The 72,089-nt window shown below is 38.6% G+C and overlaps 2 protein-coding genes across 5 annotated transcripts; one reads left to right on the plus strand and one right to left on the minus strand.

Moving 5' to 3' along the window:
• The first annotated feature begins 9,605 nt into the window (after nucleotides 1-9,605).
• CNNM1 (cyclin and CBS domain divalent metal cation transport mediator 1) lies at nucleotides 9,606-32,985 on the plus strand. 4 transcript variants are annotated; one of them, XM_039357010.1, is made up of 13 exons: nucleotides 9,607-12,170; nucleotides 16,151-16,294; nucleotides 17,733-17,870; nucleotides 19,959-20,128; nucleotides 20,932-21,031; nucleotides 22,063-22,110; nucleotides 23,888-23,950; nucleotides 26,061-26,227; nucleotides 28,082-28,262; nucleotides 28,843-28,956; nucleotides 29,062-29,178; nucleotides 29,486-29,591; nucleotides 31,935-32,985. In XM_039357010.1, exons 1-12 carry the CDS (start codon nucleotides 10,394-10,396, stop codon nucleotides 29,560-29,562), a joined length of 3,096 nt encoding a protein of 1,031 aa, XP_039212944.1. In that variant the 5' UTR covers nucleotides 9,607-10,393; the 3' UTR covers nucleotides 29,563-29,591; nucleotides 31,935-32,985. The 4 variants fall into 4 exon arrangements, with proteins under 4 accessions (XP_039212942.1, XP_039212943.1, XP_039212944.1 ...); XM_039357011.1 differs by lacking the exon at nucleotides 23,888-23,950 and having other exon boundaries at nucleotides 9,608-12,170; XM_039357008.1 differs by lacking the exons at nucleotides 29,486-29,591; nucleotides 31,935-32,985 and having other exon boundaries at nucleotides 9,606-12,170; nucleotides 29,062-29,464.
• A 1,427-nt stretch (nucleotides 32,986-34,412) lies between these two features.
• Nucleotides 34,413-40,354, minus strand: GOT1 (glutamic-oxaloacetic transaminase 1). The gene is made up of 9 exons (XM_039357012.1): nucleotides 40,111-40,354; nucleotides 37,794-37,975; nucleotides 37,333-37,456; nucleotides 37,031-37,143; nucleotides 36,361-36,465; nucleotides 36,021-36,171; nucleotides 35,687-35,852; nucleotides 35,432-35,574; nucleotides 34,413-34,838 (listed from the first exon to the last, which is right to left on the minus strand). The coding sequence occupies exons 1-9, from the start codon at nucleotides 40,232-40,234 to the stop codon at nucleotides 34,702-34,704; spliced, it is 1,245 nt and encodes a 414-aa protein (XP_039212946.1). The 5' UTR covers nucleotides 40,235-40,354; the 3' UTR covers nucleotides 34,413-34,701.
• Nucleotides 40,355-72,089: the final 31,735 nt, after the last annotated feature.

Here is a 72,089-nt window from a genome sequence, read left to right on the forward strand (position 1 = left end):
TTTTAAGAAGAGACTGGACAGCCATTTGTCTGAAATGGTATAGGGTTTCCTGCCTGAGCAAGGGGTTGGGCTAGATGACTTCCAAGGTCCCTTCCAACTTTATTATTATTATTATTATTATTATTATTATTATTATTATTATTATTATTATTAATGTTTAGTAGGTTTACAACTTAGCCATACTAGAAAACAGAATTAACAGAATATAGATGTGTAAAGTGAGAATAAAATGGGGAAAAGGAATTGTTTTCTGGAAAAGTTACAAAGGGAATCACATTCAACCATCAATTAAACCTGAGCTTGTTCCAGAAGTCTTGCATTTGATATGTATATATCTTCAAGGTATATGCACATGTACTTATATATGCACAGGGCAGGAGAATATAGAACTTTAGCCAGGTAATAGACATTTTGGGGCAATATTGGCAAGGTATATTTTGCCCTCTCTTCTTTCAGTGTCATTATAGTGACAAGCAGTTGGCAGTTGAGGATATGCTAGTATATCATCTTCTAATTTGCAGTAACCAATAAGTTTGTATAATTGTATAATTATTTAATTGTAACAAGTAAAGGACATCTTCACCAATATCCAAGCATTTCCCCACAAGTACAGGGTCTGTTTTTTGGATCAATGAATGCCATTTCTGGAGCTGAACTGAATATGGACCACCGACATCAGTTTTGGCCAACAAGCCAGTCAGTAAATTTTTGTCACAACTAATGGATCAACAGGTAAGGAGCTTAATATACACACCACCCTTTAAAAAAATCTTTCAGGAAAACCTAGGGTGGACTGAAGGGTTAATTTAGGATTAAAAATAAGTTCCTGATAGGTATGTACTATGGGGTAATTTTTCTTTATTTCCAAGACTGCAAACTAAAATATGTTTAAACATTTAGCAAAAATAGCCATGGGGCTGTGCTTAAAAAATACTTGGGCTCTGATAGACAGAACATGAAGGTCTAAAAAAGGAGAAGAAAAGGTTTTATAAAAACAAATTTCATCTGCTTGCCCCCAGCATGGAATCTTTTAGATGCTAGCAATATTACCTATCTCACTGCCTAAGATATGTGAGATCTTACTGTAAGTATTGTAATTATGTGAACAAACACTATAACAGTGCCCATGCAGCTTCAATGTCTAATAAAGATCAACACTGAAATCAAGATAAGTGCTATATGGTTTGTTTATCTTCTTTCCATGATAAACAATTTTTCCACTTCTACACTGTAATTACTTTCAGATTATCACACAATAGAAGATCAGACAAAGGATTAATCGCAACTTTGGTGTTCTGAAGCCTTTCGTTTCATATATACTACTTTAAAATTTTCAGATCAACCAGTGGAAAATTATTCCCTTCAACATGCAAGCATCATAACAGCGGTAAGTCAAGCTCTCTAAAGAGTTTCACAGTCCATCTACATGCTTTGAAAATTACCAGATCTGCAGCCTCACTGTTTGCAGAAAGATGGAGAAAGGGAGCCACCATATGGCTCTTAAAGTTATTTTCAAATATAGTGAGTGTAAAGGAAAGGGTCAGTGAAAACCCAAGAAAGGAACTCTGCCTCAACCAAATCTTTTTCTTCTAAATCAGTGGTTCTCAACCTTTTTAATGCCGCGACCCCCAACTGGACGTAAGTCGAGGACTACTCAACCGGTCGTAAGTCGAGGACTCCTCAACTGGTGCAGCACTGTTTGCAGAATGGGACTTTTGGTGGGCTCAGCAGGGCAGAGACAGCCTGGACAATTCCTATTGGCTTTTGAAAGCCAATAGAATTAGACTCTATTCAAGAGAGTCTATTCTATTGGCTTTCAAAGCCAATAGAATAAAAGGGAGTAGCACAGCTAAGGAAAAGGGGGAAAAAATGGCGGACTGCGTTGTTTGGCGACCCCGTGAAATGGTCGTTCGACCCCAAATGGGGTCCCGACCCACAGGTTGAGAACCACTGTTCTAAATAGAATATTGTGTTAATATGTTGCAGGTACCTTTAAATGCTGCTTCAGCATTAAGCAAGGGCAAGCCCTGCATCGTTCACTTCTAAACAAAATGCAGACTACAATCTTTTGATTTGTTCTTTCAAGTATCTTTTAATCCTATTTTGGATGTTGAATGGGATGAGATGAGCATGCTGACTAGAGAATTCTGGGAACTGAAGTCCACACATTTTAAACTCGTTGAGGTTGAGAGTGTACTGGGGATGCAAATTTCTTTCACTAGTTTTACTTCTTAGAGATGTCGTAATAGGATACAGTGCAAGTAGACTGAACAGACTGAACCTTAATGTAATATACTTTCCTTTAACATATCGTACTTCACGGTATTTCAGGGTATATCTTCTATGAACTGTCATTTATTTTGCATTAAAAAAAACCATGCTAATTCTGAAATGCACATCACTTTAAAGTTCTCTAGCTTCAACAAGTAACTTATCCATGTCAAATGACAAACTTAACCTTTATCATTTCTTGTCTCAAATATATCTATCTGTCCAATAGAGCAAGAAAAGTAATCTTTCCTCAAAGATTTATACTTCCTGAAATGATTTTTAACCATTTGTAACAATGCACTAAGTGTTGTGATGGATCTGGAGTAAAATATTCCGATCGGTCTCTCAGAGAACATCTAAAAAGTGATTCTGGCTTTGGCTTGGTCCAATGCTGTTAGTCTTTCAAAGAACAAGGTAGAGGAAGTTTGCAGAGCATGGGTTCTGGATTTTTTTCACCCATTAATAGTTTCCCTCTAGGTTATGTTACCAGAAGGAAGGAGGTAGAAGGGCTTAAAATGGAGCAGTTGTCAACATCTGACAAAAAGCTCAAGTACCTTTCTCTGTTCAATTTTCAGAAAAATGTAGGACTGATAATTAAAAGAGTTCTGAACCTCTTTTACATAATTTCTATTGTTTTTTGTTGGAAACAATAAGGCAGGGGTAGGCAACCTTGGCTCTTTTATGACTCGTGGCCTTCAACTCCCAGAATTCCTCAGCATGGCTGGCTCAGGAATTCTGGGAGTTGAAGTCCACGAGTCATAAAAGAGCCAAGGTTGTCTACCCCTGCAATAAGGGAATGCATGGAGAGTATTGCTTCTGGATATTTTTCCAACCTCTTAATACTTCCACTTTGGCTCATGTGAATAGGAGAAACAGGGGCTTAAGGCCAGGCCAGGCAACTGCATTCCAAGTCATTGGCTATCTGTTGCTCCCATAAGAACACATGGCACATTTTTCAGGATTTTTTTTTTCTGTAGCACCTAGCCAGACCTGGCTTTTTTTTTTTTTTATGGACCTCTTCCACCATACTGCATATGATCCTGTTGGATTCAGTTTTCAGAGAGTTATTCCGTGATGGATAAACAGATAGACAGACTTCCCAGTCCATTCACTAATTTCTATCCAACATTCCATTTAGTTGGCAAGAATAAAAGAGTTCAAATAGAAGTTGTTATACTTACAAAATTGCTCCTGATTAATTCTACTTTATCTTATTCATTTTAGAAAAATATTTTCTTTACGAATAGAATTGTAGAGTTAATGTGGAATTTCATTTAAACTAGAAATTGCTCCATCCCAGCACTTTCACATACGTAGTGTTTGTCTGCACTTGAATCAAGTTCAACTCCTGATAGTTTCATAGATAGGCTTATTTGTTAGATTTATATCCTGCCTTTCATTCAGGAGCTCAATATGGTGTTCTAATTCTTCCCCACAGCAACAATTCTGTGAAGTAATTTGGACTAAAAATGATTGTCTCAAAGTCAGTCCATGACCTTCTATGGCTTAGAGGTCATCCAGCACCTTGGCAGTAACATATCAACATACACTTGGCAGCAATGTGGAAATAGTATACTTTCTATTTTCTTCTTAAAATACCAGTCTGGTTCACAATCCTAGGATTTCCTATGGTCTCCTGTCAAAGTACTAATCATGTCTAAGCTTAAATAGCTTTTTTAGATCAACCAAAATTGACTTGATGCTGCTACACACTAAACACTTAGAAGCAGAGTTATAGATTGGATAGAAAGGAACCTGTAAATACTTTTTCTCTTTTTCAAATTATTAAAACTAGGTGTTGAGCTTCTTTCCCCTGTGAGGTCCAGGGTTAGGGTTAATCATAAAACAGCTCCAAACTGGTTCTATATTACAGGACAAGTAGATTAGCTTTGCAGCAGGATTACTGGTTTGAAATCATAGAATTACTGATTGTTGGAATGTGTAGTTTATCCTCCTACCAGTCTAGGAACCCATATTACAATATCTTCAATATAACATTTCCCAGCTTCTATTGAAAAAAATATTTGTTCATTCTTGAACAGTCTTTATTGTTAGGAAATTCTTCCAACTGTCCAATTGAAATCAACTTCCTTGTAATTTAAATCCATGGTTTGTTGTCTTACTTTTTGAAATCACAATGAAAAAGTCTGCTCCATCTTCTACATGAAAGATCTTCTGATACTTGAAGACAATTCTCAAGTCTCCTTTTCCTTTGCACTCTTTTCTTACCCAGACTAAGCATACTCAATATCTCCAGACCTTTCTCATAATCTTTTTTCTTCCAGACTTCACATTGATTATTCTCTTCTGGACACTTTGATCTTCTCCTCTGTATGTTACAGCCTCACCACAATCTTTGCTTCATCCACCAATTTGATAAACACATTGTCTAATTCATCATCCAGGTTATACATAAAATAATTTCCATTTTTCCATTATTAACAGTTCCAGTAAAAGGACTAGAATGGAGGCCCGTAGCCTGCCATTTGACATCTCCTCCCATCTTGATACAGAGCCACTAACATATATTTATTATAACATTTCCACCATTTCTCTATCAGTCTGGTATCAGCATAGTTTAGTTCACATTTTGCTACCTTCTCTGCTAGAAACACGTGAACACTTTGTCATATTTTGCTAAATTTAAGATATATTATCTTCATCTCATTCCATTTGGTTATAAAAGTGGCCAGAACATGGTTTGCAAAGTGGTTTGCCATGAATTGTTCTAGATTAACCTTTACTAACCTCTTGCAAACAATACATTCTAATCTAAATACCCACACACTCACTGCCTGATAATCTACTCTAGAATTTTGCTGTTATTAGCATTAATCTATCCAATCTATAATTACCAGGTTCCTTTTCCACTCCTCTCATTTTTCAATATAGGACAAAATTCTCCCTTCTCCAATCTTCTGGCACTATATTCATCCTTCATGATTTCTCAAAGATCATAAAATGGAGCTCTGAGATGACATACATTCAAAAGTCTCACATGTACAGTAATTGATTGATCCTGGAGACTGAAAGTAGCCAGTTGTTCCTAATTATCTTTCGTTATCTTGGACCACCATTCTCTCCTTGTATCAGATGTTCTGCTTAGCTTCATGTAAATGCAGTTCCCCTTTGGGAAGAAGACCAAAGGAGTATACAATCTCTGCCCCACTCTATCATTTGTTATCATTCTAAAATCATCTCAAACAGCAGACCCATCCCCTCCTCTCCCCCCAGCTAACATATCCCACAAAGCTTTCTTTTTTGCATTTAGCTTCCCTTGCAAGCCTATCTTACTTCTGTATTTTAACCTTTCTGATATTATGCAGGTATTAGTTACTACTTGCTGGTATGCATCCTTGGTAATTATATCCATCTTCCATTTCCTGTTAATGTCCTTTTGAACTCTTAGCTCAGTTGAATACTCACTGAATACTCATATTGCTTTTCTACACCTATTTTCCCTTCTTTTTAGAATTGTGTGTGATTGTACTTTCATAAGAGTCAGGCTCACAGATTTGCTTGATCTCCTTCACCTTTTCTTCCAGGAGTTGCAACATGTTCTTCCTCCACTTGCAACGTGTGTAATTCTTGTCATCTTCAAGAACAAAAAATAAAGGCAACAACATGTCCTTGATAGTTCATGAGAGCATTTTTCTCTATCTCCATGACCTCTGATGAACAGAAGAGGAACACCCTCCATTCAATTTTGTGAAATCTTTCATTTTTCTAAAACCCATGGGAAAAAAACTATTGGTATCCCACATTGCTGGTTTCCCACAGAAAATGACACATGGGGACTTTTTTTTTTTTAGCTGCCTCCCTTTGACCTTTCTTGCCAAATTCCCCCACAAAACTCCTATTGGTTCTTCTCTGTTGGTGCTCAAATTATAGTTTTGCAATGAAATGACAACTATGTTACAATTTAGCTACTCAAATATTTTGAAAATGTTTCTTATGACGAAAGTGTGTTTAATTATAGATTCATTATTGTACGTCTCTTTTACAGATGCACATAGTCTCTGCTTCAAATTTTGAAATATGATGTATGGCATATTAATATCCTATATTCATCCTGTTTTCTAGCATCAATAATTCCCAATGGAGTATCTTCCAGGTGTGTTGAATGACAGCTGTTCTTATTCCAAGCCAATAAATATACATTGTTGACCATGACATTGTACCTAAAAAGGTTTGCAGCTAGTAATGAAAATTATAGTATGGTCACCAAAATCATACACTACTAGTATAGTTGATGTAGCCTTATTAACAAGTCTGGTCTCAGACACAGCATCATATATTTTATGCAGACACTCAAAGAAAATAGTTTGCACTCAGTTTGCTACCATGGCATTGAGAGTGGGTGGCATTTAAGATTCAAATGACAAATATTTTTCATAGAAGGAGGAGGGATGGAAAATATAAAGAGATTAAAACAGAATATATATTTTAAAAACAGCCAGGGACACTTTAGGAAGAACAAGCTTGGAAAGAAGGTGATAACAGACAGCTAAAATGAACTTAAGGTAGTAGAGAAAGAATATTTTAAAATATGTTAAACAGCACTCACCCTTGCTAGTTTGTGAGTAAGCCTGATTTCCACTAAGCTTTGAGGCTATGTTTTCAGGAAAAAATGCCAAAGAGAAATCTACTCATTATAAAGACTCCTCAATGAGGTTAAAGAAGATGAAAGAAAAGATGAAAGATTTTACTAGTCAAAGGAATCACCAGCTATACCAAGGCCAGCCAGCAGTTCATCCAACTGAGAGGAGAAAAAGAAAACTTCCCACTAATACCTACAAACCTTTTTTTAACTCTAGAATTATGAGAAGCAGTTTAAAAATAGGATAAAATTAGAATAGAGTACATTTACACCAACTGAGTGCATAGATTAGAACAGAAAAGTTGGAAGTTCAGAAAAAATGGTATGTTTTAACATGCAGATTTGAATGGGAGGCAGCTAATGTACAGAGCAATCATATCTGCAAAGCTTAAAGCTGAAAAATGAAACTGTTTTTGCTGTATTTTACTGGTAGTTTGAATTAAGAGAAAAACCTCTTCCTCAAACTACAGTTTTGTACTGTTTCTTTCAATCAAATTCTTCAAATCCTCAGGTACTGTGTGCTAATTGCCTATGTCATCTGAACTCATATACTTGAATCTGTGGGTATAGAAAAATAGAGATTAAAATAAAAGCAATGGGCAATGAATGTGATTTTGACATACAGCCTGCACACTTTTGAAAACCATTTGGCATTTCTTCCATTTTCTAGGCCAAAGAAACAGGTTAAGGCTGGTTAAGTGCTATTAGTAAACTATATTCCTACCACCATAGAAAGATTTTATATTTAGGAAGGCTTTTTGTGAAGTTATTCTAAAAGCTTCACATTCAAATATATTGACAAGATTTTGGTTTGAATCATTTGACTGCACTTTAAAATGAAGGAAATGCAAAGTGTTTTTAGAACGTCTGAAAATTAGCCCCATGTACAACGTTTTCAATTTTTGAACAAAAACATGGAGAAGTGAGGGTACATGGGATAAGGAGGTTATGTCTGCAAATTATTCAAGTAGCATACATGGATAAGGCTTACCATTAAACTTAAATATTGGGACACCAACAGTATTTGTAATATTTGTTTTATTTTCTAATACTGTAAGTAACTAGAGAGTATTGGTAAGAAAAAAGGCTACTCTTCTGGAACACATATGATCCCTTATGTTAGACTGCACATCCATATGAAACAGTGGTTCTCAACCTGTGGGTCGGGACCCCATTTGGGGTCGAACGACCATTTCATGGGGGTCGCCAAACAATGCAGTCCGCCATTTTTTTCCCCTTTTCCTTAGCTGTGCTACTCTCTTTTATTCTATTGGCTTTTGAAAGCCAATAGAATAGACTCTCTTGAATAGAGTCTAATTCTATTGGCTTTCAAAAGCCAATAGGAATTGTCCAGGCTGTCTCTGCCCTGCTGAGCCCGCCCAATGTCCCATTCTGCAAACGGTGCTGCACCAGTTGAGTAGTCCTCGACTTACGGCCAGTTGAGTAGTCCTTGACTTATGACCGGTTGGGAGTCGCGGCATTAAAAAGGTTCAGAACCACTGATATAAAAACATACATATCTATATTCCAGAAGATTCTATTAAAATGTCTTAAGTTTTTTCCTTGTTTACAAAATTTACCTATTGATTCTACTGCCTTGCTTACATGGACACATAAAGGAAGTCAATGTCCTTTATGTACAACTATCCAGCTTCACTCACGGATCCAGATGTTGCTGTTATTATATCTGCACATGGGATGTTTCCTTTTCTCTTTTTTCTTACCAGAGATCGGTATGAAAGGCATAATGCTCTTCAACTGACACCAATAGGAATGTATCCCTAACCCAGATTTGATCCAAGACTTCACAGCCAAAACACTGACTTTAAAATAAATAATAAGAAATCTCAGGTGGACAATATTCAACATGCTAAAAGGGGGGCGGGGGAGGAAGACCTTCACAGTTGAATAAAACAAGATTGCAAAATGAGGATAGCCTTTTAAATCTTGACTCCCATCAGATGCCCATTACATTGCTGGCTTTTTCCCCCAACCAGGCATCTTCTAATTTTGTTGGTATTACAAGTCCCAGAATTTCCAGGTAGGCTTGGAATTCTAGAAGTTGAAAGCTCCCAACAACAGGAGAATGTCAGGTTGGAAGACACTGCCACTAAGTTAAGATTCACTCATGGTAATGACCAAAATTATAATACAGGACACTATCCCCTTTCAAACAATAGAGTGTGGCTATGCTTTTCATTGGTAAGTCTCAAACATTGGTCCATGGACTATCTATTCATCATTCATGGAGATTCACCAGATGGCCAGCCAGTTTCTCTGCAATCATACTTCAGAACCTACCCATAGCTTCAGTCCCCAGCTGATCTGTGCACTGACAGTCAGCTGGCTCTCAAGAACAGATCACTAGCTGAAAACTAATTCACTGAAGTGTTAAATGATAACATAAATAATAATGTGAATACTAACAGCAAACTGACAAGTAAACAGGTTGCAAGCATAGTTGTTGGCTACCAGTCGGCCCATATTATACTGAATGGAGCACACATGCCACCTGAAAAGTGCAAATAGGAAATGGAACAATGGATATCTTAAAAAAGGGCTGGAAATGTTTCTTAATAATGACAAATTTTGACCATCAAGCTTGTACTTAAAAGAGTTGCTGTTACGGCGTGGGGTATATAAAAAAATTAAGTGGTAAATAAAAACTTGAATCTGGATTATGTTTTCTGGTACAAAATTTAATTTTAAAAAAGAGAAAGCATATATAAATGCAAACAGAAATGCCCTCCCCCAAGGTAAACTCCCATATTACTACAGACAAGAGGGCATTTGTTTCATTGGCCGTTCTTGCATTTTCCTAATGTTTCTTTTGTGGTCCATGATTGCAGAACATTTAGGCAACATGGCCTTGAATGACAGCAGTCCAATAAACTCAGTCAATATAAATTTATTATATTCTGATGCTTGTTTTCTATAGTATACCTTACTGGTTTTTTTATTTTCAAATAGCTGTTTCAAAATTAATACAAATATAAAGTACAAATATGTATATAAGTGTAAAAATAGAAAAAAGGAAATTGTTATATTACCTTGCCATTAAAGGAGACTAACCAGGAAGAAAAAATAACAATCCTAGTGATAATTACGGTAAACATTAGGCTAATAACAACTCATCAATAAGATCTATTGATAGAGCTAGTGTTTCATTCAGTCCTCTTGTTTGACTGCATCTTTCTGGATCTTCAGGATTCGACATGTTAAGTATTATTCCACTGTATTACGATTTCCCGCCTTCCTAATTTTATTTTCTCGGTGGAAGCAAATTTCCATTAATTCCCCTCACCGCACCAGAACCCTAATGAGCTCTACATATATCAGTATTTAAAGAGGAGGAAAATCTGGCAAGTTGCCCAGACAAGCAGGTCAACGACGCATTAAAGACTGCGCGTTTTCACTGCACTTCACGATGATCCTTGCACGCTGCCCCCAATAATCACAGCTGAGCACAGGGACCCCCGGACCAGGACGCTGTTAGCAGAGACCCACCGATTTCAGAGGGAAATGGAAACAGGGAATATGGGTGGCCTCCACATTGAAGAGAAGACCAACTCTGAGACCGATAACATCCAGGGCCATCTTCGCGGATCCTATGAATCTACCGCGCGGGTAAACGGGGCGCCCCCGAGCCTCCGAGGAAAGCCAAGGGGCTGGCAGGCTCGCCCCATGCACACGTGGTCCAGCGGCCGCCTCCAGCGCCTCGAGAGAGTCACGTGCGGCCGGCGCCTGCTCCTCGAAGCCCCGTGTTTTGCCTGGCTGCTGAGGATGGTGGGGCAGGCGGCAGCAGCTTTGGGCCGCGGGCTAGAGCGCAGAAACATCGGCTGCTGGGGTCGGAGCCGAGGCGCTGTTCTGCTTCTCTTCTTTTCCTTGTCGCCAAGGCCCCCTGGCGGAGCGGCGTGGCTACTGGGGCTGCGGCCAGAGGATACGGCGCCCGGGCGCGTGTGGCTCGAGGGGGGAGCGCTGCGGGCGGCTGAGGGTTCCCGCTTCTTGTTGCGCCTCTACTTCCAGCCGCCGGCCGAAGGCACCGCCGCTAGTAACGGCAGCAGCGCGAGCGAGGAGGTTGAGCGCCGCGTCGTCTTCGTGGAGGAGCCCGCCACAGTGGAGCGCTGTTCCGAACGCAGCGCCTGGGCCTCGGACGTGGAGGTGCTGGGCCCGCTTTTGCCCGGAGGCTCGGCCGGCTCGGCTTTAGCCGAGGTGAGAGTGCGGGAGCCGCGAAAGGGTGAGCCCGGCGCCGGGCCTGGAGGGCGTCGGTTCGGGCTCTGCGCTTGGGATGGACGAGCCTGGCAACTGCACGGCGCGCCGGGGGGCTTCGTGCTGCAAGTGGAAACGCCGGCAGCGGGCTCGGCCGCGTGGCTGATTCCGTTGCCCACCGCCGGCTGGTTGCGGGGTGTGGGCGCACTAGTCCTGCTAGCTCTGTCGGCGCTGTTCAGCGGCCTCCGCTTGGCCGTGCTGTCACTCGATCCGATGGAGCTGCGGGTACTGCGGAACAGTGGCTCGGCTGCAGAGAGGGACCAGGCGCGCAAGGTGGAGGCTGCGCGCGGCCGAGGCGGAAGCGGCACTTACCTACTGTGCACTCTGTTGCTCGGACAGGCAGGTGCTAACGCCACGTTGGCGGGCTGGTTATGCGCTGCTCTACAAGCCAGTCACATTTCCCTGCCCGAAGACAACCAAGGTGTGCCGTGGTTGCCTGTGCTGCTCTGCACCAGTGTCGTCTTTTTGGGTGGTGAGGTGTTGCCCTACTCCATTTGTTCCCGCCACGGGTTAGCCATTGCTGCACACACACTCTTTCTCACCCGCCTGCTTATGGCCGCCACCTTCCCCATATGCTATCCACTCAGCCGTTTGCTAGATTGGGCTTTGCATCAAGAGCTCAGCACCTTCTCCACAAGGGAGCACCTGCTGGAGACCCTGCGGGCTGCTGACCCTCATGGTGATCTTGTGAGTGAGGAACTAGCCATGGTTCAAGGTGCACTGGAGTTACGCACCAAGGTAGTTGAGGACATCTTGACACCTCTGAATGATTGTTTTATGTTGCACTCTGATGCCATACTTGACTTTACTACCATTTCTGAGATTCTTCGCTCAGGCTATACCCGCATCCCTGTATATGAAGGTGAGCGACGAGACAACATTGTCGACTTGCTGTTTGTCAAGGACTTGGCTTTCGTGGATCCTGATGACTGCACACCACTGCAGACAGTTACTCGCTTCTATCACCGCCCGCTGCACTGTGTCTTCCATGATACCCGCCTAGATACGCTGCTCGAGGAGTTCAAGAAGGGTGAGGGCCCGGGGCCCCAGCCACTCGCCTCCTGCCAGCATCACATGCCTCTCTACTCCCTGTGCACCCTGCTTGCGAGGTACCCTGGGATCCCACTGTGCCCCCTCCTGCACTGGTCTACCCTCTTTCTGTAGCCTGGATGTTGTGGCTAAATTATTGGAACAGCACACCAATGTGTCTATGTATGGGTGCATGTGTGTGTGTGCCTATTTATGCTCTATCACAAATGGCTCATTGTAAGTCACTGAATTATCCAAAAGGTTTTCCAAATAGATTACCATGATATACTAAGGAGTTTTCTCCTGAAACTCTTTAATAGCATTTTCCCCAACTTGTTCCACTGTTTATATAAATTGACATGCTTTTGTCAATCTTTTTGCTTGTAAATTTATGCATTTTTATTCAGTGCAGAGAAACCATGAGCTGAAATTGGAGTGTTATCTCTTTACCTTCAATTGCAAAGGAGAAATGAGGCATAATTTTCCTATTCTAGCAAAATATTAGGAAGTCTGGTCCATACTGACTCAGAAATACTAAGTTTTAAAGCTCAACATAACTAGAGGATACCAGGTTGAAAAAGATTGCCCAGTGCTAACTGGCAGTAGTTCCACAGGCTTCAGGCAGGGCTTTAGTCTTTTTCAGTCCTACCTGGTTACTTGGGGGATCAGATGTGAGTCTTGTGCGTAAAGCAAGTGCTACAGCAGGGCTTTTCAACCAGTGGTACGTGTACCATCTGTGGTACATTGGCATCTGGCAGGTGGTAGGCGACCATCCTAGAAAAGTGGTAGCGGGGGAGGGGAATGAGCTGAACCAGTGGCAGCACCGCACAAGCCTGAGCAAGAGATGGCTAGAACTGCAGGGCTGTCAGAGCTCAGCAGAAGCACCAAGATCAGTGCCACTTTCCAGCTGATTGGCGCTTCGGGCTGTCAGGGCTCAGTGGAAGTGCCAGGCTCCAGCTGGAGCTTGGCGCTGATCCTGGTGGTTCTGAGCCCTGAAGAAGTACCAATCAGCCGAAAAGCAGCACTGATCCTGGCACTTCTGCTGAGCCCAGAAGCGCCGATCAGCTGGAATGTTGCAGCATCTCCAGGGTCTTGTGATTTACATTCAGTTTGGCAACTGATTCATATTTATGATGGTCACAGTGTCCCAGGGTCATGTGAAGTGACCAAAACCTGCTGCAACCACCCAGCAGATGGGAATAAAAACCAAACATCCCCCCACCCCCACCCACCTCCGCTGCCAATGCTCACAACAATGAAAACTTCAGACAGGAAGAAGAGCACCGCCGGGCGGGCAGGCAGGTGTCTTGCTCGGCTGTGACTTGGGGGGACACTTTTTTCAGTGCCATTTGTAACTTTGAACAATCACTAAGTGAACTGTTATAAGTCAAGGACTACCTATATTTCATCAGTTTTTTCCTTTTATTTTTGGTCATTAAGTTTTTGACACCTTGCTAGGCAACTGGTGGTACTCAGATGTTGCCATATCCTAAAAGTGGTACAGTGGGTGAAAAGGTTGAAAAGCCCTGTGCTACAGCATCAAGCTTTGAATCATATGCAACATGAAACTGTCATTTCTTGTCCTAATATCTGTTGTAAACCTGTCTTCAGTAGCAAAATTATTATAGGACAATAAACTCAGTCTTTACAACTTTGATACCATATTCTGACATAACACTGAATGGTGTCTAATTTGTTAATATAGAGGCAAGAAAAAACAGAAGTAAGAAATTGCTTCTATAAAGAGAGTTTCAGCTCTCTGCAAACTCATTCTTTAAAAATAACATTCAGGTGAGGTTGTGGAGAAATATAGAGTCACTCAAAAAAGCACATCATATATTATCAGAGTTAACATTTAATTTAGATTTGTAGATTGTATATACAGAACCAGCAAACTTGGGAATTTTGCACAGATTGAATTGGATAGTCTTTAACTCCCATAGCCCTATAGTCAGTGTAACCATCTTCTGTGCTTGCTGGTAACTGTAGGAATTAAAACCGAAAACATCTGGAGAGAAAAATTGGGGATTGCTGATACAGGTTATAGGCAAGGGCATTGCTCACCTAAATTGAGAAAGACAGGTATTTAGTCAGACAAGAATTCTCATGAGATTGAATGAATAAATGGCAAACTCAGAGTCCAGAGCTACTCCTGGGCTTCCAGACATCATTTATACAAAATCTATGTTTTTTTTCTTTCTCAACATGATAGATGGTGGTTTTGGGTTTAATTCTGCAATTAGTGATGAAACTCATCCTAGGAAGAAGAAACGAGACACAGTTGCACTGTCACAATTTATGTTGCACTGTTATAATATGCATTTAGAAGAATCATCTTTCTCAGAAAAGTATTTTGTATTTCTTGCATCTGTAAACAGAGTAATATCACTTTCAAAAGGATGGCCATTGGTGTCTCCACATATCACCACATATCCCGGCCTAACTGATACTAGTGTAATTTGGCTGAGTTGCAACTGGATATGGCAGATGCAAGCAATCTAAAGCAGCTGTCCTCTTGAAAAGTGGGGTGTTGAACATTTGGTCTTGAATTTGCCGTCTTTTGTTAATCTCCAGGGGTATGCTACAGGCTCTCCTGACGCTTCTCAGTTCTGCAGTGGCCATATGGAAATCCTTAAGACTCATTGATGTTGTTCAGGGTCAAAAGCATTCAACAATTTTATTGTGAACCTCATAATATCAGCTACTAAAACTGGACTAGCTGAAATATGTGGAGGTTTTGCTTTCAATCTTTCCCAAACTTCAGTTTTTAGATAATGCCTATGGTGTGCCTAAAAAAGATAGAAGGAACAGAGACCTCAAAATTATATTTCTCTCAGAGCTATGATGGGTAGGGTAGCCAGTTGTATAAGCAGATGGTATAAACACAGAAAGCTCCTTGCTGTTAAGTAGCATTATGTAGAATCAGTATCTAGTAAACATTGTATCTTAAATGGCATAAAGTAGACATCAAAATGGCTAAGAAATTTAAGTGGAGCATCATTGGAGAGAAAAACAATAAGTCTGCCCTATGCTTAACATCAGAAAGTGTAAAATTACATTTTGAAAAAATTATGCAACAATGCCTCTTCAAAGAGAATTATAAATGGTGATCAAAGCTACTCATAGTATTCCAACTGAGATTTAGCTGGTGTTCAATCCTGCATTCTGTGACTTGCTTTAATTGGGCTAATTGAATAACATTCAGTTTGCTTTTCTGACAAATTATTCCATATTTACATAGTACATTGGCAGGATTTGCCCATGATAAAGGTCAGCTATCATCATTATATAGTTAGGAATAGGACCTAGTAGGGAGAGAACCATAATAAAAAGTCAAACTAATTTGACATTCTTTTTTTAAAATGAAAATTGAAAATCAAACCTAGATTACTTTTGTTTCATAGTCTTTAAAAGTAGTGTCAGGTGTTTAGATGTTTCACAAACATATTTTTATGCTTGGCCTCATAGGATTCGAATATTAGCAAATATCCTGAAATTTGGGCCATTTTATAACCCTTTTGATGCTAGTGAATGAGATTGGTGGAAAGTAGAATTCATTGTTGGGGAGCAAACAACCCTTGATTGGATATTTGGTGCTATCCCAAAGTAACTACCTCATTACCTCTTTCCTTTTCTCTCCCATCATTATGAATTCCTCCCTTCTCCGGGGCCCAAGATAACATCTTCAATTTACTTTCACTGTATGGAAAATAGCATATATTCTTGAATTTCAAGAAGCAAAATCAACTCTACATTTGCGTTGCTTAGACTTGGTTGTTTATGTTTCCTTCACATGGAGGAGCAGATGGTTGGAATAACTTTGCTTTTCATTCCCATTTCAAAAGGAGGCCACTTCTCACTGAGCACTAGTCAAAGGCCCAGAAGCCTCAAGCGATCCACTTCCTATCTTATTTTGGGTGCAGTGGGTGATAAACACAATATCTCCTGCACAATTTGTTTCTGCTCATTCTTTCTTTGTAGGTAAATCACACCTTGCAATTGTACAGAGAGTTAATGATGAAGGGGAAGGAGACCCTTTCTATGAGGTGATGGGAATTGTCACTCTGGAGGATGTGATTGAAGAGATAATCAAATCGGAGATTCTGGATGAGACGGATCTTTATAGTAAGTATTAGGGGGCCACTAAGACGACACCAAATGGTTTGGGGCATAAATAAAAACATGGGAATTATAATTTCGTTTGCTATTATTTCTACCAATTGTAAAATTCTTGCTAAAATCTCTTCATTTCCCTCGCCACAATTCTTGCTGAACATAGCTTTTTCTTATTCTCCAATTAGATCATATAGAACTTGCCATCTTTTTGTGTGATTTTTCTTGTGTAGTAGCAACTTTCAGCTAGGGAATCGGGCAGCAATTGCTTTGATGACAAACTAGAATCCCATACATCTCAGCTTCAGTGCCCATATAAGTGAAATTGGATAAGTATATTCTATCCCTGGATGTTAGTATCTCATTAGCACAAAAGCAGATTCTTAAAATAGCATCTTCCGGAATGAGATATTTTACTTCATCTCATTCCTACTCCTTTCCTGGAAGACTAATCCTTGGGCATCAATGGACTGAAAAAATACCTTCAAGGTTGAATGATGGAACTAGAATGGGAGATATTACTGTGTATGATTAAGTTTGGAGACTGCAACAATGGAATCTTACTGACTAAATTTTAGTTTGGTGTAGTAATTAAGGCACCAAGCTATAAGCGGGGAAACTGAGTTCTACAGTCACACCAAACTTACCTTGGGCCAGTAACACCTTTCTCAACTCATCGAAGGAGGCAGTGGGAAACCATTTCCAAAACCTTGCCAACCTTGTTTCTCCATACTGTCTCCAGAAGTTAACACTGACTTGAAGGCACACACAAACAAACAAAAAAGATTAAGAAGGCAAGGTTTTTATTTTCTTCTTTTTAAGAAAAAATATAGCACCTGTAGTGCTGATAGTACATATTTACTTAGAAACAAATCACACTGAAAGTAAAAATGTTTAGGACTGCAGCTTTGCTTGAAAGAATATAATAATTTAAGAAAATATGACAAGTTTGCTTGAAAATTCTGTTTTTCTCTTTCTCATACTCACTTTCTTTTTAAAATTACATATTATATATTGTGTCTGTAGTTGTTATCCTTTAATCTAAGGCATAAGCTTGGTAACACTTGAAATGTATTACACTTCACATTTTAATTTTTGCTTAGATATTGTAGTTTTGTATTTTAATAAAGCCTCCCTCCCCAAAAAAGGGGGTTATATCGCTTTGGGTTGGACAGAGTTGATAATATTTCAATGCTGTAGAGAAGGGGTGTCAAACTACCGGCCTACGAGTGAGATGCATCATGGCGAAACCACGCCTACCTCATTGCCAGCAATGGAAAAAAAGTCACGGTGCTGTAGAGAATAGCTGTCTTTTATTTAAGATAAGAGAGCTGTGTTGATGTAAGATTAGCACACCCAAAATGTTGCCATGAGACTATGAACTGAGATACAACATCCTTTCTAAATTCCCAGAGTTGTGACTATATTTTTTTACTTTCTTAATCCTCAGTAGACAATCAGAAAAAGGAAAGGATCCCCCGGGGTAGGAAACCTCATGATTTCTCCATCTTTAGACTTTCGGATAGTGAGATGAGAGTAAAGATCTCACCACAGCTGCTATTGGCCACTCATCGCTTCATGGCTACAGGTATCTGGCTCTTCTTAGGCTGTTGCTGCATTTTTGATACTTATTGTTTGATACCCATGCTATTGGCAAGTATCATAAGTATCTTGGAATTAAGCTTTTTTAAAGAATAGAATGACATTTGTGTTTTTTTTTTTAACCTTAAGACTTGGCATCCAACTCGTCTGTGGTTTATGTTTTAAGTAGCCAGTTTAATTTAGAGTGGAAGAAATGTGTAATGGCATCATTTTCTTTCTCTATTGGGGCGAGATATGGTGACCTGAATACACCTCTGCAAAAGCAGAGCTGACAACTATAGCAAAGGCTAAGGAACCAGTGATTAAACTGTTTCCTTGGCACCTCTCAAAATAAGGAGACAACAGGAGATCACCCAATGTGCTTTGGATGGCTACTTCTCACAAAGAGACCACAGGACAACATTTTTTCCATGGGTTTGAGTCCTGGGAAATGATGAAATCAGCCATCTTGCTTGCAACCATAGCAAAGTCTTTTAAAGCAGGAGTCCCCAAACCCCAGGCTGTGCCCACTATTGGACCGTGGCTTGTTCAGAACTGGGCTGCGAAGGTTGTGGACACATGCACGCAGCTCCATTTGTTCAAATGGACCTTCACGCACTTGTTTTCCCATTGCTCACGTGGAACTATCTCCTCTTTCCCGCTGGTCCATAAAGCCAGAAAGGTTGGAGACTGCTATGTTAAAGAACACTAAGGTTGCAAAGCTTACTTTCTAATCACTTTCAGAAATTGCCTATTCACTACATTAAAGCTATTAGAGACCTTCAGAACAAGTTTCAAAAGTCTTTATGAAGTGAGTTTATCTTCAGCTCAAAAGAAAATTACAAGCTTAAAAACTTAAAGGATTTGAAATAAATAGCAAAAAGGTGAATAAGATTTTTATCTAAGAAAATTATAAATTGATTAAGCTCCGTATAAAGATTCAGATTTTGGAATTAGCTATAAAAATAAAACAATTTCTCATGGGAAAGACTTACTTTGGCTATCCTGGCAATTGCAAGTCATAACAAAAGATAAGTTATGATTTTAGAAACTGGACCCTAGGGTGGATTAAAGATTTTAAAGAGAATTAATGTCAGTTAACTCTTGGACTTACAGAATGATACCAAATGTTATAACATTAGAAATATTAAAGGAAATCTTTGAAGAATTGAGCCAGAAGTTACAATATCCACACTGTCAGTAATGATGTCTGCTTCTGTGGATAGACAATGTTTAAAATTATATTAACGAAAGAATGACAGCTGTGTAAAAAATTATATGACAAGACAAAAAGTATAGAATGTGGAACCACAAATGACAGGCCAAGAGAATAATTTGGAAGAGGATGTTTTACTAGATATACAAAAAAACTTGCTTGTTTTAAAAATTAAAAGAAAAATACAAATGATAAACCAAGAAAATGAGCTGGAAAATCTTTTCTTACTAGATCTACAAAAGAGGCTTGTTAAAACTTTGAAAAAAAACCTGCAATGAGATAAAAAAGAATTGAAGAGAAATTAAATATTATGGCAATATTTGATTAAATTAAAGATTAAGACTTTTAAATGTAAAGGCTGTAATATTAAAGTTGGTATATTTGATCAAGGTTATAATGAGACATTTTTGCAATATTCTAGCAACCCTTTATGGACTTTCTGCTGATAACTAGGATTGAAAAGTTGATGTTTTATAGATTTGCCTATAGATAAGGGATGAGATATTGGGTGAAGAGATATCTGTTTAATATTACAGGAGGTGAAAGATATTAAATTATACATCTGATGAAGGTTGGAAATCACTTGTTTGTATATTTCTTTCTTTTTCTTTACTGCATTCTTCCTTTTTATATTTCTTTCTTTTTCTTTACTGCATTCTTCCTTTTTTCTTCATTCTTTTTTCTGTTTTCCTGCACTGCTAATTCTTTCTCTCCATTCTTTTTCTCTAAGTTTAATTTGTATTAGTTTAACTACTATAATTCAAATTCTTAGTATTTTTAAAATCTTAAAAAATTATCTTTCTCCAACTACCTTCTTCCTGATTTGTCCAAGCAAAGAAAGCATAGTTACTGCTTCCCTCCTCTTTTCTTCCTTTGCAGAGGTAGAACCTTTCAAGATGCCACATCTCTCAGAGAAGATCCTGCTGCGGCTTCTCAAACATCCCAATGTCATCCAGGAGATGAAATATGACCACAAAAACAAGCGAGCACCTGAACACTATCTTTATCAGCGTAACCGCCCAGTTGACTATTTTGTGCTCATCTTACAGGTTTGTCATATTATGATAGAAATTTGTAACATCAACTTTATTGTTTACTATAGGAAGCATTTATATGGTCAATTAGTCTAGAATAAGCACTTGGCTTGCAAATAAAAATCCAGATATGAGTTTCAATTTTACATGCCCAGTATTTTGTTTCAGACTTTAAAATAAAGAGGAACCACTCAGAGGAGAAAAATAATTTTTAGAAACTTGGCTTGAAGTGTCTCTATGCTTTATCCAAATAAATTTGACAATATGTTTTCTTCTATCACTAGTATACATTATTCACATTTTTTGAATTTAAGTACTATCCAACTAGTCATTCAAATTTAAAGAGTACCATGAATTTGGAACTGGGGTTGAAAGATGTTTTAACTTAATGTTTTAATGCTTCCCTAAGAAATTTTCTTAGGATTGGTTAACCTTGCTCATTTTTTTCTTAGGACCTTTAGTTGTACTATTCTTTCCCTTGATATTTACGTAGCTGCTATATTATTGAGTACTTTCAACTATAAATCAGGTATAGATTCTCTAAATTCTGTTACTACTCTTATTCTCAACCTAACCTTTCAAGATATCTTTTCTGATGTTCCCCAGCTATTTTGATTCATATTTCTATTTTTTTCTTTTATGAAGGAACACCTACAAATATTTGTGAATGAACTGGCCTTGTTCTTACCTGAAGTTATTTTCTTAAGTTACATTGTGTATATTTTTCCTTTTTTCAGTGGGTGATCAGATATGGTGGAAGAGAGATGACTGGTGCAGTTGGATTACATGCTTTGGTTTTGTTTGTTTTCTTTTTTTAGGGAAAAGTGGAGGTAGAAGTGGGAAAAGAAGGATTGCGATTTGAAAATGGTGCTTTCACATACTATGGTGTCCCAGCAATCATGACTGTCTTCTATTCAGGTTAGAAATCTAAAATTAACTACAGAATGGGATGATAGAAGTCACAGAAACAGAACCTAGAGTGTTCAGAATAAATGAACTTAAATATGTAATATACAAGAACTTGCAAATTTATTCTGATTTTCACTCTACTAAACATTTAGGCCAGTGGTTCTCAACCTTTTTAATGTCGTGACCCCCAACCGGTCGTAAGTCGAGGACTACTCAACCGGTCGTAAGTCGAGGACTACTCCACTGGTGCAGCACCGTTTGCAGAATGGGACTTTTGGCGGGCTCAGCAGGGCAGAGACAGCCTGGACAATTCCTATTGGCTTTTGAAAGCCAATAGAATTAGACTCTATTCAAGAGAGTCTATTCTATTGGCTTTCAAAAGCCAATAGAATAAAAGGGAGTAGCACAGCTAAGGAAAAGGGGGAAAAAATGGCGGACTGCGTTGTTTGGCGACCCCCGTGAAATGGTCGTTCGACCCCAAATGGGGTCCCGACCCACAGGTTGAGAACCACTGATTTAGGCAAATATCAGGTAAATAAAAAACAAAAAACAAAAGAGGACAGATACCATAATGCAGGAGAGGGCTAGGAAAAACTACCAATATGTAGTAAGGATGCATAACATCTGTTGGCTCAAGAGTTACTCCAGGCTTTGCATGATACAATAAGAATTATGCTCCAAGAGTAGTAGATCCTGGGCCTGGATCAGGAGAGAGCACAGAGGTTTATAAGGAATGAAATGTGTAAAATATTTTTAAACAGAACACCTTCATTCATATTACATGAAATTGCAGTACTGCAACATTAACAGAAAATCATATGTTGGGAAGAAAGAGATTTCTTTACAACCAGGCAGGTCTTGGAAAACCAAATAATAACAATATTTGAGCCATTCATTTGAGCCTGATCCAGGCAAGCAACAGTTGATATTAACCTCCTGCCTCTATGTGCCTGAAAAATGTGTCTCTTCCTTGTTCAGAGCAGGGATGAGACAATAAAAGTCTGATTGGGGATTCACCTTCCATTTTTCCATCTTTTCAGATAATGATGGGCGTAAAATGAGCAGCCTGGCTGGATCATCTTTCCTGTGTACGTTTCTCCTACCTGACCTTTTTTTAAAATAAGGTGGTATAGGGGACCATTTTCATTAAGCGTTGCCAGCTCTACCCAAAAAATTAAATAAAGTCCACTGTTTCTTGACATCTCAATCCTACTCCAACAGAATTATGAATCAGGATGGGGTGGGTCAGCTACAGTAGATAGTCTATCAAGTAGTTTTGCCACATAACCATTTTTAAATATATAATCTGATATACATATTTTAGAGCAGCTGTTCTGATGACACAGCTGATAGAACTGTAGATTTTGGTTAAGCCAAGGCTATTTTTTAAGATTGGTTTACTAAACAAGACATACCTGGTCTTGTTTGCAAAACACCCTAAGCCTGAAACAAATCATGGTTCAGTATAAGATGAAGCCAAGTATGTTAGTTAACTCATTACTTATGCTGGGAGTTGTGAAGTTCTCAGTTTAAGGTTATATAAACACAAAGAAAACTACTTTAGTGCTCTACCCTGAACCAGTTCCACAGTAAAGTATTGGTCCCCTTTGGAGCAACGCATGACATGCAGCCAATAGGATGAGTTTGAGCATCTCGGGGGCAGTGGGAATTAAGGAGGATGAGGAATGACGAAAACATGGGGATATCATAAACCATCCCAGAGAAAAAGGGCCACAGATAAATATTTGTGAATACCCTGTTCTGGTACTAACATAGTCCATTTGATACTTGATTAATTAGTGAGATATTTAAATATGTTGATCACCAGCTTCGTTCTTTCTAGACTGTTGGACTTCATAATCAGTCATCATAGTTAATTTATAGTAAAATGAAGCTGGTGTAATACATTTTTTCTTTCCTATTCCTTTTCTGTAATGAACAAATCAAGTGCAACCCTAACCTTCAGTTGGCTGACCAGTTAAGTACATTAATATATCTACCACAGGTATCCATAGCCCCCAAGGGAGATTTCTGCAGTCAGTTTTAGCTAACAGCAGCATCTATTGTTGTTCCATGTCATTGCTGGTTTCATTTTCTTCTCTGCTTTTTGTTATCTCTTACTGAGGGCTCAAAATACATTTTTTAAAAAGCTCATCCCATCATCCTTGACTTACTTAGTTGCTTCTGCTGGCCCCGTTTCTTTGTTTCCTTACCAATAATTCTCCCTCCCTCTCAGCCTTAGTGCTCAATCCAGAGCAGAAAAAGAAGAACATAATTTGTGCCAAACATACGGTAAATTTGTGCATTGTTTCCCTTGCCTCTGAAAGCTAGAGCTGGTCCCGCATAAACTATTCTGAATAGTAATATAGTCAAATAAGTGTGCACTCAGTGCAGTTCAGGTAAGTCTGTAAAAATAAGGGAACTTCTAAAGCTTGGATCTGTTAACTCATGAATATTTTAAAATTATCTGCATTCCATTATTTGTGTTTTTGGTGCCATCAAATGGTGATTTGTGGAAGTGCATCATGGATTTATAAATGCTCATGAAGTATTTATTAAATCCGTTGTTTTTAATTTCTGTGAGTCTCAATGTAGTGATGTGAAGTGAGATGCAATATCCAGGATATAATGCTAGGTAGCCTGCAGAGGAACATTTTTTCAAAACTTACTTTCTCTTTATTTCTCCTTGCCCAGGTTATGTAGAAATAAAACTAAATTTTCCAAAATGAAAAGAGCTTAGGTAATATTAATAGCTGTAACCTGCCCATGATGCTGAGTAGGTCACTCTTTGTTCCTTCTAAAGCTTCCTTGCTCCTTTTCCCTTTTCTCCTGGTTTTTGTCTCCTGATCCTTGTCTTCTTTCTAGTGCCCGTGTCTGTGTCCCGTACCTTTGCCTTCAGCCGAGGGGAATCTTTGGCTGGCTCCCCAGGTAACAATATACTGTACATGTCACCCAGAAAGAACCCCCGTTTTGCTGCCTTTCGATTCTGGGTGTGTGTCCTTCTCTGACTCTTCCCTCCTATGAAAAATACAGGCTTAGAATATCCTGCATGCTTGCAAAACAAATCATTGTGAACCTGTGTGCGTGTGTTCTGTTTGTCTACAACTGAATCTGTTTTGCCCATATGAAGCAATATTTTGTGTTCAGATCCATGCATATTATTAGAATGATGACTATTTTTCTCATGCTGTTGTCATACAAAGAGAGAAATATTTCTTAAAAGATTATTTTTAATAAAAGAAGTTAATATAGTGCAAAGCAAAGGACTAACTTGTTATTGTGCTTATTTTCAAAAATATGTTTGGGTCCCTTACAAAAGGCTCATTGACTTTATAAAGAATAATCTGAAGGCTGGATTGTCTTACAGGAAATGGGCATTTTGGGATTGCTGTGCTCATAATAACCACTTTTTGACAATTGACACTACATAATCTCAGTGGCTTAAATATCACCTAACCTTTTCCACCCTAGGAAATATGTTAGTCAAAAGTATGTCCCAGTCATCTGAGGAAGAGAAAGCTATTAAAGAGGGCTGTAACGTTTCACTTAAATGACTGTGGTTCACCATTCTCTCTGGTGTAGGGGGGAGTCTTACTTAAGAGCAGACATGTCAAACTCGCGACATCACGTGACGTCGCGCAATGTATTAGAGCTTTTTCACCATTGCCGGCAATGGGGTAGGCGTGGCTCCAGTATGATGAAACTGACCCGTGAGCCAACAGTTTGACACCCCTGCTTAAGAGATATCTTCTTAATAAAGAAATCAAGTGGCAATAATTGAAGGAGGGAAAGAACTAATGATAATACAGAAAAAAAACTATATAAGCATTCACTCAAACACCTGTGTAATTCAGATCATTAAAAGGGAAAGAATTAAAAGTGTGTGGAAGGTGTAGTTCTAAGTTATTGCCGCTTTTGAAGCAATCACAGTTTATAAAGTCTTATGCCATAAGAAGTATATTCACAATTCTTTCTTATGCAGATCCACTTAGAAATACATCATGTTGTGGTCAATAAATTCTCTTTAATGCTGAGTAATGATAGCAGTTTCTGTCAGTGATGACTTTTAGAAGTATAACTATAGAATTTATCTGCCAGTATGCCTATCTGATTAGATGGAAATAGTAGGAGTTATAAAAAAAACGTTGATTGTATTCAAACATCAAGTTAAGGAAATCTGTAATTCAGAATTGTAATTTAAATAATCAAGGCTCTATGTCTATACAAACTTCCCAGCAGTAAGTTCTTTTTGGAATGGGTCTTTACTTTGAGACGACATGGGGTGCTATTAGTTTCTGTAGTAGTATTTCTAGAATAGGAAACCTGAAAATAAATGGAGGTAATAATACAAACGAGAAAAATGAAAAACAAAAATTAAAAAGGAGAATGAAGGATAAGAGAATGGTCAGTAGATAGGCAGCAGAAGTGAATTTAAATATAGGAATTTGGCACTAGAAAAATAAAGAGATACTTAAAAGAATCCTATTAAGTATAGATGCACCATGGAGAGGAAGCAGCTACCTCCATTTCTGGAAGAAGAGTAGTATAAAGGCAGCAGCATAAAAGTTAATCCCCTTCTAGTAGAAGCAATTGAAATGTAGTCTTATATTTCACTGAGGTATTAAACCAAGACGATTTTACTGGAATATACTTTGGTTTTCCTTTTAAAAAAATCTACTACTTTCCTTTTTCAATTGTGCTTTCAGTCTTCAATCATCTTGGCCTTGGCAAGCCCTGATTATTGTTACAAAGTCCCTGTTCTGTGAGCCTGAACACAGAACAGAAAGTATAACATGTAGGAACTGGGAAACATATTGTAATGTTTTGTTTTGGAGATTTCTAAAAGAACAATTCAACACATAAACCTTCATATTTTTTTCAAGTTTATGCAGAATGAAAAGCCAAGAGCTCTTATGGGTGGAGTTCATTGCAGACAAATTTTCAGTGTTAAGAACCATTAAGGGAATCTTAAGAAGTTCGTCCCCAAATTTTAAGCATTGTGTTTTTCATTTGTTCATCACGTCTTCTTTATTTCTAGTGAATCAATCTCCATCACGTTGCAGTGGATTAAACCGCTCTGAGTCTCCAATTCGAGAACGTAATGAGTATGGAGGCAGCAGTACCCAACTACATAGTGGCTGCAACAACAACATATACACTCCAGATTATTCTGTTCATATTCTGTGTGATGTACAGTTTGTTAAGGTATCTGCTGGACTGAGTGTGATTGAAAGAAGTGCCCTCCTTATTGTTTTTTTTTTATACCACGGCTGTCAAACTCGCTGCATCACATGACATGTCATGATGTATTGCGACTTTTTTTTGCATTGCCAGAGGTGGGGTGGGCACGGCCTCCACATGATGCAATTGGCCCAGGGCTGGCAGTTTGACATCCCTGTTTTATGCCATGGAATATGAATAGCTTCATGCTAGGATTGTTCCATGTATCATATCCAAGAAAATGTTTACAATATTGCACTTCATATGAAAATGGGTTTGTTAACTGCATAATTAATTATCACGCATGCTGGATATAACACAGGGATAATGTGAATCTGGTGAACTTACTAACTTGACTTAGAAGTGAAGAGACAAGACAAAGTTGAATGATAAAGGAAAAATGGGTGGGAGAATGTTAAATCAGTAGAGTAGCACATACAATTTTGGCTTTCAGCAAGCTTTTAGAAGAGACAAGGCATCCTTGTAAATCTTTGGCTTCTGATGAGTACAGATGTGTAGCCTAAAGATTATGTGAAATTTAACTGTGGGAACATGCAGTTTTACTCCTCATTATTGCCAGCTGTGCTGTGAATTTACTTGACTAACCTCTACCAAATCATGAAACAGATGTCATGCGTAATGGCCAGCACATGATAACAATTCTTACTTCTTATTTTGCAAATAACATTTTATTTTTAAGAAAAGTATTCTGCAACAGTATAGCATTTCAGCAGTGCTATACATTTCAACACCAATAAAATTAACTATATTTTTCTATCTGACATTAGCACATATACATTTCTTTCTTTGCTCTCTTGTCTTTTAAACAACAGCAGAAATGAGCTCTGTCCAAATAATGAAAGGTATCATGATTTCAGGTTGTGTTGGCCCTGGAATGCAATGATCTTGGAATAAAACCCCATTCATTAAGGGTTTTGATTACTCTCTGCTTAAATTCTGTGAGAAAAAGGCAGAAACAATATGATAAATGCAACTTGGAAAGCAAATATGGTGTTGAGGAAAGTCATATTGTTGTAAGCAGAATAGTAAATCATAAATAATGTTTCAGGGGAGAAGGGATATTGAAGAGAGACTAATGTATAGTGGGTGTAGTGGTTAAGACACTGGGCTAGAAACTAGGAGATTGTAAGTTCTAGTCTCGCTTTAGGCACAAAGCTAACTGGGTGCCATTGCACCAGTCATTCTCTCAGCCCTAGAAAGGAAGCAGTGGCAATCACTTCTGAAAAGTATACCATAAAAACAGCAGGTACTAGTCGAGGCAGTTGCTAGGAGTCAAAAACTGACTTGAAGGCAGCTTCCCCCCCCCGCTCCAAAAACTATAATACAAATGATGAAATGAAAGAAGAAAAGGGTAGCTCTTCACAGGTGAGAACTGCACAGAGTTGAGGTGAAAAAGGATCAGAACTGGGAAGATGAGACAAAGGAATTTATTTAAGGCCTGATTTGTGGAAAATATGAAATATAAACCTGAAGGCAACAATAGAAGTAAATAGAGCCAGCCTAAATCTGAAGAGACAGGCTTCCAATGGAAACAGGGTTGTGTAATTTTATAGCAATTTTCTAGTCAATGAAAAAAGAGCGATGTGTGAAATGAAAAAGCCCTTATACTCAGAATATAAAGTGATGGGATTGTATATGGTAGCAGCACATCTCTCCAAACCTGTTGCCTAGAGACCTCCAGGTTTGTTGGGCATACAACACCCTTCAATGGCACCAGGTTGGGAAAAATACATAGAAATATAGTAGAAGTTAGAAACATTGGAAAATGAATTTGCAGAACTAGGTAATTTTCTGGCAATTCCTCTGTTTGATTCCTAGATTACTCGGCAACAGTATCAGAATGCACTGGCTGCCAGCCGCATGGATAGCTCTCCCCAGACCCCTGACATGGATGTTTTCAATGATGGTGATTCCACAAAGGCTCCCACAATCAGAGGTACCCCACAGACACCCAAGGATGACCATGCTATTCTCTTGAATGAGAGAAGTAGCATTGTGGGTAGGTGTATCACCAAACATATTCTTATAGAATGACTTTGAAAAAGATGCTGTGAGAGCCTTATTGTGCAAAATTATTTTAATTTTTTGTTTTTAAAATTTATATCCATATCCTAATCAGGCCAAGCTCAAAAAAAGTTAAACCAACTATTTTATTGAAAATTCCTCAAAGAACATGTTTATTAGCTACATCAAAAGTGAAACCATCTCCATACACATAACAATTCCCCAATGCAAAGTTAAGAAATCCCACCCCTAAGGCTATGCAAGCAACTATGTTCCCCAATACATCTTCTTGGCAGGCTTTTTTCGCAACGCCTAGCCTGCAGTCTCAGGAGCAGCCAATGACCTTGGTTCCCATGGAATAAGTTTTTTTTTTTTACTATTGAAGCACCTGGCAAACCCCCTCCCTCCATGCTATGTATCAGTTCAAAATGAATAGGGAAAATGGTTACAGCTATGCTAATTTTTAGAGTAGACAAATATCCTCTGCCTGTACCTAGATTTGAATCCTATGATATATTTGTGATGAGATGGGTATACTCTGACATGTGCTGCTGAGGTCTCTTTATATCATGCAGCCAGCAAGTCAGATGGGAATATGAAGAGTCCTATAGACTCTATGTTCCTGCACATGGAGGGGATCCCCCACGACCAAGAGAAGTTGACAGGCAACCCAGAAATCAGCATGCAGAGTGAGTATTTAAGAGCATGGTAGATCAGAGCAGGGCAGGAAAAATCCAATGAGCTCTGAGGGAAGGAGGAATCCCAATCTTATTTTGACTATTATTGCCTTGCAGAAAATGAGGCCTATATTGTCAGGCTGGAATCTGAGTCCTCAAACAGGGAAATGGAGCTCAACACATCTCCAAGTGCTCCTCAGGATCCCCTAGGAAAGAAGTTACTTTGGACACTTAGTGAGTCACATCAGGGTCCTGGGGGAGGCATTTGTTCATATAGAATTCATGGCATATGGAATGTAGTTTTGGCTCTTCAAGCACAAACACCACCTTCTCCCACCCCGTCCCACTTATCCTTGATGCTATTGCACAAGTATCCAGGATAAACCAGCCAGCATGCTACTTAAGATTCCTGAACCTAAAGAGGCTGTACTGACTAATGGGATACCTGAAAAGTGTCCCTTTCTAGAACTATTACTTTTGAGGTAGGGTTTTTTTCTTCAACAATGATTACCAACTTTGACACTGCTGCTTGATACTGCAGGTGAGAGGAGAAAACCTTCTGCAGACAGTGAGAGAAGTTCAGATGATAATACTAACTTCACATCATTAATCACATGAGTGGCAACATGGCTCTGCCTTTCTCACAGGTTGGTATTATGCATTGCCCTATTCTTTGCTACCATCACTTCCTAAGTCACTCACTCTGAATGAGTTAGAACAGACATGTCAAACTCGTGACGTCACATGACATATTGGAGCTTTTTCTCCATTGCCGGCAATGGGGTGGGTGCGGTTTTGGGATGACGCATCCGGCCCACGGGCCAGCAGTTTGACTCCCTGATTTAGAACAATGTGGCTAATTATAATGAAACAAACCAAAAAGGAGAGAACTATACTTATATATATATATTTTTATTTTCAAATAGCACATAAAGATTCTGTTTTCAGCCAGGTCTATAATAGGTTCTCAGGCTGTATTTATATGACAAAATTATCCACTCACTAAATACTTGTTAGTCCAATGTATTGTGAACCCAGAAACCTCTCTGTTAAATATCAGGAGAGAGACCTGTTTAAATTGAAATTACCTTTGAATTTTTTCATAGCTCTTCCCATAACTATTTTGTGCGGACTTAGAATACTATCACTTCTGACTAATGGCCCTTCATGGCTCAATTAGTCCACCAAGGAAAGAAGGAAGCAAAAATAAAAAATATGAGGGCATAACCTCAAACTGAGTTAAAAAATAACATTAGGGTGGCGCAGCAGTTAGAGTGCAGTACTTCAGGCCACTTTAGCTGACTGTGTTCAGCAGGTCAGCGGTTCAAATCTCACCGGCTCAAAGTTGACTCAGCCTTCCATCCTTCCGAGGTAGGTAAAATGAGGACCCAGATTGTTGGGGGCAATGTAAATATATATATACATTGCTTACTGGTGTACACGGCTTAGAGAGTGCTTGCACTTAAAGCAGTATATAAGTCTCATAAATAAATAAATTAGAGTGGAGTTAAAAAGTAACATTAGAAAATATTACCTCACAGAAAGAGTAGTGAAATCTTGGAACCAGCTTCCAATGGAGGTAGTAGGTCAATCATCAGCAGCCTATGGGTCTTTTTCTGCTATCAATTTTCTATGTCTCTATAAGTTGTACCTGCTGAGTGGCCCAAATACAAAGTGTTTGATTATAAAACTCATTGCCAGCATCCAAGCAATGCCTCTGCTGACTTCCTGGCCAAAATGGAAGGGACATTGACGTAGTAAAGCTTTAACAGTATTTTTCTGGCACAGGGCTATGATAGGGCAAGGCAGGAAAAGGTCAGAAATCTTTCATTCCTCCAACTGGCTATCCTTGACTCAGCATAATTGTATACTGCTAGATCAGACAATAAGGAACTATGAGTGGGTTAAGCAGTTGTGCAGTATCTCCAAACTGCTCCATACTGTAGATTGCTAGTGGCCCACTGAAGCCCACAAGATTGTCCATCACAGTTTCCCGATGTATTCTAGCCAGGGCCCACTCACAAATTCAGTTCCCACTTCTCACACTCACCATCTATCTAGTCAGCTGGCTATACCACAGCCAGACACCAATGCATACCATGTTTCTGGGTTCAGCCCCATTCAACTTGTTGACAAAATGGATCAGTGGCTGAAAATTAGTTTGTTGACATTTACAAATGATACAATAAGTAACAATAAATATACTAAGACAGTAATGAACAAGTTTCAGTATCTGGAAAGCCACATTGCTGTACTAAGTAGACTGCAATTTTGCACAAGCAACCCATTAAAAAAAAGTGCAAACAGGGAATACAATGAATATCTAACAGTGACATTTCACTGTGCTTAGCCCCATAGTAACCAGAAAACTAGTTACCAGAAATTTCTGTTGAACAATATTCCTGGCCAAGTTAGTGCTAAGATGTAGTGACTCGAGGCACATTAAATAATTCCAGCAATAATTTCTTAATTCATCTTTTTTGCTATGAAGTTACTTTAAAATGGTCTGAAAACAGGAAGGAGATGGGGAGGCACATAGAATGGATTTATAATCATATTGATTACAAAAATGTGAACTTGCAAGCATTTTAAGATGAGAGTGTTGAGAAGCATGATCCTCACATTTTCCATTTTTTTTTTTTTAGTGATTCAGGTTTACACTGATGTAAACACAGGGGTTTCTTCTCAACACTTGATATTTTTCTTTCAATCTTCTGTAAACTTCCTGTCCTAAGGATTATTTGTGCTGCTAAAAACCTTTTTTGTGCATGCTTAGTCTCTCTAATGTAAGAAATCCTAATCAACAGGTGACTATTAAAAGGAACAATATTCAGTGTACTTAAGCCAAAAGGGCCCTAGATTTTCTCAAATGGTATGTAGGAAAATACCCAGTTCTGTTCTGCCAGTAAATCAACGAGCTGCATGAATTAGAGCAGGAAAAACAAAGGTTTTTGTAAACTTATGGTTCTAACAGTTGTCTTCTTTCCCAGGTCTGCAGCATGACAGCCGACTGTGACCAGATTCATGAGTATGTGACAGCACCTGCTTCTCCAACATTAGCCACCCCTTACCTTTAGGGTTAGAGACCACAGCCATTTAAGCTTCAGAAATGGTATCAACAAATATGAGCTGAGAAAAATCTCAGGAAAAAGTGGAAATGAGAACAGCATATAGGTGGAATGTAACGATTCCTGTAAGTAGTTTAGCAGGATAGTATCCTCACTATCTCTGTTACTATCATTGGGGGAAAATATAAAGGAAGAGGGCACACAGGCTTTCTTTCCTACTGGACATGCCACTCCATTAGTGTGGTCCAGAAGAAGTTTGTGTGTGCAACATCATATTGTACTATATACTCCGTGTTCATCTGCATCTGTACATTATCCAAATCAGCCCTAGACATACTGGTACTATAAACAGCACCAACAGGGTTTAGGCTGATGAGTCTGAAGTGCAGATCATGGCATAAATTACCTTGTCATTTGTAACCTGTGAATAAATGGGCTTTTGACCCTATTGATATTCTGACATCAAATCAATTGACAAAAACAGAAGAGTTGACATCAGATCTCTGGGAGAAATAAAATTTAGTTCCTTTGATATATAGCTTAAAGCACATACAGGAGATGGAGGGAGATAAAGAAAAAAAATACAAGTTTTAGTAGAGATGTCCCCAAAATGTGGCCTTTATGCATCTTCTTGATCAGGCTCAAAACTGATATCATTGAATGCTTAGAAGTGGTTTTGAAGTCTGTTTTTCCAGCTGTTTAGCTGGTAAAGATCCAAAAGTAGCACTACTAACATTTCATGGGCGGACACTTCTAACAGTGGCAGGTCCACAAATGTATTCCTGAAGAGTTACTGCAATTTTATTGTTCTTCAAAGGAGAGGCAGTATTTGCATGTGAAGTAAAATGAAAAGATTTATTCTGCCTCTGTGGGACACCGTTGCTTCTGTTTATTTTTTTAAAGAGTTCTCTGCTTTTCTCTAATTTAAACTTGCTGAATTAAAAATAAATTATAGCAAAATAAGTTCATATAAGATTGGTTGTTTCCTTAATATTGTGATTTATCATTATCTGAAGCCTCTATTTGTTACATCAAAAGCTCATCCACTCTCCAGTGTGACATGGCTCTAACAATGATGTAGTCTCTCATTTTGCATAATTTAAAATTGGATGCTGGCAAGAGTCTGGACAACATAAATGTAGCATGTCCAAATACAAACTTGATTAGATGTATTGATTTCAAGACTACCTATCAAAAATGTGTTTAGCTGTGGGGGCATAGTGGAAACTAGCAGAAAAAGCATATTTAGCTTCACACACTAGATCAAAAAACAAACAAACCACCATGCATTTTACTGTATTATATAAAAATCTGGACAGCCATTTGATGGCAGCAGAGATTGTTCTTTGTTCCCCTGTAGTGTTCATCTGGGTTTTGTACCCCAAATCTGATACCACTACATTATGACTTAGTGTGATTATGATGCAAAAAGAATCATGACCTTAGACATAACAGAATGATGGCAGAATACAGAGACCATGCAAGAGTAAATCTGCTAAGATAATTAGCGGATAGCTACCTTGCACCAAGTCAAGTTTCCTTACAGAAAATACAATTCAGGTAAATCAAGATATGTTTGGGTAAACAGCCTTGTGGGCTCAAAGGGAATCTTAACATTAATTTACCCATTGAAATAAAAATTTTCTGGTAGTTTAGAGAACACAAAAAGGAAAAAAAATCTGTTCCTGTCTTTTGTCCTCAAGTTCCTAGGAAGAAGCAATAGATTATTTTACATCAAGCACAAGATCATACTTCTTTAAAAATATAAACATACTTATCTGGGGTTATAAATGGGGAGCTACATGAAGAAATATTTATTTATTCTGCATTGAGGGATAAGGTACAATTATGGTTATAGTCTTAGGTCATGCAAGACTGAAAGCCAGCAGTAATTATAATCTTGCTTCCTGAAAAACCCCACGCAACCCGTAACTTGCGAGGCCAGTTATGTTGGTATCTGCCCCTGGGGCACTGTCCTTTTGCTTCAGCAGACTCCGGTCAGATGGGGTCAGTTACATAAAGTGCAGAATGTACAGATACAAGGCAACAAGAAGTGGTTGTATTCTTCCATCCTTGAAGCAGCTGCTATTAATTCTAGGTGTGCAAACTGACAGCTCACATATAGAAGGAACAAGTTTTAGTTTCAGTCCCACTGATACATGGATACATAGACACATCAAGAGGCAAGAAGACACTTCTAGGACAATTGCAGTTCCCAGTCTCTCCTGAGCTCGGTAAAATGGAAGTAGACAGTTATTCAGGCTGTGAAAGCTTATGTCAACTATTGCATGCAATTGCATATTAAGTTCTACCTTTTTGTTTTTAATCTCCCAAATCCAAAGACTGATTTGGAATTTAGTAAAGTTAGCAGGAGACAAAATGATTTAAAGAATTCCTTACTTTTTTTTTTTTTTTTTTTTTGCATGTATACAATTATCAATTCCCCTCCAGGTAATTTTCCATATATATGGAAAGATAACAATATTTATTCTTTCTCCTATTCACAATGAGCAGTTTTGGAGAGGAAAGGGGATTTTAAGCATAAAAATGATAATGCGGAAAAGTTAAGCAGTGCCTCTCTGCCCAACCGTCTTGGCTATTCTTTTCCCCTAACAGTGATAGCTTGTGTCTTAAAAACAGTTAAAATACTATGGAAGTGACATATATGCAATGCCCAATCTCAGAGTTCCTAGATTTTGGTGACTGCTTCATAGATGGACTTAGCAACATAATCCAGGTTCTTTGTGGTCAAACCACACATGTTGATACGGCCACTAGCCATCAGGTAGATGTGTTTCTCTTTGATCAGGTATTGTACTTGCTTAACTGGAAAAGGAAAAAGACAAAATGTCAGGAGTTCTCACCAGAAACCTCAAGCAACTTTTGCTATATTTCATGTTTGACCTAGAAACATCCACAAGATAGGATATAAAAGGCAAGCTGGCAGGTCCCATTTTTTTTCCATACCCTGTGGACACTTCATTTGTTCAATAAGAAATAAACCGTCATGCAGAGAAAATATAGTCAACATTTTCCAAGTGAAACATAAGCTTGTTACTAACTTTCCAAAATGGATGACATGACTAGACTTATAGTGGGGTAGAGGCATGACAATTCATGGTAAAAGTACAAAACCTTCTGCCAACCCTTCAGTTTAGCCCTGGTTGAGAAACAGATGTCCTAGGGAGAGTCCCTTGTTTCAGAGTACCTCAACAGAATCTGGAAATCCTTTCCCAAACCTTCATTTTTAAGAGCAACAAGGTCAATACAGGGGTGTTCTGGATCGCTTTCTCATGCTTTATATTTTCCCAGGATTAGCACCTGTCCCTTCTCCTTAAGTGCACAGTTAAATTCCTATGCAGTTCTTCCTCTGGGCACCCTTAATCACCTATCCCATCCACTTGCCCCATTGTACTCACTGTTGAGGCCAGTAAAGCTAAACATGCCAATCTGCTCTGTAATGTGACGCCAAGTGCCTGGTGTGCCTAGAGCCTCAAGCCGAGACCGGAGTTCTGCCCGCATCTGCAAGACCCGATCTGCCATTGTCTTCACATTGTCCTTCCTGCCACAGAATGCGAATGACAAGAATGGTGACTCACAAAATTAAGATTTAATGGCTACTTTTTGTCACATTGTTCTTACCGCTCAGCAAAAAGGTACCATTCTGTTCTTACCACTCAGCAAAAAGCTCTGGTGTGGTGAGTGTCGTAGCCACAATTCGTGCTCCTTGAGATGGTGGATTAGACCAAGTAGTACGGACAATCTTTTCCATCTGTGATAGGACACGCTTCACGTTATCCGCATCCTTTGCCACAACGGTCAGATTTCCCACTCGTTCATCTGAGGAAAAAGAAAAAGTGCAACCATGAACTGAGAAACCAGTCCTGCTCTTCCCATAACAGCAGTCCAAAGGAATTGCCCCAAAGTGGCTCATAGTTTAATGCAACATAAAATACAAAGGAGGACCCAAAATCTTCCAATTAAGTAACAGATCCCATGAATACTCACTGTACAAGCCAAAATTTTTTGAGAAGGATTGGGCACAGAAGAGTTCAAAGCCCTCTGATACAAAGAAGCGTACAGCCCAGGCATCTCTATCCAGGCAACCTGAGGCAAAGCCTTGGTAGGCAGAGTCAAAGAATGGGAACAGGAACCGGCGCTGTAAGAATGGAACAGTAAGAGGTGTAGGCGTTAGGCCTGCTCCACAATATCCTCGATTGCCTCTTGGGAAATGAATCTTCACAGGCCAGTTCTGTGGATTCCTTTGTTATCAAGAAGTCAAATGCACGACAAGCATTTTGGAACATAAAATGCATCTGTCTTTTAGTAGTATCAGAAGAGTTAGTACCTTCATAACAGCAGCAATTTGTTTCCACTGCTCCTGAGTGGGGTCTGTGCCAGTGGGATTATGAGCACAAGCATGGAGGATGAAGATGGAAAACTCTGGAGCACTCTGGATAAAGAAAGTAAAAGAACTGGAGTTGCTGAAAGTCAAGGCTAAATAGGTTTCCATGTAATCTTGCAGGTAGTATAGCAGTATTAACATCTTGCTCATAAGTGGGAAATGTACTAACATCAACTTCAGAAGATCAGTAAGGATTAGGGTCAAAGAGAAACCAAAACATATTTTAGAATTTCCCTGCATCAATTCGGTCTCGTCTGTAGAATTCTGGAATTTACCATAGATTTTGGGGGATGGTTGATTGGTAGCATGAAAAATATAGTTTAAAAATGCTTCAAAAGTACTATGCTTTCTCAGGTTGTTTCCAGTACTTGGAATTCATATCAGTAGGAGAGAATCCAGAATGGAATAATGCAAGTATACTATCTTTCTGGCAATTGTTCAGTTTAACTATTCGGCAACAATTCAATGTAATAATGCTTCACTGACCTCTAGAGTATGCAGCTACTACAAATAATCTACAAAGGAAGGTGCTCTATGCCATGCTCAGCCTTATCGGGTGTTCTTTTCATATTGCTATCTAATTGCCCCCACCCTATAGGATAATCTGACGTACCTCCAAATCAGAAAGGAATCCTTGAATGTCCAGACCTCTATTTGCTGCATCCCAGTAGTGATAGTTCCGGATGTCCTTGAAGCCAGCATCCGTAAAGACAGATTTATGGTTTTCTATGGAAAAAGAAGGTTCAAGCTAGGTTGCCTTATATTAGGGAAGTATTCCCAAATCCCAGCAATGGCTATGCTGGAAATCATTTGAGCTGAAGTCCAAGCATCTGGACACATCATTGGAGAAATAGGGATTTTTTTTTTTTTTTGCTCCACTCCAAATCAAAAATATTACCAGCTTTCTGAACTCACCCCAGGAAGGATCAGAAATATAGATAGGGGTAGCTGTGTTGTTGGTTCCATTATACCACCGTCTCAAAAACTCTGCTCCAATACGGAGAGCTCCAGTGCCCCCCAAGGACTGGACACCTCCCACCTGGAATAGGAAAGAAATATGAGTTGTAAGGTGACCAATCATCCTTCCTTTCAAGTTACCATAAGATCTGATACAATCGAATATCTGTCGAAACTATTTGTTTCAACTACATACGCATTTCTCTCAAAAAATGTGTTTTTAGAATTTATTCTCTAGTATCAATAAAATCATTTCATTAAAACTGTATTATTTCCCTTTTGTTTGGCAGCTGTATGATCATATTCAGTTGTGTCAAAAATGTAGCTGGGCTGGGTAGTTGATGAACCAATGTTTCATAGACCCCTAAGAGGCCAACAATGATTGGCAACAAACATTTATTTTCCAGCCTCATGCTTACCCTGCTCTCTTTGATGGCTGGGCTATCCTCTCCTAGTGCAATTCGTGAGGAATTGGCACGGAAATCTGGCAAACCCAGAATAGGTAGATATTCATGATTCAAATCGATGTTCTTGGCAATCATCATTTCTACTTTCCGGACAACTGGCAATACCCATGGCTGTCCTTCATTTGTGCGATAAGCTGAAGAAAAGAATAGAATTATCTTAACAAATGCAAGGATACATCATCATCATCATCATCATAGTGGAGGTAAGTGAGAGAGAATGCAAGGCACCCTCTTCTTATTCTGGATTGTTAGTTTTCACTTTAAAACCTTTGAAGAAGAATAGTTGCTGTCATTTAAGACTAGCAACAATGTAGGAACAGTTCCACCCACTATTTGGAGAAACATTAAAATAAAGTTTTAATTTAAATTAAAATTTTAATCTTCATGGAATCAAATTGTTAGTCTGTTACAAATAAGAGATCTGGGGAGCTCCAATAGGACCTTTGGGGCAAAAAACCTTAAGTCAAAAAGAAATGTCTTGATTGTTAGAAACAGATTAAAATCACAAGGATGCACAATGGAGCAAGTAACTACAGTTGAGAAATATTGCAGGGAATATTAGTTCAAAGAGAACTAAAGAAATTGCTTTAAAGTAGAATATTTTGGAATGACTTCGGCTATTCTATAATGATCAACCAAAGGATGAAAGAAAATGTGCAGGTTTAATACAGAGGCAAAAACTACTGTTTAACAAACTGAGCTGCTCATTCATCTTGGACTTTATTTTCTGGTGCAAAGTCTCCTTTTCCTTTTCTGCAACCCTCAGGCAGTAATCTCTCAAGGCCCTGCACTTTGGCTCAACCAGTACTTGGATATCAGCCTAGATCTTTGACAGCCATATCCCAGTTAGAGTATCTGGCACTAGAAGTCCACATACTATACCCATAATCATAGCCACCAAAAGCCTCTTCCTCTTTCCTCATTGTTGGACATTTGTCTGTATCCAGGGAATTCAAAAAGTCTCCATAACATTGCTGGTTAAACATAATTACCAGTAGTATTGCTGAATCATACAGTATGCCTGCAAATTTCAGGTGAGAGCTTTACCATGATCCCATCTATATTTAAACCATCTCAAAATCATAAGCAATACTATAATCACAATTCTGTATCTTTAATTATTAACTATAAAGACCCATTTCCAAGTGGCAAAGCAAAAATATATCCCTGATAATAAGTGGTACTGAAAACATCAATAGAATAAGAAAGTTGCATGGAAAATCATACCAAAATGCATAGGTTTTCATAATTAAGAGCCATAAGACTGTGCCTTGAAAATTAATGCAGGCATTAGGTAGACTCTAATTCTGGATGCCCTTTATGAAGCAAAGGACACTAATACTGTCCTCTGTGATCACTGCTTGTTACAAGTCTTCAGGCAAATCTGACCATCCATTACTCATTCTGCAGGATCCTTTAAGTCTAATCAACGTATTGCAAATACTTCTCTACTAATATTTCTCAGGAAATCCAACATAAATGAGACCAAAGAAAAATACGGCACAAAAAAGAATGGAAATTACACTAATCCTCATGAGTTATCAATTTATGTACTTTGGGTTCTAATTATCTGGATCAATAATTATCCAGCTCCCGTATACTACTGGGAGCCAGTTAGGTATAGAAATTGAGGTACCTTAGCTGGCCCTGCCTCAGGCAGAAAACCAGCTGAGTGACACCAGGCCACTCCTCTCTGTCCTAAGAAGGAGGCAAAGGCAAATCCCTCCTAAAATCTTGCTAGGAAAACCACAAGTTGTCCAGCAGCTGCCTGGAATCAAGTGACTTAAAGGCATCCCCACACACAAAGCACCCTCTCTTCTATTACTGTACTACGGTACTAATTACTTTTCAAACAGAAGAGGAATATATCTTGGTAAATGTATGTGAAGATACCGCACATTAAAAATCCAAGTGCTTCAGGCCATAAAGAGTGTAAATTGTCAAGCCAATATAAATGCCTGTTCGGCGTGAAGAACGAAATGAATGGAGTTTATTCGTAAATTATCGCCTCTTCTTCTCTTCTTGGGCCCACTTTCAATCGGGACTGAGCTTCCAAAAATGAGGCGAAGAACGCATCACCTGTTGGCTGTTCGCTTCACTGAAACCGATCAAAACTCAGCGAGGGCCTATCAGAAACTCGAAGAGGGGATCCTGGATCCTAGGACTCTGCGAAGGACACGTGCCCGTGGGTTTCTAAAGTGGAAAACGTGATCTGGGGGGCAGAAAAGGCACGTGCGCTCTTCTCCTCTCCCCTCCTTCACTCTCTCACCTCCCACTCCGAGATTGACCTTGCGAGGATCCTCGTCACTGCGAAAATCTTCCGTGAGCTGGAAAACCGCCACTGGGGCAGCCTGGGGAACGGCGGCAAAGACAGATCCTGCTCCGGGAACCATGGCGGAGGAGCCCCAAGCAGTAGCAGCAGCACCAGCTGCAGCTCCCCAAAATGCAAATTCGCTGGCCGCCTGGAGGAGATGTTCACCTTCACCGGCGGAGGCGGAGACAGCCGCCCACCAATCCGCACCTGTCTTGCTCCTCCACCTTGGCAGGCAAGGGCACGCACTCACCAATCAGGCAGCGGCTCTCGAAGGGCGCCGAGCCTGCGCAGCGAATCACCCGCGACTTCAGCCTGCCGGCCGGCTCCACCAATCAAATGTTACAGAGAATGGAAGTGGGCGGTTCACCCAATCGGCGTCCCTTCAGTTATATAAAATGAATGGTTACGCATGGGCGAGCGAGGCTGGGTTGCTTATTGGCGGAGGAGTGAACGGGAGTGACCTGGAAGAGAAGAGATAAGATAACCTTTATTGTCTTTTTTTTTTTTACTGTGGGCACAATGGCACACATAAAAAATGAAATTTAGTTGCCCGCTTTCAAAGTGAAACACATACATGACACATATCTAAACATACTATATACAACATATGTATAGACCCACATCCCTACACATACATAACAAATAAATATTAAATATTGTCCATCTTGAATATATAACGGACGGAGGAAGCTTGAGAGTTCACCAAGACGGGCTTGGAGGGTTGTTCGGATTCCTGTGGAGAGGAAGGGGCGGTGTATTTCATCAGAAGGCCCCTCCAAGAGATAGGATCTAACTGCCACTTCTCTTGAAGAAGAGAACGCTCATGAGGGAAACGAGGCCAAGTTCACTCAAAAGTGCTTTTTTAAAAATGGCAACTGGACTGTTTTTTCCTTGGAAGAAGAGCAAAACGTTTTGTTTCTCATCCAAGAAATTTCATCAGTTGTGATAATGATGAAAATAATGATGAATAATGAAAACTGAGAATCTCCTCAGGAGGCCAGGTTCACTTCTGACTATCTGAGTAGCAGGCAAAAAATAGGTTGCAAATGCAAACTGAACTGTCAGCACCAGCAGTCCTCACATCAGGAAAGGCCATTGCGTCTAATCCTTGTCATGTCTCCATTTGAACATATCCATCTCAGTTTAATAGTGTTTCTCAAACTTGGCTTAAAATTGCCAAGTTTGAGAACCACTGCCTCTAACAGAACAATCTTGAAAATCATAGCCCAATGTCCATTGAAACAAAATAGTCTTATCAGCTCCCCAGAAAGTAAATAAGTAAAGTATCAATTGAATCTTAAGGCAAGTATTTCAAAGCAAGGGGGCATCCAATGAAAGGACTGCTTTTGAGACTACATCCTCTTGTGGAGTTAAATCACCTGCATCCCTTGTCTGGATACTTGGGCAGCGGGCAGATCATACTACAGAGAACTGTCTGAAATTCTTTGAATATTATAATCCCAGATAACTTCATAAAATATTTCCGAAGTCATTCATATAATATCTAAACTCAAATGAATATAAATTATTTTACCCGCAAAGAAGCATGTCCTAACAACCTGAGGAACATTGGCATATCAATTATTTTCCTGGAGAGCAAGTCACTGAATAGGCCCACCAGAAAAGAATCTCTCCACGGAATAAGTGTAGAGAAATAAGCACCCTTTGCTGTTTTTTATCATCACAGTGCAGGTCTGAACACGGGCTTGTACTTGAGTTTTGTTGTATTCACTCTTCATCTTTTATCTTTGTTGCTCTAGGCTTCTCTTTAACTGTTTGATTTCCTGGAGCTCACTCAAGCCAAGGGGCACCCTTGCTATTAGCTATTGAGAGAGACTTCTCAAGAACAATTCTATCTAAAGTACTAGCCATCTATATGTTGCAAAAAGTGACCAGGCACATGAGAGTTCTGCCCATCAAGTCACTATGAAAGTCTTCAAGTACCCATAAAACTTGTTTTATCAGGTGCCAGTGGCAGATCATCCTAACTGGTCTGCCATGCTTATGGAAGTCAAGGATGTTAACAATGTGTCCACCTTTTCCAGGAAATGATCTGACTGTGGCATAGGTAATGTCCTATGTCATCTATCCAAATAAATACAGATCTACTAAGTAACCACCTTGATGGCTTGAGGCTGAAAAAACTGAAAACTAGCCAATGATTGCAACAGAGATAATGCAGTCCTGAACACATCTGGTCTCCATTCTCAGGGCATAGCAGTTGAAGGCCCCCAGTACTATAAGACTGGATCAGCTCAGGAGGGACATCAGTGGGGAGCAGGATGGATGGCATAGCATCAGCAACCCTAGCTTGTTCCTAAAAATAAAGGTTGTTTACATTCATACACACTGTCTGAATGTGAATACAGTAGAAATGTAAAAAAAGATCTGAATGTGAAAAGATTTGAATAGAATCTATTATCTGAAAGAAGATTGGAACTATCCTTCTCCCTAATTTCAGTACTGTGGATGCCAGAGAACATGGAACCATATAGCTTTCAGACTCCCAAGCTTATAGCTACTCCAGCCAAGACTCTTCACTTAAGGCATCCTGGCACCCCCTTAGGACAGAAATAGCGTATGTATTCTGAGACTGAGATGGCTAAAATCTTATACAGGGTTTCTATACTTACACTTTTTCTGTGCTTCCAGGCATGTTCTATTCCTTCCTAGATATCCTGGCCTTCTTCAGTTATCTTGTTTTTCATACTCCAGTGTTAGCTATTTCATTATGGCTTTGTAAAGGGAAGGACAATCTACCAGGCTATATGTTGCTCATCAGCCTGGTTTTTTTTTTTACTAGCTGTCAAATATGACTGAAAGCAAACTCTTTAATACTGGCAGTGTGGTTTTCTCTGGGAAAGCAACAAATTAAAAGAAACTAATTTTATAACATTTTTAAAAAGCCTCATCTACTCTCACCCACTGGTATTGAAAAAGGACTGAAACTATCTACTTCTCTTCCTATGATGTCATCATCAGATATTTTCAATAACAACAGAAAGGAGGATTTTTAAGCCTTTTAAAAAGTTTCTCCTCATTATAAAGTCCATCTGCCCCCAAGATAGACTTTGGTGTAGACCAGACTCTTTTGGACTCCAGTCTTGATTTCTAATCCATTTCTTGAGCCATTTGGAAAGAAAAATGATATATGCACTTTCGTTAAGAAAGACCGCAGAGGGAGGCTGCAATCAATTACAAGTAACTTTCAAGAACTAATTTAAACAACAAGTCTCTTATACAGATCACTTCCTAAATCAATGCAATGCTCAATAATTTATTCCAATAAATATTGAATCAATGCACGGTAAATGTCTATTTCTGTTTGAACAACAGTATAAAACTGTTTATTAATGATGTTTTTCTGCATCCAGCTTCATCCTGAAGATGGATGGAAGATTTTAAATAAACGTTGGAAACTTTTTGTTTTCCTGGCAGATGTTTTACATTGCAAGCAAAAATTCGGCAGGAGCCCCCAGTCTCCCTGAAGAAACTGTAAGCAAGAAAACTTCAACCTCCTGCCTTTCACAAAGAGAAAACAGCCCTGCACAAAAAGAAGGAAGAAAACTTTTCTCCACTTCCTGATTTCTGTTTTGATTCAATTTAGGGCTAAAACTGGGGGTTTGAAGAAATAGCTATTTTTGCAAAGAACTGCAAAGCTGAAGTCCTAGCTTACAAATGACAAATTAATGATATGAAAAGATATGGCTGAAGTGATTTGATGCCAATTTCAGTGCCTATATATTTTGCACATTACATATAGAATCCATTTTTGGCCCACTCAGTTTCATTGCTGCTTTGGTTACCTGTCTTTTCTGGGCATTTTTTTATTACAGTAAAATTTAATTATTAAGAAAAAGTATTAAGGGAAGGAAGGATAGAGAAAAGAAAATCAACAATTCAAAACTGGAACATTCCGGAAAAGTCTGGCATACTCTGTTCCTTTTTTCAGGGTGGGGAGGTAGTCATCCTACTCTTAGGATGGTTTGATAGTTTCCAGAAATAAATCAGAAATTGCTTTTGATTTGGAAATTACTATTCCTTTCCAGAATGGCATGGAAGTTCAGTGTGATCTGGTAGAGGAATATATTGATTCAAGAGTATATAGCTTTCAAATTCCCTATTCCAAAGTTCATGAAAATTATAATACACTTTGTTTTTTTTAAAAAAAGTGGGTTTGGATAGTGGTCATCTTAAAGATTATGTGAAGAACTTAATTATTATATTGTAATGCTGTTGACAGCAAATGTCATTGTATTATTAGATTTTATTGCTTTTAATCATTCTACATTGGCTCATGTTGATATTGCTTTGGTATATTGATTACAGTGCTTTGAAATTGAAAAACTAATTATAAAATAATTAGTTTTAATAGAAGAGAATGTATGTAGCTCAGGATTGATCTGTGGAGTCCTTATTGTTCTCTGAGCTTGGTTGCTTGTTTGCAGATGTTCCAATGCTCAACTAAGCAACATTATAAGTGCACCTCTGAAAGCAAGCAACCAAGCTCAGAGAGCAACAAGGACTCCAAAATAATTAGTTTCTTGAAGGTTGTGAGACTGGGAGTTCTCCCAATTTTGTGCTGGGGAATAAGTTTTAGATTAGGTAAACTCTCCATAAAAAATTCTATTTTTGAAACACTACCCATGCCAATCACTTCCCACATATCAATAACCCTTTGGAGCCAGAGAGCTTTTGACAAAATCCCTCACAAAACTGCAGTGTTATAAGACAGAGCTTTATTACAAATAATAACTGATTAAAAGATTACAAAGCTCAGTTCAAATATTACAACAGACAAATGTAAACAATGTCCATGCATTTATATTGTCCTTCCCTAGCCATGAAAGCCATCTGGAAAACTCTGGGCCAGTCTAACCCAATCAACCCACCTCACAGGGTTGTTGTGGGGAAAATAGGAGAAGGAAGATGTCATTGATTATATGTACACTGCCTTGCTTTGCTCTTAAAATTAATAAAGGTGGGACATACATACATATGGTACATACTGTAACATCATTCTCAATTTTCTATGCTCCTCAGTACAGCTACTTGAATGTAGCCACTGGGAGGTGCTGCTGTACCACTTTTGTTGGATCAGGACTAGTAATCTCTTAAGAGTTTAGTTAAACAGATTTTCTATTATAGAAAGCTTAAAGAGTTTTTATAATCTGGATGCTAACAGATCATTCTCAGAATACAAGGTAGGAAATCTGGGAAATGTCTCTTATGGTTAGCCATAATTTTTTGAATGACACCTAATAAATGGATCACAATGGTATTTAGACTAGCTTCCAAGATGCTACTGCAAACTGTTACTTTTGTCTGAAGTAAAACAAGAATAATTACAATCAAGCTTTTCTCTGAACTGACATCTGAGTTCTGAATCCCAAACATTCCCCTTGCACTCTGCCTTCCAGCTTAAAATAATTGTACTTATCTGAATCTTCCTGGTACTTAAATGTGAAGGTGTTTTATTTTGGAAATGTATTATAGACTGTTATTTTAGTGTGACTGTTGTTGCGCTTTTCTTATTTTAAATTGCTCAGAAAACTTCAAGCAAAGAGCTGCTAATAAGCACCCAAAATAAATAAGTAACATTATCAAGTGATTAATTTGCTGTCTATGACAAACACAATTCTTGCCTGTAGATGTTTAGATAATGCTTAGAATCCTTAGGGCTTGAAAAATTAGTCACCATTATTTTGCAATCCTATGTGTATTTATTCATCAGCAAGTCATGCTGTGTTCCAAAAGTGTATTGAAGATTGCAGTCTTAACAAACAAAATTGCTTATGTCGTAATATATCAGAATAAAAGTTAGGAAAATATTAATAGTTGAAGGGTATATCCAAATTCCACTGGATTGGCCTCTATCAGCTATTTTAATTACCAGTTATATCCATAACCTGATATGTTTAATTGGCCTGCAGCTTTCTGATTTACAGATCACACTTTCTACAAATCCCAAATTATATAAAACTTTAAAGCTATGTAAAAAGTTCAAACTTTTAAAGTTTAAATTTCAAAAACCAACTTTTCTTCTTGTGCTCAGAAATCTGTAAAAGTATTTAAGCATTAGCAATGATTATTGAGTCAGTTTACTAAAAGAAAGATAATACTCCACCCTCAAGGTCCTCACCCACTGCACTTTAATCTTGAACAGGTACACAAAAGCAACCCTGGAAAAGTATGTAAAAAGAGAAAATGTAGAAAGGGGCCTTGAGGCACCCCTGTCCCTTCATCCTCTGACTATGATTGATGCAGAGAAATGACCTGCCATTCAACATAAAACTCACACACCTGAATCAAGTGTGAGAGAGACTCTCCTCCCCCACTCCTTACATAGCCCTGTCCCACAGCAAGGCCCCAGCAGAGACCCATGTTTATGTTTTTACATCAACCATAGAGGCCTTGGAGAAAAAGGACTCCCCACAGAGAATGGAGAGAGGCTTTTGAGTTGGGTGTGGGTGTAAATATATCTGTTCTTGGGTCTTCCTTTCTCAAGGAAAAAAAAACCTCATCCTAGACATATACTGCTAGGCCTCAAATTCTGACAACTGAGCCCCAAAATTCCTTTGCTAAACAAAATAGTGAGTTTTGCCCCATTTTATTACTTTTATGGCCACGGTTGTTATGTGAATCACTGCAGTTGTTAAGTTACTCTAGCTTCCCCATTGACTTTGCTTGTCAGAAGGTTGGAAAAGAGGATCACATGACCCCGGGACACTGCAAGAGTCATAAATATGAGTCAGTTGCCAAGCATCTGAATTTTGATTAGATGACCATGGGGATGCTGCAATGGTCATAGTGAGAAAAATGGTCATAAGTTCACTTTTTTCATTGCCGTTGTAATTTTGAACGAAGGAATGGTTGTATGTCAAGGACCACCTGTACTTTGTGAAGCTTCTTAGCAAAGTATACTATTGCTGCATCTGTCCCTCTGCTTGAGATTTTAGGGAAAGTTAGCTAATCAACAGCAACAGGGAGCAGCCATGGGCCCATTCCTCAAGCTGCCCTAGCTAAGCAGAGTTAGCTCCCCAGGACAGTGAAAAAGGTAGAATAGTGAGCTCAGGTTGCCACCCTTCTCTTGCCACAGATGAGAGAACAAAGTGCTGCCAATTAGAGCAGGCAAAAGGGGGAGAGGATAGGGAGCTGAACCATTATAGTATCAAAGCAAGGGTCATTCTTCCTGAACACATTAAAGTTTGCTGTCATGGCACTGCAGAAGGAAATAAGTGATGATTCCAGATCAAGAAGTGACCTGTGTTCTTCCTGCCTATATGTTGGTTCTTCTCAAGAACATCTCCAGCAGATGCAAAGCTATGCATTTTTACCATAAGTGTTTCCTATGCTTACTAAATAGTTTCCTGTCCTAATTAGTGGCACAGTTAGATAATTATAGACTGACTCTAGACTGAAGTTTTACATAGGAGGAAGGAGAAAAATTAGATTGTAGTAGTACTATGTCAGTTATTCCAATACATAGCAAAGCAATCCTATTGTGTTGTACTGTATAGACTTTCTACTAAAAGAAATCCTGGCTTTGCTTCCCCATTCCCCATTCCCCATTCCCCATCCCCCATAACCCATACCCTGATGGCATAACCCACTTGCTTCAGTATTACTTGCACTCCTTATCATTTTGGGCAACTGTGTTGCATCAGAGAGAGATCATGTTAACATTCTTCTGATCGTAACTGTTTTCTGGTAGACAAGTCCAGACTAGGGAAAGAGTGGACTGTTTTCATTCTCGGGCCCCAAGGTCAGGTCAAGAAACTTTTTAGGTCATGTTTCTCAGATTAGTTGATTTATAAAAGTTGATCCAGATCTCCGTCATTAACTCTTCATTCTCCTGTACACACTAGCCCAAGATTCATATGCAGGTTAGAATGGAAAGGAATATCATGTCCTTATGGGGGGGTAAAGTAAAGCCTTTAGAAACATGATATTGTGATGTTGAAAGATCATTAAGAAGATCAGTAAATAGACCCCTACTTATTTACATTTCCACATTCTATTCATCCTTTCAACTGTAATAATATTTTTTCTCTATTGTTGTTCTACATAACTTTCAGAGTCTGTAAAATTCCAAGGATGCAGAGTAGCTCAGTGTAGCACCTGGAATCTGAACAAAGATGTGAACAACAAGTACTGCAGTCCATATACTATATGAGGTTTTGTATCTCTCATTAGTTAAATACCAAAGATAAGAAATGGGTAATACAATTCAGAAAAAGTATTAGGCATCCAGATTAAGAGACGAATCCTCCCATGTGTACCAAGCATACACAACTGGAGAGAATATATTAAATTTAATGCTCTAAGTAGTCAAGTAATATTACTTGCTACCTGATATTTGTGTACCATACAAGACAGAAAAAACAGAGATTTTAGCAATCTCCAAGGTGTTTGGAGATTATTGTATTGCAGCAGTTCTAACAAAACTTCTGTTACAGCAGACAGGTAATTTTCACTATTCTACATCTATGCTGTTACAGATTGGTGTCACTACAAAACAGGCAATTCTAAAGATGAAAGGCAATCCTATAAGATAAAATATGTCAGAGAATCAATGCAGAGTTGCTGAGGAACTTGGCCAATTTATATTCTGATCCTAACAATAATAACAGTGCAACCTAAAAAATCTTCACTTCCTTGGTCTAATAGGCAGATAGACATTACAACGGGGAATAGATTGTTATATGCTTATCATTTGGATATTAATATACAAACTGGCACCAAGCAGTGACAACTAACAAATTAATCAGAAGCTTTTTGTTTCACAAGAAATAATTGCTCCATGTGGAAAGAAAGTTTACTTAGTGTTGTAACTGGCTCATGAACTTTCAGAATATCATGACCACAAGAAAACCTAAGAGTGACAAAAAAGTATGGCATGTCATCTTCCTAGAGACAAATATACAGATAGGAAAATGTCTGCCTTGTGTCAGGTTCATTTGTGACCAAATTGATATCCGCACGCTGGTTTCAGAAGCAGTCATTTTGCTCTTTAGAGCTACTTACAGTTTTTTGGATAACAAAAACGGGGGGAAATAAAGGGGAGCCCTTGGACCATCTCATAAGAGAATAAGTATTTTTTAGAAGAATGTTTATATAGAATTTTAAACATATAGAAAATTTCACTGACTAGACTTGGATGAGCCATCTGTTTTAATTACTTGTTGATTTTTAGGAAAGAATAATGTGGTCAAAATTTACTGTTTTGATTGGCTACAGAATATGACTATGTTTCTGTCCGTGGATGGGTCTAGTCAGTGGAGTCCAAAGTCCGATTGGAGAGAATTCAGATGGAAGAGAATATTTGTAGCTTACGGTTGAACTGTGGGATCCATGGTGCTCTCTGAGCTTGATTGTTTTCTTGCAGATGTTTCATTAACAAATTAGGTAATGAAGATGAGATTAACATCAAGATTAATACTGGGCCAATGAGGAAGTAAACAATACCCCAGTTAAGGAACTACCAACTCAGACAAACAAGCTCACAGTTAACAACAATACTCCCTTCAACACAGATAGGGCAAGCCACCACTATATAAAAAGAGAGCAATTTCCTCTCTCTTTTAGCACTGATGATGTTACCTAGTTTAGTAATGAAACATCTGCAAGAAAACAATCAAGCTCAGAGAACACCAAGAAATCCACACAAAATTCAAAATTTCACATAGGGCTTCTGGAAGCTGGGAGAGGAAGCAGGACAGTGATCCTCATAATCCTTAGTGGAAGCATTAGATTGGAGGAAGTTGATATAGCCTAAAACAGGGGTGTCAAACTGGTGGCCCCCAGACCAGATGTGTCATGGGTAAGCCATGCCCACCCCGGCTCCGCAAAGGCAAAAAACATCACGATATGTCACGTGACATGATTGAGTGACACCCGTGGCCTAAAAGGTCTTGTAACATGTAGAAAATAACAGAAAAAAATAATTGTTTCATTTTTGCATACAGTTATCATTCTTCTAGTGTTGATGATTTTTTCCATTCTCAGGACTGGAGAGGTGGGATTTTTTGAGGATCATATCTATCAGACAGCACTATGTTAACCAGTCTGTGCTACTGTTCTCCTATCCTTTCCTCCTGTTTCATCATCCGTTCTCGTCTTACTGAATCAGCCGTAATTTTGAGTGCTTGCCCATTTAGACTGGAGATCTTCATTCATCTAGCATGGAGGCATGTGCATGCAAATTATTCTGAAAATAATCTGAACTATAATTTATTCCCAGTGCTTACCACTGTCATTTGCCCTTTTGAGATCTTGGAAGCTTAAAAAACCTTTACCCATCATTTAGGAAAGTTCCTGCTAAGCCTTAGAGTCTAAGGAATGAAGAGTTTCACAGAAATATTCCCCTAATATTCCAGGCCATTTCTTCAGAATCACTAATACAATTATGGGCCAGTGTGTATGGATGAAAGAGAGAGAGGTCTCCATTTTCCTAGATTCTTCATTAATGCATTTTTGTTCCCAGACAAGAACCAGAAATCCAAAGATGACAAAGCTCCAGCATGTTTACATTCCTCTGCCTGAAAATATTTTTTTGTAAGAAAAGAAGTAGATGGGGAAAATTAAAATCTACTGGAGCAGAAATTGATCATTTGAGGAAGATATGAAACACCCCACTGATTGGTTCTGGAGCTGTAGCAATCTTGATAGCCTTCAATGTAAACCATGCATTGTTAACAGGTTAACGTGCTCGTTTATACCAGTTGGGAATTTGTTTTCACTTAGGCACACCAGGGTCAACCAAAGGCATAAGTGAAGCATTATTAAAGGAGTATAAATATGGTTTAATTACAGGGGATTTTTTTTACTATAAAAGTGATAGTGCATTTGACTCATCAAATATCAATAATTCAGGTTAACCTGGCAAAAAGCAAGGTTAAGTTTAGAGCTATAAAATTTGGGCATTGTTGATGGAAACCATCAATCTAAAAGTGTCAGCTGGTGCTCAACTGTTTTATAAGCATTGTAGAAGAACTAGGCAACACTAAATACACTTTAGTAGTTACAGCATCTACCTTATAATGGAAAAAAAATGTAATGGATTGAAAACTCTGCTCATCCCCAAAATTGGTTGGGAGCAAATTTTTATCCCTCAGCCTAATTTAAATAAAAAGATTGGTGGAAATCTAAAAAAAAAAGTTAAGACCAAATTATTAGTCAGAACCTTTTAGAATTAAAGTGGGAAATGAACACATCCCCCAAGATATATAGAAATAGATATATAAAGAGATAGATACACATGCCCATGCACACACACACACACACACACACACACACACAAACTTATCTATTAATGCTTTCATTTTCTACAAGACTGAAAAATAGAAAAATCACAAATATAACAAATTATAATACCCTTAGGCATTGCCTTAATAATGTTAAGGCCATTGGTTAAGACTTCAATTATTATTTCATTATTATTATACTTAGATTGTGAATTTAACCACAGAATCATCAACATCAATAGGCAGGCAAAAATGCCAAATCCAGTCTGAACATCTAACTGTGCAACAAACCACAACAACAATAATAGTACCTCTAACAACATAAAACGTCAACATCAGCCTATTCCGGATCCTTGGGAAAGACTCAATAGGTAGACAAAAAATGCCAAATCCAATTTGAACATCTGGCTGACTGTATGAAGAACCATCACCATCAATATCATCATCATAGAGGAATGAGCAACTGTTATAGAAACTTATCTAGAAGGTGAGAAATTGGATAATAACTAGATACAAAAGTTTACAGAATCAGGTTTACATGGAAGTAGATCCGGCAGGGAAGAATTTTAGGCAAAGATTTTTTATGTTCCACTACATGCATACAAGAGTCAGAGCTACACTGAATGAGAAAAAAATGCAGATGAGCAAAATGCTGAAAGGACCAGATACAGCAGGATGTTGTAGAATGACTGCAGATAGAAGCATTTGGCAAGCCAGAAAGTTAATGGGCAGATAAAGAAGAAATGATAATTGCCATGCAAGCCTGGTGTGAGTCTCAAAATTTCTTTGTCATCAAATTAGGGGGATGATGGATCAAATACTTCAAGACTTACAAAAGTTGTTGGGGAGGAGATATGGGAGCTTGGTGGCAACCAGCCTCGGGGGCTGAAAACCACAAGCAATCAACAGGATTTCCTCCCCTCCTTTGTTACATTATTATAGGGAGCCAATTAATTATTTCTTCAGCTTTGCATATTGGCTACTTAAATGAAGAGATTGCCTTTTTTTATATTGCCCTCTTAGACTTGATTTGATGGATAGATAATATGATAAACTGAACAGCCAAAAATATTCCTTAGTTCTTCTATACATTAGATTTAAATTTTCTTAAAAGCACCCAGGTCTGTGCACTGCAATTATAAATTTATACTCATTCATTGCTTTGCATAAACCTAACTATACATATCTATATCTGGGTTCCTGTGATATCCTCCATGACAATCATTTTACCAAAGAATAGATTCTCCATTCTTGTAGCTATCCACCTTCATAATGCATTCTGGGCATCTTGAATCTCTTCTGTTTTTGTATTTCCTTGATAGAGCATTGGGCTCCTGAACACTGTAGGGTTAACAATATCTATTTGCTGAATAGTTTGTTCACCACAGAGACATGTTCCAAAACTAGTGGTGATTCATCCAAACTTGATCTAATCCCTTCTGTTATCTGTAGGCACAAGTTTTGTTTCATCAACTAATACAGTTCCTATATCTGCCATATCTAATATAAGGAAATTTTCTTTATTCTTGAGGCTTTTGATGTATAGAAAAAATGTATATCAACAAAAAGGGTGAGGAAAAATAGCAACTGTTTCCTGTCTATTCACTTAGAAATACAAGTTGGTGCATTCATGCCAAAAAGAGATTACATTTTCAAAGTGTTATTTTTCAGTTGTTTTCATATCTGGGGCTTTTGATGCAGCTTTGGGATTAGCATTGTGGTGCTTGCTGCTATAGTTCCATGATTGGGAGAGCTCATGCAAGTGCAGTGGTCTGAATATTGGACTAGAATTTAGAAAAGTCCGGGCTGAAACCATCCACTGAGCTTCCTCTAATGTCTTTGGTCAATGATTCTTTTGTGTACCTCAGACATGTTGTGAATGTATGCTGTTCTGAGCTCAGCGCAAGAGGCGCAACAAATAAATACATAAGGTTGACGACAATTTTATAAAGAAATTTCTATTTAAATATTTCTTTTAATCCTACATTCAGCTTCCTGCTATTTAAGGAAAAGAAAGTAAATTTGCATGATCCAACTGCACACCATAAATGTTTTGTTTTCCTGCAATTCAGGAGTTGCATTTTCTCTTTGAAGGATGATGCTGAGCTGCTTCTTTTGAAGCCAAGGACTGCCCTCCCCTGCTTTCCCATATTTCTGCTGAATCCTGACTACAATTTAACCTCCGTTCAAAGGCATATCAATCCATAAAAGAGGCAGCACACAGAGTTGCTCAAATTTTCAGTGTCCAATTGATGCTTTCCCCCCAAACCTGGCATTTCTGTTTAAAGAAAGGATATTCTGAAATAAAAGAAAAGAAAAAGAAACCAGTGCTGCATTGGAAGCTTGGAAATTCAACTTCCAATTGAGAAGAAGAGAAGAAATTAGAAAGGGAAGCTACAAGCTGCTCCTTTTCAAATAATGTCACTACATTTTACAAAGCAGACACATAAAACAACAACATAAACCTATAAGCAAGAGAAATGATGAAGAGTTGAAAGAGAACATAGAATAGTATAGATGGAAGGGACCTTGGATATTTTATGTGTGTGGGCATTTTATTTTACAGAGGAATATTTCAAACACATGGATTTTTTTTCTCATACAATTTTGGGCAAATAATGTACTGAGGAATATTGCAAGTGATATTCTGAAGCTTCCTTCTTCACAAGATTACCAAGGATGGATATTCCATTTCTTTTATATGCTGATGTTGCAACTATCTTGTCACAAATACCTAAAGGTCATGGTGAATACAAAGCTTTTACTCATTTCTACCAAGGGTACCTATTGATAATGAGTAGTGTTTAATCAAGCTACTGAACTGAAGGAACTTGAGCCGTTTAAAAAGTTCAAGTATGTGGGAATACTGTTCCAGTCTACAGGTACCTGGAAGGTGCACATTGTTCATGCTGCTTTACAAGCACAAAGGAACATGGCAGCTATTATGAATTGGAAGGGGTGTGGACAGACAAAAGATAGGGAGTGCATTTAAACAGTTCTGAAATGTTTTACAGAAAAACTCTTGGCTTAAATATTGCATGGCATTCAGCTGGCATCATTCCTCCGGTATAAATAATTAAATCCAGACAAAGATTTTATGTACCTTTTCTCAAATAGTTACATGTGTATCTAAAGTGATGCTAAGAAGCAAAGCAGGGCAATAAAAAGTGAAGGTAAGAACATGGCTGTTAATTCTTATTTATTACTTCAAATGCTTTTTCTCCCCATCAGGACTGACAGACCAATTTCAGTCTCCATGGCACAAACAATCTGGGGAAAATTTACATAGTGTGGTTTCCCAATTTAGTAACTGGTTCATCTGGAGTACATACTGACAAAGCCAAACATCAGAGAAAGAGTGAATTCCAGAAGGAGGTCAGCCATATTCCAATCCGCGTTGAAGCTCACACAACTTATTCCAGATGGAAACAGGGCAGAGTAATTACCAGGATCTCCCTTGCATGGCAAAGAGTCTTTCTCAGAGCCAGACTTGATGTTTTATCGCCTGGCATTCTTAATGGGAGGTTTACAGAAGACTTCAAATGTTTGAAAACCTGTCCATGTTACACAAACACTATTAACACCATCACACGTGTACTTTTATACTTCACATATTACCAATGTACACAAGAAAATTTCATTCTTCCTGTATTGACAAATGTGGTCATAATGAACATTTTCTTCTTGGTTTCTCAGATAAGGAACCATTTATTACATACATGCAACATTGCTAGATTTTGCCTGGAAGCAAGTGAAATTTGCTAATAAATAATTATGTGTACAGGACATGGGTAAATGTATCTTTTATTTTTATAGAGATATATTAGTATTTCAATATTATAGTATTGTGTTGACAAGCATAATTTTCAGTTATGTTCTGTCTTTTATATGTATTAGTGATTGAAATGGGTATAATTAATTTTTCTTGCATTAGATTTTCTTGAAACAAAGATTTGATTGATTGATACAAGTGACATTTTTTTTTTACCATGCATAAGCTCATCACTGGAAGTTTTCAAGAAGAGACTGGACAGCCATTTGTCTGAAATGGTATAGGGTTTCCTGCCTAAACGGGGTTGGACTAGATGACCTCCAAGGTCCCTTCCTACTACTACTACTACTACTACTATTATTATTATTATTATTATTATTATTATTATTATATAACCAAAATAGAAAAAGAAATCATTTATAATGTCCCAGCACAATCGGATAAATTATTTTCTAGATTTTAAATGTCAAGGAAATGGGAGATGATGCTGTAACATCCCCTTAGGTTCCTTCCTTGATATTTTCACCTTTATAGCAGTGTTCCAATATCTCAGGGGCTGCCACAAAGAAGAGGGAGTCAAGCTATTCTCCAAAACGCCTGAAGGCAGGACAAGAAACAACGGATGGAAACTAATCAAGGAGAAAAGCATCCTAGAACTAAGGAGAAATTTCCTGACAGTTAGAACAATTAATCAGTGGAATAACCTGCCTCCAGAAGCGGTGAATGCTCCAACCCTGGAAATTTTTAAGAAGAGACTGGACAGCCATTTGTCTGAAATGGTATAGGGTTTCCTACCTGAGCTGGGGGTTGGACTCGGATGACCACCAAGGTCTCTTCCAACATTATTATTATTATTATTATTATTATTATTATTATTATTATTATCCATTGACATAAAGACATTTCCATTGGCCCTGCAGAGGAAATACACATCTGCAAGTAAATATGCAGTACTAAACCCTTCTCAATGCAATGATCAATCTCTTTTTTTGCCACAATTTTATGGCATACCTTATGGGTGGTGCTTAACATCTGTACAGTCAGATGATGGGCAGGAAATGAGGGAAAGACATTGACCAGGGAAAGAACTTGTGGGAGAAGGTGCAATTTCCTAATTTATGTTGTCTTTGTTCATTGAGAAGTTGGAGGCAAATGTCTGATTCATCAACGGAGATGCTTGAAGAATATATTAAATATTTTGGGACAGGCAGGAGAAATCTCTGCATGACAAAAAGAGAGAACTGGAATGATTCAGCAGTTCAGATGAAGATTAGAAAAGTGCCACCAAGTCAGAAGCTGAAGAAAGAGATTTATAGGGTCAGCTGAAGTTAAGACTAGATGCAGTCAATTTGATATTTTTTTAAAAAATGTTTTCCTAGTTTTGGCAGAATCATCCCAAGTATTTAGTCATCCAGGAATTCAAACAAATACAGTTTTGCCCCAGCTAAGGGATCAGGCAGTGGGTGGCCATTCCATTTTAAGCACTGGGATTTGTGTCACGGCATCACCCGTTATTTACTAGAAATGCTGAAGCAGGAAACAAGATAGAGTTAAGCTTGCAGCAGAGCCTGCTACACTGGGGACATTTCTTTTTTAAAAACCTGAGGATAAAGATGGTTGAGGCAGATAAGGAGTGGGAGATTCTGTTATAGCAAGCCTCTGGCAGCAGCTGAAATCAGTTCCCATTCTCATTCAATATTTGGGATAAATTGTTGCTGCTCTTTAGTTAAGGATTCTTAATTAGTTGGGGGCGCCATGAAAGGGCAGCAAATGATTAAATATTACTGTAATATTTTTATCATACGAACTATGAGAAGAAGTGCTTGGGAAATAAATTCCTTAAGGGAGTGTTTCTGCCTTAAGCAGGTTTTTAGGATCCTGGGAGTCAAAGTCCATACAGCTTAAAGGTACCAAGGTTGAGAAACACTGCCTCAAGGTATAAAATAGGGTAAATAAGGTATAAAATAAAGTGCAAACCTGACCAAGAGAGGACTTCTGTTTTTGCCCCAATTCTAGTAGCATGAGGGGTTGAGTGAGGTACTATTCCCTAACTGTGGACTTCAAGGGTGAAGGCATATGTGACAGTGCTACACCAATGGGTGCTTCATCTCAAGGGAAATGCTTTGTGCTTGAAATGTTCTGCAACCTTCCTTAATATACTACAGTGACATCCACTGCTGAGAATAATGGGAAGAAGACAGAGCTCAGTGCAACTGTAGGTTCTCAAGAGAAGTGTCCTGCAGGATGGAGCTGAGGAGACTAAAGGAAAATATTGCCTCCTGAAAAGTTAAGAAATCCAGTGAGGGAGAGAGTGCAAATTCAGGATTGGGAATGAATGAAGGAGACAGGCTAATCTGCCCAAAGACATTGGTTTCCATTCAACTCCTCACCCTTCCCCTTCGAGTGGAGGAGGGGCAGGGGGAAGTGAGTACAGTGTGCCTCTGCCATTGCATGGAAGTTGAGTGATTTGAGTGCAGGTTGGCTTCTTAGAGGCCTGTTCCTGTGTTTGCGGAAAACAAAGAGGTGTTCTCTGACCCAGGAAACCTGGTGAGATCCCTAGAGATAAACTGCTGCTTGGACACAAATGCCCTGGCATTGTTCTTCCCCTAAGGCTGCCACATTCTCACAAGCACAGCAAGGCTTTTTTGGCAAGAAAAGGTTATCCCTGTCCCTGAAAGCCAAGGACTGTTCATCCCCACGGCCCCTTTGCCACACATATCCTGCTTCTCTGGGCTCACTTTTATGTTAATGTTGTTGTTTTTTTTTTAAAAAAATGCCAGCATGAAGAGATTATTATTATATTCCTTGCATGCTTGTCATTTCTTTATCAAATCCATTCCATTATACTTCTTTGGAGCGAAAGTCAAATCAGCAAGAAGAGAAGTTGAGCAAATGGGGGTGACAACAAAAGCAATGTGGATACAAAGTGTGTGTGTGTGGAGGGGTGCAATGCGATTTCTAGGTTGAGGGCAAAAGGTGCAGAACAGAAAACAGTTTATCAACAAGAGTTAAAATTAAATAAACTTAAGTGTACTTGCTCTATGGTATGTAATTTGATTCAGATAATTTCAAAAAATTGTAGAATGTGGTTTGCCTGTCAATCCTTCAGCCACATTGATGTTGAGATACAGTTTTAGCATTTTTAAAATTCCCGTTGTTTTCAATGAGTAAATCAAACACATGATGAAATCCCATTTAAATACATTTAAATCCCATTTAGATTTACAGGGGTCCTCAACCTTGGCAACTTTAGGACTTGTGGACTTATTTAACTCCCAGAATTCCTCAGCCAGCAAAGCTGGCTGAGGAATTCTGGGAGTTGAAGTCCACAAGTCTTAAAGTTGGCAAGGTTGAGGACCTGCTTTTCTTTGGACAGATTGTACTCAGATATGGAAAACTAAGTTATGAACAAAGCTATAATTATGCTAGTCAAATTGGAAAAGGAAGGAACTCCTGCAAATCAAGGATTTGTTATATAACTTTTAAGAGAATTGCATGCATGGTAAAATGATGGGAAGTGTGAAAGAAAACAAGTTGCCAACATTTGTTTGGGAATCCTGGGCTGTAATCATTCTTTTGCAAAACTTCTAATGGAGACTGGCAATAAATTACAAGTAACCACGCTCTCTGTTTCCCATCACATTATCATCACCATCTGTCAAGCAGAAATAGAATAAAAATACTGAAAATCTGCATCTGAAGAAGTGACATTAGGCAAAATTCAGACTAAAGACTATCTTGGTTCCTTTCTCAGAATGATTGGTGCACAGACACGTCTATGGTCAATGGAGAGAACAGCCTTTTTTGTCTGTCTTAGCTACTGCATCAAATATATGTTTTTAAAAAGAAGGATGATATTATTGCTTGATTTTTAAAAAAATGCTAAGAGAATTCTAATCTATCAATATCATTTTTTCAACTGCTAGATCAATGACTCAGCATTTTCTCAACCACAGAATAAAGTTCATCACATAATCACACAGGTTATGTAGAAAGTAAACACAGGGCCAGTCATAAAGGACTCAAATGTCTATACACCAATGCACAGAGTATGAACAGCAAACAGAGTGAACTAGAAATTCAGGTTAATGAGGGCAGATATGATATTGTTGCCATTATGGAAACATGGTGGGATGAAACCCACACATGGAACACACAGCTAGAGGGATTTAAATTATTTAAAAGAAACAGACCAAATAAAAGAGGAGGTGAAGTTGCTCTCTATATAAGAAATAACTACATCTCTATAGAAATAGAGCACAACAATGATAAAAACTGTCTTGAATGCATTTGGGTCAATATAAAAGGGGAAATAAATGACATTGCCATAGGTGTATACCACAGGCCACCCAACCAAACAGAGGAAATAGATGAACTTTTTGCTAGTCAGCTAACTAAGGTATGTAAGAAGCACATCACAATAGTAATGGGGGACTTTAACTACCCTGACATCAACTGGGAGACAAACTCTGCACCAAGTGGAAGATCAAACAGGTTCCTGGCAAACCTAGCAGACAACTTTGTCTCCCAAAAAGTAGAGAAGGGAACTGGGGATTAGCCATTTTGGATCTAATTCTCACTAACAGAGATGAGATGATAGAAGGTGTTGAAGCCATAGGAATCCTGGGAGGAAGTGATCATGCAATATTGGAATTCAACATTATGGAAGCACAAGCAATAGAACACAGTCAAACTAGAGTCTTGGACTTCAAGGGAGCTAATTTCAATAAACTTAGAGAGGGCTTGGGAAGGAGTCCATAGATGAGAATCCTCAAGGGGAAAACAACTCAAGAAGCTTGGGAAATTTTGAAAAATGAGATAATAAAAGCCCAGTCTAGCACAATACCAACAAAGAGGAAAAATAACAGCTCTCAAAAGAAATCAGCATGGCTGCATAAAGAACTCTCTGACAAATTGAAAGATAAAAAGGACAAGTATAGAAAATGGAAAGAGGGGCACATAACTAAGTTAGAATATCAGCAAATAGCCCGAGCCTCCAAAGATGAAATGAAGAAAGCCAAGGCTCAAAATGAACTAAGGCTTGTGACCAAAGTCAAAAATAACAAAAAAAGCTTCTTTCAACATGTTAAAAACAAGAAAAAAGTGAAGGAAATGATTGGTCCATTAGTGGGTGAAAGTGGCAAGAAGGTGACAAGCAACAGGGAGAAATCAGAACTATTTAACTCATTTTTTCCATCTGTCTTTACACAAAGGAAAAAAAACAGACCAACCTATCAAAAATAGTGCCATAAAACAGAATAGAAACACAAGATAGGCAAGAAAATGGTAAGTGAGCACCTGTCCAGGCTAGACAAGTTCAAATCGCCAGGACCAGATGGATTACACCCCAAGGTTCTTAAGGAACTGGCAGATGTGATCTCAGAACCACTGAACTATATTTTTCAAAGATCCTGGAGCACAAGGGAACTACCAGAGGACTGGAAAAGAGCTGATGTAGTTCCCATCTATAAAAAAGGGAAAAAAATGGATCCAGGAAATTACAGACCTATCAACCTGACCTCAATACCTGGGAAGATCCTGGAAAAGATAATCAAACAACGAATCAGCGAACACTTAGAGGCAAACAAAGTCATTACTAAAAGCCAACATGGGTTTGTCAAAAATGGATCATGTCAGACAAATCTTATTGCATTCTTTGATCAAGTGACAAAATTTGTGGATCAGAGGAATGCTGTGAACATAATTTACTTGGACTTCAGTAAGGCATTTGATAAAGTAGATCACAACCTACTACTTGACAAAATAGAAAAATGTAGGATAGACAGCACCACCACCAGATGGATCTGTAGCTGGCTGACCGGCCGTACTCAGTGTGTGGTCCTCAATGAAACTGCATCTACATGGAGGGAAGTGTGTAGTGGGGTGCCCCAGGGCTCTGTTCTGGGCCCAGTGCTCTTCAACATCTTTATCAACTATTTGAACGAGGGGATAGATGGGGAACTCATCAAATTTGCAGATGACACCAAGCTGGCAGGAATAGCCAACACTCCAGAAGACAGGCTTAAGATACAGAAGGATCTGGATAGACTTGAACACTGGGCGCTATCTAACAAAATGAAATTCAATGGTGAAAAAAGTAAGGTTCTACATTTAGGCAATAAAAACCAAATGCACAGATATAGTACCTTGCTCAATAGTAGTAACTGTGAGAGGGACCTCGGAGTCCTAGTGGACAATCACCTAAATATGAGCCAGCAGTGTGCTGCGGCTGCCAAAAAGGCCAACACAGTGCTAGGCTGCATTAACAGAGGGATGAAATCAAGATCACGTGAAGTATTAATACCACTTTACAATGCCTTGGTAAGGCCACACTTGGAATACTGCATCCAGTTTTGGTCACCGCGATGTAAAAAAGATGTTGAGACTCTTGAAAGAGTACAGAGAAGAGCAACAAAGATGATTAGGGGACTGGAGGCTAAAGCATATAAGGAACGGCTGCTGGAATTGGGTATGTCTAGTTTAATGAAGAGCAGGACGAGGGGGGACATGATAGCAGTGTTCCAATATCTCAGGGGCTGCCACAAAGAAGAGGGTGTCAAGCTATTTTCCAAGGCGCCTGAAGGCAGGACAAGAAGCAATGAGTGGAAACTAAGCAAGGAGAGAAGCAACCTAGAACTAAGGAGCAACTTCCTGACAGTTAGAACAATTAACCAGTGGAACAACCTGCCTCCAGAAGCGGTGAATGCTCCAACACTGGAGGTTTTTAAGAAGAGACTGGACAGCCATTTGTCCAAAATGGTATAGGGTTTCCTGCCTGAGCAGAGGGTTGGACTAGATGACCTCCAAGGTCCCTTCCAACTTTATTATTATTATTATTGCTACTACTACTACTACTACTACTACTACTACTACTACTACTACTATTACTACTATCATCCCTTAGTGAAATAAAAAGATTATAGGAATTTGTCACAGATCCTTAACTATGTTTTCCGAAGGTTGACCAAAGAACTGAATGGCTTCAGATGCCAGACATATAGGTCTTGCTTTCATATTACTGAGCACAGGAGTCTTCTCTTTTTTGCATACCAGTCCAGTTTAGGTGCTGCCAGGACAGGCAGATTTATACTTCTAAAGGCATTGCTCATTTGATGAAAAGTTGGGATTCAAAATTATCATATTAAATGAAGATATGTTGTATATGTTCACCACCTTGAATTATTGTATTATATTATTATATTATATTGTTATGTTATGTTATGTTATGTTATGTTATGTTATTATAGTAGTAAGTTAAGAAAATATTATATAAGATGCAGTAAGTCCCACCAAATTCTCTTAATTGAAAGAAAACTAAATGCCAACGCCTTTTTCCTAGGAATTTTTCTCTGAATGTATGTAACTTATGAATCTTTAACAGAAAGTAAGTAGAAGCCAAATCCTTACCAAACCAAAATTCAAGCCTGTTCTATAAGGTTGATAGTTGTGGGAGATGTTGAACCAGATGGTGACTGTCTGAATTTTCTTTGTGTCCCCTAATAAAATCATGTCACAAATATTTGGGAAGGATCTCTGTAAACATCAAGAGAAAAATGAAACCATGAACCATAAGCAGGATGGGGACTGTAAATAAGATGCCTGGCCAAAGAAAACAAGTGATGGCTGTTTGGGAGATAATGTCAAGATTAGTGAGGAAAGAGGACCCACCAGATGTCTGGGACGAGGCCCAGTTCATTCTGAACATACACCCAGCTCCAAGTTCTGTCTGCTCTACAGCCTGCATTAGCTCCAGAGATGATTTATTTGTCGGTGGTAAAGACAATTATATTTCCAATAGCACTACACCTTTCACAGAGCATAAAAGTAGCACTGGATAATTAGCCAACTTTTTCCCCTTAATGTTACACATACTGGGTTTAATGGAACAGCAAATGTAAAGTATAATTCTTCCACAATTCTCCAATTTTAAAAATATAATCTGTATGCAAGTTTTATGTGTGATGTTAAGCCAGATCACATTTTAAAATCTATGCTTAGGGCCTTTCTCATAGTTGAGGTAAAATGCTGTCTACCCATTTTCCAGTTGGCTGAAAATAATTCCACTGTGAAATCTGCTGTCCTCATAGATGAGGCTTATCCTGCTTCTGTTGCCTCTTTTACCTCTGTTTCCAATCACTCTTGGTCACCTGACTTTCTTCAAATCTAATCTTGGATGTTGCTGGAAGAAGGGGGAAAATACCACCTTCATAACAATACGGCTAAGGACCACTTGAGCATCTGTCATTCATATGATTATGTATAGTAGGTTTTCTGCATTTCTAAAGACTAAGAAGCCTTGATTTGAGCTTTTTAAATCCACTACCACCAGCCCTTATTAAGGGGAGCTATTATGTCCATTTTATAGATTAATCCTATCTCCCAAGGTGTCCTTCTCAGAGATATAGAATACAGAGACAGAATGGAAGCCTCTTACCTAGAATTTTGTACAGCACATTCTCTTTGAACTATTCACTTAATCTATCTTGCACCAAGCTTACTAAACCTAAGTCCATCTAGAGCTTATCTATAGTTAAACAGTGCATTTTTTCTAATGCTATTTGCTTTCACCTCCTATCTTCCTGTGGCAGTCTTCCACTGCTTGTCTTCCATGCATTATTGTACTATATTTTTGATGCAAAGCAAGAAAATATAGGCAGAGGTTGCCTTTGTGGTGTTATGCAGGTGGTTAAGGACAAAATTGTGTGGTCCTATGCTTGAGAAACAGTGAGTTATCTTCCCACCATGAAAAGCAGGAAGTGTGGCTTATCAGCCATGATAATACTTTTAACTGGATGTTTGAATCTGTGGGTGTTTCAGAGAACCAGATGTGTGATGAAGAAAATCCCAAACAGGAAAATAATGCTAATATATTGTTAACAATTTTGATCCTGGTCATATTAAGTAGCTGTATGCCTAGTACAAACTTCTTAGCGGCAAGTTTCTTGTCTCATGTGCTGTTCCCAGATATTTCTTTTTTTTAAATCATGTTTATTAGTTTCTAATATAAAACACACAAAAAACCACAAAAGCAAATAGTAGAAAAGAAAAGGGAGGGAAAGGAGAAAGGAGAAGTGTAGAAAGAAAGGTAGAAAAGGGGAAAAAAGGCATTGATTTCCGACTCCCTTTAGTGCAGTAGAATAAAACAGTAAAATCAAACTTCAACTTTTTACTTTTACGTAACAGTATAAACTAGCCATTTCTACGATGACAAAGAAACACAATTAATTTTGTTTCTACTTGGAAACTGCTTCTGGACTTTGTGCTTGAGGTGGAAAAAAATGAAATTTTGATTTTGGGTTTTACTGATTATCTAATCAGTAAAACCCAAAATCAAAGTTTCATTTTTTTCCACTTCAAGCACAAAGTCCAGAAGCAGTTTCCAAGTAGAAACAAAATTGTGTTTCTTTTCTTAATCAAAACAGCCAATTTAGCTATCTCTGCTAATTCCATCAACTTTTGCACCCATTCATCCATTGTGGGGATCAAAATGTCCTTCCATTTTTGTGCATAAAGTAGTCTTGTTGCTGTCAACATATATAACATCAAAGTTCCCCCCAAAAAAAATTCCAAGTCTTTTTCCATTAAACCGAAAAAAAGTTTTCTGGTTTTATCTTTATATTCACTTTAAGAATTTTCTGTATTAGAATATGAATCCTACTCCAATATTTCTTTACTTTGACACATGTCCACCATAAATAGTAAAAGGTTCCTTCTTTACATTACATTTCCAACATTCATTTGAAATTCCCTTTCTATACATTCTAGATAACTTATCTGATGTTAAATACCAGAGATACATCATCTTATAGAAATTTTCTTTTAAATTGTAGTTTAATGTAAATTTTAAACCTTTCGTCCACATCCTCTCTCATTGTTCAAGAATAATATTATATCCAAGAGCCCTGGTGGTGCAGTGGTTAGAAAGCAGTATTGCAGGCTACTTCTGCTCTCTCCCTGCTGCCAGCAGTTTGGCAGTTTGAGTCTCACTGGCTCTGGGTTGACTCAGCCTGCCATCCTTCCGAGGTGGGCAAAATGAGGATCCAGATTGCTGGGGGCAACATGCTGACTTTGTAAACCGCTTAGAGAGGCTGTAATGCACTGTGAAGTGGTATATAAGTCTAAGTGCTATTGCTATACAAAATTCCTTGCACAGCTATTTCTAAAGCCAGTTTAATAAATCCCAATCTATGGTGGTTGACAACAGGGATAGATTGTCGCTCAGTTTGGGCTAAGTCCATTTTCTTGCTTATTGTCTTTCCCATCTGTGGAGGGAAGATATAAGAGTGAAAAGAAGATGTGTTGATAGGGTAGTTGGTGTGTGTGTGTGTGTGTGAATTTGGCCAGTGGATTTATTGAACTATCTTTGGATCAGGTAGAAGAAGAAAAAGAAGTTGCTAATCAACTGAAAACAGGGCAACCCAGCAGCCCTAGATGTAATGGTTGTACAGGGCAGTGACCAGCCACTGGAGGGGAGGGGATCTTCCAGATGCTATAGCCAGTCAGAGCTGGAGATGTTGTTAGATTGGAATAAAGCACTAACCCCTCAGAATGGCTAAGATGGCCCAGAATGGAAAACAGGCCATGTGCAGAGGGTGGAGTGCAATGTCATCTGTTCTTCACCTTGCGGGTATCTTCAACTGCCAAAGGGGCAAACAGAAAATACAGATGTAAACTAAGCATAAGGAAAAACCTTTTGATGTGAGATCCCTTAATCCAATCAGGATATTAAAAACAAGTTTAATTCTTTTGCTACTGTTTGCTTCTTTACTTATTTATCACATTTGCATAGCCATCCATTCACGTAATGAGTCTGGGAAGCATGCTTAATAAAGCAAAGTACATTAAAAAATTTAAATTGTGTTTAAATTGCTGTTTCAAGCTGGGGTAGAGTGAGATTGATGAGAATTTTTGTGATGGACTGCTTGTTAAAGTTTATATATGTATATATATATATATTTATAGTATGATGATGCTATTATAACGGTTGGGAGCCGCCCAGAGTTCACTATAAGATGGACAGCTATTTGAATATTTTAAATAAGTAAATAAATAAATAATGTATCAGTCAAGTGACTCAGTTTCATTCCTAGAGCTTCACTCAGCATGCTTCATCCTTGTGAAGGAAACACCCATGTCTTCCCTTTGTCTACTGAAACAAGAGGCTGCTTTGGGCCAATCACTGGTAAAGACTGACAGGAGAATGTTGTCTCAAACCCAACATCTCATTCTGCCACAGGACAGCACCCTCCAGGCTATGATCCCAGACAAGCAGAGTCATGCCCCATTCTTACTACTATATTTTGCTCACTGATATCTACCATGTTCCAGGGGAATATCTGCAGGCTAGTAATATTTATCACTGAGGGAAAAAAGCACAACTTTTTTCATTGGCAACCAAGACAATTTATAAGGAAAAGCCTGTGCATTGCTAACTGTCACAATAACTCCTTCTGTCAGTATAGCCCATATTGTTGAAGAAAACAACATTGACGTGGATATGGCGTCACTAGGTCTCAGACCTGACTCAAAGGAGACTAGTTCTTTAACTGAGCTTCTGACAGGACAGTAGGAAGTGCAGAAGATCTCCAAAACTGTTAAGAATCCTGGTCAGAATGCATGGAGTCTCTAAATAGTTTCCATCGGCAATACAGTCTTTTGTTTATTCTGTCTGTATTTATGTTAAAATGGTACAGGGAAAAGTGTAGCTGTGAATGAAAAGATAACTTGATCTAAGTGGGATCTGACTAGAAGTTCAAAGCAAAGGCTCATAAGATAGTGCAGCTCTATGAGTAACAACATGACGCTGACAGCTTTGGGGGCGGAGAGAACATTACAGTTCTGATCAAAATAATTACAGTGATCACAATAATACTAAATTCCATTACTAACAAAAAAATTGAATACTATAAGGTTGGAATCTCAAGAAGGTGGAATCACTATAACAGTAAATGTTTTAAAATAACAGAGGTGGCTTAAAAAATTCTGGAATGCAATCATTTTATCAGATACACTGAGTATATTCTCAGATGAGGTCATATACTGTATATACATGCATACCTACACACAACACACACAAACACACATACACACATGGGAAGAAGCAGTGATGATAAATAGTGAATTTAACATTCTAAAGATAGTGAAAATAATAATTACTTTATTAACAATGACAGTTTACAAACTATTTTTAAAATGTTAAGTGTTCCATTTTATGGATGACCAGTACCAAAATAAAACAAGTAAAAAATAATTAAAATATTAACACCATTTAAAATATTATTGAAAATTGTACTAAAACCAAAACTAAGAGAGCCAAGAGACAGACAGAACAGGGATAAGTTCTTCTTACTCCATCAGCCATTATCTTTTAATGCCGATTCTCTGTAAACTGTTCTAAAATACAGGCTAAGAAAAACATTCAGAAACAAACCATATGACTGTACTAAGCAAATCAAGATGATCCTTGCTCAAATATTACGGTACTTAATCTATGATTGAGTCAATTCTCCCAACAAGGCATAGTGACATGAGATTAAATTTGATACTCACATGAATATTTTCCTGATGGTGCTACTGTATATAAGAGAAATCTTGACAGACATATCGTAGCATGTTTTTTTGCTGACTAGTACTATTTGCTTGAAAATTTATAGCCAAACAATGGAAATTCAGACAGTTTTGTATGTCAAACTCACAATGGAATAGAATAATGATTTCTCTTGCTATTGAGAAAATAGAAAACCACAAGATGAACCACAAGCCAATTTATGGTACAAGGTGGATTTCCTAAATTCAGTACTACAAGCCTATGCTTTTTTTTTTTTTTTGCTAATAAGTCCAACTAAACAAAGCTGGGTCATCCAATTAGATATGCACAGAATTATGCTATTCAACAGATAGAATTATCAGTAATAGTAGTACTGTAGTTATTATACTGCACTTCTCAAAGGAAATGCTATAAAATCAGTAAATGAATGTTCATTTTAATGTTACAATGGGGCTTCCTGATAACTATTTGCTGGACTTGGTTCTTAAATATAGTTGGATTATTACTGCAAGGTTTTGGGGGGAGATGGAGGAGAAATAAGATATTTTATTTTAAGATAAGTCAAAGTCTGGATGTGCAATTTACAGTTAGTAGTAAAACTGACACAAAGGTGCAGAGTAAAGTCAAGCAGTGTTATGGCTCCGCTGACCCGTCCATGCCAACACATCCATGCTGATCTGGCCATGACAGGTTGTCCCATTCCACAGTGGCCATATCTCTTAAAAGATTCCCCTTAAAAAGCTAAAAAGGCTAAATGGCTGGAGAAAGAGAAGAGATCAGCTGGATTCTAGCTGCAGACTTGAGCAACTGCCCTGAAAAGATCTCCTTTCACATGGAGGAAGAAATGGAGGATGGACTTAGAGCATGCTTCTCAAATAGTGGGGCGTGCCCCCCGGGGGGGCACGAGGCTCCGTAAAGGGGGGCTCGTTTGACCTCAGCAAATACTGTCATATTGGATTTCTAGATCGGATCATCCGACTCACTCGCAAGCGGCAGCCCGACGCGGAGGACAAAATGACCGCCAACGCACGTGACACATGCAAAGGACCCAATTGGATAGACATGATGCTCTATCCTGATTGGCCAAACCCGCCCGTGTGACTTTTAGACCCGGAAATCGGTCCTCTGTACAGAAAAAAAAATTTTACAGTCGCGTGGGGGGCGCAAAATGTTTTCTTCTTCCTAGGGGGGCATGACAGAAAATAATTGAGAAGCACTGACTTAGAGCAATGGACTAAAGCCCTAGCAGATGTGCAGAAGCAGGTATGGTAATTGCTGTCCTTCCTCCTCACCATTCTCAATCCAAACAAAAAAGCAGACATTCTATCTTCACTCAGTTCTCTAAACATAGATGTCAAATAGAACTAACTATAGCTTGCAGCAGAATGATTGTAGAAACCAAGTTAATAAATGAAGATATATTGAGCATCAACAAAATGTTTAAGATTGAGACAATTTATAACAAAAAGAGTTGCAGTGTAGAACTATGAATTATTAAGGTTCAGTTGGGAAGGCAAGTGAGTAAACTATGCTATAAGGCAACAAATTAATGCTAATACTGTACAAAGAATTCCCACACAGAATAGGGAAAGCAAAATAGGAAATCCAGCCTCAAGCCAGAAGTGGGGCATTTCCTGGGACAATTGAATCTCATTGCAGCAGTTTGCTTTATAAATTACAATAATGGTGGAGTAGCTGGAGGAAAATGTGTTACTGAAGTTTCCTACAGAAGCCCTTATATGTTTTCTGAAATACCCCTGAATCACCACACATGTCAAGAAATCAATTTCTTTATGAAATGGGATTTAATTGAAGTCAGTTTATTTTGGGATTGTAAACTTATCTTTAGGTGCTGTAGCTGAACTTCAAGAGACATGTTGGAAGCTTGTAAATCTACTCTCCAAGAATCTACCCAAATCATTTTTTAGAAATATTTATAGTACTTAGTTTTAAAAATGCAATACAGGCCCCATCAACAGAGATAATACCACCTTATAGTCCACTAATGAGGCCATACTTGGAATAAGGTGTCGAAGATATAAAAAAGATGCTGAAGCCCTAGAAAGAGTGCAGAGAAGGGCAACAAAGATGATAAAGGATCTGGAGGCTAAATTGTACGATGAATGGTTAAGGAAACCAGGTATGTCAAAGTTCATCAAAGAGAGAGCCAACCTGGAACTAAGAAGAAATGTCCTTACAGTGAAAACAATCGGTGGAACAGCTTACCTCCTGGAGTTGTAGGTTCTCTATCACTGGAGGTTTTCAAGAAAAGATTGGACAATCATTTGTCTGGGTTGATCTAAGGCAGGGGTAGGCAACCTTGGCTCTTTTATGACTCGTGGACTTCAACTCCCAGAATTCCTGAGCCAGCCATGCTGAGGGGAAAGGGAGAATTTCCAAGCTGAGCCATGCTGGCTCAGGAATTCTGGGAGTTGAAGTTCATGAGTCATAAAAGAGCCAAGGTTGCCTACCCCTGGGCTAAGGTCTCCTGTCTTGGGCAGGGTGTTGGGCTAGAAGACTTCCAAGGTCCCTTTCCAGCCCTAGGATTCTATTCTACTCTATTCTAAAAATGAAATAGTGAATTAATTAGTTGCTTTGTTATCTCAGATAATAGCTATTTATGTATATTCTGTGCTTTCATAATTAAGAGCATGGAAAGATACTTGATATAATGCAGCATTATACGATGCAGAGTAGTTCTTGCCTACTGAACTGGCTAAGCCTAAGTAGATACAGGGGAAGAGAAGGTTAGGGCAATGCAATGTTTGTTCCCTTCAAAGCAAAATTCATTTTACACTTTCCTTGACAGTTGAACTCTGTCCACCTTATCAGGTCTCAGATTCTCCATTTGCAATGGGATAGGACCAAAGACCAATACTCTGGGGAGGTAGTGTCACTAACAAGCATTAAACAATAGACATTATTGGTTATTTATCTTCTAAATGAATCGGCCAGCCCTGGAAAGAGGCAATTTAGAAAAGGCCCTCCCTGAATCTTGGCTCAGCTTTTGGCTGCCATCAGGAAGGCAGAAACAGAGAGAAACAGCAGCAAACTCTCACGCAAACAGTCTATTAAAAAGCCTGTCACAGGCACCTTGACCTGAAGGCTTGCTCTAGTCTTCAGCTCCCCAGCAGCCCTCCCCTTACATGATGTATTTCCCCTGCCATTTTTAGAGCTGCATTATGTTCACTCCAGGAAACAGCCTCTTCCTTCTTATAAACACAGGCCTGGCTAACTGACCAGCAGCCCTGCCACTCTGCAGCCACGTTCAGTCCATCCATCACAACTTGCTGTCACCCTAGCAACATTTCCCTCAGACTGGTCCAGCTCCAAGGGTGGTGGGGAGGGGGAAATAGCCCGATTCCAGCCTGCTGACTAATTCTTTGGAAACTCCTAGACAACACAATGAGAAATTCTTTCCAATGGCTCCCAGAATGTCCCTGAAAGGTCACCCAAAGGTTGGTACAAGGACACACACCATTTCTGCTTTCCATGTTGTCAGCAGGATTGGGTGAAGTGCATATGTGTGTAAGCTGTCTTGATCCTGTGGTGAGCACGGGTCCTTTCTCTACAGAAATAGCCTGGGGCAAGACTCTCAAGGAAAACTTAGTGAACAAGAATATCAGAAGAAAAAATTGATACTACCGCACTGTACACTTATTGATAAAGCAATATAATGTAATGCCATAGTTGTTCTCCATATATTCCTCATTTTTGCAGAATAAAATCCCTTTTTCTGTATGATAAAATATGGACGATTTTGAAATAGGTGATTGTTATTTTGCTGAGGTAATATTTGCTGAGGTAAAAGAGATATATAATGTTCAATTTAATTATTACATATAATTTGTTTAACATAAATAATATTAAATTGTATTATGCTCCTCCTCTGGAGTGGTATTTTGTAATTCTTTCCTCCAAATATGTTGGATTACAATTCCCAGTATCTTTTGCTGATCATCTAGCACATCTGCAGGGCACGAAATACTAGCATAGGTAATAGAATGACTCAGAAGTTTAATAAGTAAACCAAAATAAAATTACAAACATATGTTTCCCCTCATCTTTACTGTTTATATTGCGTATATGGAATGTTTCTTGAAAAGATTCCCAAAAAAGTGATACATAGTGTTAGTCTATTTATATTTTAAATTAAAGTGAGTTGCCTACCCATTCTAGCCTGAAAAACAATTCGGCATTTTTTCAAATCTAAAAGACTGAGACTGTGCTCAGGATGTCCCAATCTTCATTATTTAAAATAAAAATATTAATAATAGAAGGCCAGTGCCTCTATCTGGACCAGGCTGTGCACCAGGGAGCTAGGCTTAATGCCTTGTCCTGTTCTATTTCCTCCTACAAATTTCCTCCT

This window comes from Crotalus tigris, unplaced genomic scaffold, assembly GCF_016545835.1.
Source record: "Crotalus tigris isolate CLP2741 ecotype Arizona unplaced genomic scaffold, ASM1654583v1 scf7180000018862.1388955, whole genome shotgun sequence".
Lineage (NCBI taxonomy): Eukaryota > Metazoa > Chordata > Lepidosauria > Squamata > Viperidae > Crotalus > Crotalus tigris.

Coding starts and splice junctions, on each gene's coding strand:
- CNNM1 (XM_039357008.1), top strand. CDS start 10,394: ATGGAAACAGGGAATATGGGTGGCCTCCACATTGAAGAGAAGACCAAC. Junction 20,129..20,931: donor ATTTTGTGCTCATCTTACAG/GTTTGTCATATT, acceptor TTCTTTTTTTAG/GGAAAAGTGGAGGTAGAAGT. Junction 21,032..22,062: donor CATGACTGTCTTCTATTCAG/GTTAGAAATCTA, acceptor CCATCTTTTCAG/ATAATGATGGGCGTAAAATG.
- GOT1 (XM_039357012.1), bottom strand. CDS start 40,234: ATGGTTCCCGGAGCAGGATCTGTCTTTGCCGCCGTTCCCCAGGCTGCC. Junction 37,976..40,110: donor GGTCAATCTCGGAGTGGGAG/GTGAGAGAGTGA, acceptor TCTTTTCTTCAG/CTTATCGCACAAATGAAGGA. Junction 35,575..35,686: donor CCAGAGCTTTTTGCTGAGTG/GTAAGAACAGAA, acceptor ATTCTGTGGCAG/GAAGGACAATGTGAAGACAA.